The 72,089-nt window shown below is 41.1% G+C and overlaps 4 protein-coding genes across 5 annotated transcripts; 1 reads left to right on the top strand and 3 right to left on the bottom strand.

Annotated features, from left to right (window-relative positions):
• Window positions 1-16,758: 16,758 nt before the first annotated feature.
• LOC101549052 (olfactory receptor 51D1) lies at window positions 16,759-17,733 on the bottom strand. Its single transcript, XM_004618293.1, has one exon. The coding sequence runs from the start codon at window positions 17,731-17,733 to the stop codon at window positions 16,759-16,761; it is 975 nt and encodes a 324-aa protein (XP_004618350.1).
• Window positions 17,734-23,637: 5,904 nt separating this feature from the next.
• Window positions 23,638-30,207, top strand: TRIM68 (tripartite motif containing 68). Of its 2 annotated transcripts, XM_055141080.1 has the most exons (7): window positions 23,638-23,669; window positions 25,562-26,006; window positions 27,052-27,147; window positions 28,071-28,331; window positions 28,859-28,881; window positions 29,419-29,519; window positions 29,655-30,207. In XM_055141080.1, the coding sequence occupies exons 2-7, from the start codon at window positions 25,581-25,583 to the stop codon at window positions 30,203-30,205; spliced, it is 1,458 nt and encodes a 485-aa protein (XP_054997055.1). In that variant the 5' UTR covers window positions 23,638-23,669; window positions 25,562-25,580; the 3' UTR covers window positions 30,206-30,207. The 2 variants fall into 2 exon arrangements, with proteins under 2 accessions (XP_054997055.1, XP_012790371.2); XM_012934917.2 differs by lacking the exon at window positions 23,638-23,669 and having other exon boundaries at window positions 25,545-26,006.
• Window positions 30,208-33,505: 3,298 nt separating this feature from the next.
• On the bottom strand, window positions 33,506-38,491 carry LOC101548789 (olfactory receptor 52I1-like). The gene is made up of 2 exons (XM_004618292.3): window positions 37,541-38,491; window positions 33,506-33,638 (listed from the first exon to the last, which is right to left on the bottom strand). The coding sequence occupies exons 1-2, from the start codon at window positions 38,489-38,491 to the stop codon at window positions 33,510-33,512; spliced, it is 1,080 nt and encodes a 359-aa protein (XP_004618349.2). The 3' UTR covers window positions 33,506-33,509.
• Window positions 38,492-65,414: 26,923 nt separating this feature from the next.
• Window positions 65,415-66,368, bottom strand: LOC101550534 (olfactory receptor 52M1). The gene has a single exon (XM_004618223.2). It carries the CDS (start codon window positions 66,366-66,368, stop codon window positions 65,415-65,417), a length of 954 nt encoding a protein of 317 aa, XP_004618280.1.
• Between the last annotated feature and the right edge of the window lie 5,721 nt (window positions 66,369-72,089).

Below are 72,089 nucleotides of genomic sequence, written 5' to 3'. Positions count from 1 at the left end.
CATTGTGCAAAAATTTATATCTCTTGTTAAGTGTTTTCCTGTACTCTGCTTTTTCTTCTGTTTTGCTGCCCTAGATAGTCACCAAGACTAGGTATTATAATCCTAAGAAATCCCTAGGATTGCCTTCTTCATCTGCACAGTCTAAACTATCCTCTAAGAAAATGAAATCACATCCCTATCTTTTTATTTAACAACAACAGAAAAGTTCCAAATTTGAGAATAAAGACTAAACTATCTGGGCATGGCAAAAGGTTTGTCTTTTAGCTTCTGTCCCATTTCTCTGTTATCACTCCTCAGCTGTGCCCATATGTTCCAGTCACAGTGGAATATATGCCATTTGACATTTCATAAATGCAATGTTGATCTCATGCCTCTGTGCTGGTTTGGCTTTCTCATTCCCTGTCTGTCACAATCCTCCCAGAACACTCTCCTTGACATCCCACTGGTCAAAACCTAACTCATCAAAATCTTACATTCTGATTTACTTCCTTCGGTGCTATTTACCTAGGCCTGTTTCCCCTGAGTATAATAAAATGTTTCCTGTTCCCAAAGGACTTGTTTTGGTCTCTTTTTATGTACTTGGCATCCTAAACTAGACTTATTACCATATATTTTCGCACTGAATTTGAATTACTTAAAAGTAAAGACACTCTCATATTTATTAAGTAGCTAATGTTAAAAATTAAAGACCAGAAAGCTAGTACAGTACGTCAGGAAGGTGCTTGCCTCATGCATGACTGACCTGAGCTCAGTACCCAGAATCACATACAGGTCTCTGTGCTCTACCACAAGTGACCCCTGAACACTGAGCTAGGAGGAAGCCCTCATCATTGCAGGGTGTGGTCCCCAAACATACTCACACAAGAAAGGACTGTCATTGAACTATAGAGACTTTTGAAAAGAAAAATGTGGAGTTGGAGAAATAATACAACGGGTAAGGCACTTGAATTGCATACGGTCAACCTAATTTCAATCTCTGGCACCCCTGTGGTCCCCGAAGTCCTACCAGAAATGATCCCTGAGCTCAGAGCCAGGAGTAAGCCCTGAATACCTCTGCCCCCCCCCAAAAAAAAGAACAATGAAAAATTATTTGGAAGACCAGTGCAAAATGATCTTAATATAACTCTTTAGGGCCAAGGAGAGAACTTTTTCCTAAAATAGAAAGATGATGAATATGAGACGGTACGTCGTGGAGCCTGGGCAGATGCAAAGTCTTTATTCTAAATAAATGTATGTGGAAGAGCAGCACAGTCTGTGCCTGAGAGAGAAGATTCCAGAAATCTCGAATTCTTAGCCAGGAGATATCAGCAAAAAAAGTAAAATAAAATAAACACTGGCACTCCAGAGGGCTGGATACCAACACTATGCAGAAATTTCATCAGACCAGATATGAGAAAGTAGGGCAATCTCTAGGGCTGACTTGGTGGTGAGGGGTCAAGCTGCCTTAGGGAACATTCCAGGGAAGATTCCCTTTGGATTCTTGGCATATTCAGCCCTACTACCTCTGGGGGTGAAATAATATGGTGCTCAGAATTCTGAGACTAGGAATTCAGGTGTTAGCTTTAAATAAGCAGAGGACATTAAGAACTTCACAAGATAGCTTCAAAATCCTGTAAGATAAGGAATGGCCAAAGGACATAGAAGTTGCATCTTAGTCTGTAGAGCCGTTTTTCTCACGTTTTCATACAGTTGGGGAACAGATTCTCTGAAAATGATCGAAACTTTCAAAAAATTTTAATTTACCCACTCTATCATATCAATCTTTGCTTTCCCTCAAGGGCACATCCCCACAGGGCTAGAGCAATAGCACAGTGGGTAGGGCATTTGCCTTGCACTTGGCCAACCCGGGTTCCAATCCCAGGATCCCAGCATTCACCAGGTCCCACAAAAACCAATGCACTAGGGGCTGGAGAGATAGCACAGCGGGTAGGGCGTTTGCCTTGCACTCGGCCGACCCGGGTTCAAATCCCAGCATCCCATATGGTCCCCTGAGCACGGCCAGGGGTAATTCCTGAGTGCAGAGCCAGGAGTAACCCCTGTGCATCGCCAGGTGTGACCCAAAAAGCAAAAAAAAAAAAAAAACAATGCACTAATTCTTGAGTGCATGAGCCAGGAGTAACCCCTGTGCAACGCCGGGTGTGACCCAAAAAGAAAAATAAAAAAGGACACATCCCTATGTTCATACTGAGGCGCATAAAGTAGGTCACTGTCAGTAGAACTAAAATACTAGCCTGAGGCCTACAGCAGGAGAGAAATGGAGGAATGAGGAGGGGAGCCAGCCCTCACCACAACCTTCAGTGTGAGAGGCCCTGGTGCCTCCCAATTTCACGCAGTGCCCTTAGGGGGCAGTATAGAGACTAGAGGCTAATTATAACCATTTGCACTCAGAGTCCTGGAGAAAAGTGAATTAAATCACTCTGTTTTGAAAACAAAACACAACCTTAAAAAAGCACACACATTTTTTTTTTCCTTTTTGAGAAAACCTACCCTTCCCTGACCACCTCCAGGGAATAATCCTGTGCTCAATACTTCCCCTGGAAAGTTCTAGGAATTTTTAGAAAGGTTTGCAGAACTGTAAAGGAAAATCTTAGCACTTTCGTGAGGATAGGAGAACCTGAGACCCCACCACACGAAGTAGAAATCCATTTGGCGGACCTTTGGTCCTCAAACCTTTCCACTGGCCTCAGGGATTCTGTCTCCAGTGTTGTTCACTCCCCACCCTGGGTCATTTTTATACTTTCTCCCTCATCACCTTCCATCTCAGAGACCCCAAGGAAAAGTAATCAGGGAAGGAGATCAGGGACTCTGAACTCTGCCTTTTCTAGCCAAAGAATTAAGAAGTTACTCTCACTCCTGACTTTGTTTTTATGGTGGAACAGAAATCACTGAGTATCCACAAAATGTCAAGTACTAGGTAAGAAAAGATTATGTCTAACCAAAGAACAACTCACCCTGACAGGACTTCTATGCATGTGCCCTTTGGTTATGGGTGAAATTGTTAAACCCCCAAGGAATTAAATAATATTCTCAGAGTATTATTCAGTTTAACGGTCCACTGGTAAAGCTGTGCTTTAACTACACTGTTTAGCTGGAAGACTGGCACGTTTCCTCCTATTCTAGGCTGTCTTTAATTGTGCTTCACCTTCTAAAAGTTCATAAAATCTGCTCAAGAAGTGAGGTGGAAGAAAGGCGTACTAAGGCGGGAAGACTCTGGAAAGGGAACTGAAAAGGTATAATGAGGATCCTCCGGGACTCGACTTTGGATTCTCTTCCTTTCAGCCCCATCAATTCTGGCTGTGACTTGGTCAGGCCCCATGTGGAGATTTTCACATTTCATCATATTTCCAGTACTTTCTTCTTCATATGTTTGGAGATTTCTATCACCCTGCCCAGTAGGCATAATTAATCCCATCTGATGATCAGGATGCTGAGACTTAATTAGATCTCTGAGTGCCCAATATACGTTCTTTGAAAGGCACCCCAAGACTGCCCTACCACTCTCCCGGGATGAATTTAATGTTAGGTTTCAAAGAAGTCTGAGAACCTGTGATTCTTCAGGACTCAGAATACTTAATTAGCTCTCCCCACCTTGGTTTAGTGGGGAAGGCAAATAAAGAGAGAATTTTGGCAATCGTCCTATCTGAGCTATACTCATTTTTCATGGCTTCCACAGTGAGGTGTGGGGGGGGGGGGAGGGGGGCGTCTGTGGTCCCGCCAGCTTTTCTAGGAATATCTGCAAAGGTTTTTAAAGGAAACCCCAGAAATATCTGGGAGCCTCTGCCCAGCGTGGGTGGGCAGGCCTCAGGGACGATGCAATGACTAAGAAGTACATTGTGATTTCAGGAGCTACTGAACAGAGAGTCTTTCCCCTCCAGGGAAGTGGTAATTCTGGACTCAAATTCACAGCAAATCATTCACATTCTCTTAACACCACCTCCACCCCTCCCCCGCCGTCTCCCTGCCTTGCTTATATTTGATATAGCAGTGAATCTTTGCAAGGCTTTGGCCAGAAATAAAATAAGAATGGAAAGATGGGAGAGTGCATTAGTGTGCATTAGCCCAGCCCTATTCTACTCACACAAGACTGCTTGGCCCTTGAAGCAGGATCAAAGCCTATAAGAGTGCCATAAAGCCTTGAGCTCAACCTGCTTATCCATGACCTACAGAGCTATTCTTATTTTTTTAAGAAATAATTGAATGTTTATAATGTAAAAATATACATTAAAAAACTTCAAACAAGCATGAAATAAGTTAACTCCTGCTTGGGTTAGATGAGAACCAATTGTACCATTTTCTCTACTTTAGGCTATTTTATAAAACTAAACAAATATATAAGAATAAAGATGAGTATGGTCATAATTTTTTAAGTAAAATAAAGATTCACTTGTTAAAAGTTCAATTTTCAAGTTAAGATTTCAGATTGAAAGCACTACTAAAATTTATGACTACATGAAATTGTAATTTTCTGAAGGAAGGAAAAACTAAACTAAGGTGAAAAAAGTTATTTGTAAAACTTTAGAGATAACTGTACTATTTTTTTAAGTTAAATTTGTTTATTTATTTATTTTTATTTTTTAATAATTTATTTATTTTTAATTAGTGAATCAATGTGAGGGTACAGTTACAGATTTATACATTACAGAGCTATTCTTTGACTTGGCCTAAAAATAGGGAAATGTGATGCCGCTGGGAAAACCAGCTCTTGGACCTTGATGGGTAAACTGATATTTTTGACAGTTATTGAATGATTGACTATTGTGTGCCAAGTGTTGAATCATTGAGATACAGAGAAAATAAATTCATGTCAGTCCTCCAGTGATGCGAAGAAATAAAGTGAAATATGCAGACATTGCGGAATGTTGCAATAAATGCTGGTATATGGGGCAGCATAAAGTCTCTGGAGTAAACTGAACATTGGGTTATCAAATTATCAGCCCTAAAGAGCTTCCCTGAGGAGGTGACATCTAAGCCAAGAGTCATAGGGTCTGCTGGAATTTGCAAATGTGGAGACACTGGCTTTATTTTTTTTTAAGCACTGTGATTTGCAATTCTGATACTGGCATGGTTTCATGCAAAGAAATACTCCACCAGAGTGTCATCTTCCCTTCACTGTGTTCTTGTGCCCCCAGCCCCTCCTCACCTCCATTCTCTATACAGTGATAGGCTTTCAATTAATGATCAGTTCTCAGTTTCTATATCCTTTCAGTATGAATTTTGATTAAACAACAAAGATATACTCACTGCCTACTAAATGGTCAAAACTGGAGATGAAGCAGTAGGTAGCACTGTAGCAATATCCTCCCATTGTTCATTGATTTGCTTGAGTGGGTACCAGTAATGTCTCCATTGTGAGACTTGTTGTTACTGTTTTTGGCATATCAAATACGGCACGGGTAGCTGGCCAGGTTCTACCATGCGGGAGGATACTACTGAGGTAGCTTGCTGGGCTCACTGAGAAGGACGGAGAAATCGAACCCAGGTCGGCAAATGCCCTACCCGCTGTGCTATCAGTCCAGCCTGAAGCAGTAGGTACAACAGCAACAAAAAAAAAAAGTCTGGGGTGCAGGGAGATGGCTTAGAAATCTGGAGCACATAGCTTGTATGATAGATTCCAGGTTCATACCTGGAATTCATTCCTGATTGAATCCCTATGGATCCCCAAACACTGCAAGGAGCCCTGCCCAAGAACATGCTAAAAAGGAGTAAACCTAAGCCACTGCAGAAACTTCAGGCCTGGCCTAAAAACAAGCACGGATTCATGTAGTAGGATGAGATTAACAGAAATTAAACAAATATATAAGCAGAAAATTTCAGATAAAGTTAAGAGCACAAAAGAAAAAATGGAATGATAAGACAGAAAAGAACAGGGTCAAGTGACCCTTATTTGAGATGAGGGTCTCTGGAAGCCTTTCTAAGGAGTCGGCATGTACATTCAGAGCTCTGTGGTCATGAGGCAAAAATGAGTTTGGGGTATCACAGATCAAAAAACTTATGGTTTAGGTGGTTCAGAGAGTGGAGGAGAGTTTTTAGAGGAGAACCAGGACCAAGTCATGTGCGGGCTTGCAGGATGTTGCAAGGAACTCAGATTGAACTCTGAGTGACTAGGGAGAAGTTAAGCAACAAACATGATCTAATTTTTAAGAGTGTTCTGGCAAATACAAGGACCCAGAGAGAAAGAGAATATACCTTGTTTAGAAGTCTGCAAGCCCTTTGTGTAGTGAGATGGGAGTAAAGAGTGCAAAGCCAGGGAGTCACAGTGTGGACACTCATCCGATTTCTAAATGGGCAAAAGGCATAGAACAGAGCTCCAGGAAAATAGCTGAGTCCTCATCTCAGTCATAGCCTGACTCTCAGTGCAGAGTACATGGTGACTCCGGATGTGTTAGCGTCCACACCCCAAAGAGAGCATTAGTGTGATCCACAAACACAAAGTGGCCTTCAACCACACCAACACTGGACACCTGGACTTTCTTCACATACTAAACCCAACGCAGTTTTAACCTAGTTTCCCTCCTGTTTATTCTCTGGTCCCATTCACCTACATTTAAGCTACCTTGCCAGGATGAATCCCCAGTAAACTCATCATTGGAAAATTGTTTCAAAAGTGACCTAGAGGCATGCTGTAACCCCATCCATTCTTCCCTTCACTGCACAAATAATCACTGAGGTTTTCCATCCGTGTATCAGCAGCTCTTTCCAATCCCAGCCCTACCTCTCCATTTCTGGCCCTGTCTGGTCTGTCCTCTCACTCACTCCGCCAGTCCAGTGGGAGATCGTAGCTACAGAAACCCCATATCAACACTGAACCCCCCGTTTCCTGCACTCACCTCAGCTGCACTGAAGGAACTGTGCCCTTGTTTCCAGAAGGCTTTCTGAAGAGGTCTGGCAGACTCACCAAAGTATAGCCTGCTCTGTCTCCGCCTCCACCTCTTTAGACATCTCTGGCCATGGTTATTTATTCTCTGTCTCACCTCCTCCCACATTCAGTTTCTCCCTGCATAAAGCAGAGAGAGTGGCTAGTACAATCCAAAGGGTCTAATGACTGGTAATCCTTCCAAGCCCGGTGGGTCTTTTGGCCTCTGTGTCCTGGGAAGATGACCTGTGGGGAATGGGGAGGCAGAAGCAGTGAGTAAAGGGGTCCCTAGGGTCTTCCCCAGATTGTCCAAGGCCAGCTGGGATTCTTCTAACAGCTCCCAACATGAAGTTGAATGCATGAACAAGTAAAGAAAAGCTAGAAGAAGCATTTGTGGCCTTTATGAAGGGGTTTTCTTCCAGTTTGTTTCCTGGAATAGTTTATCAAACTCAGCTGGGGGAAGCGGGGGTGGGAAAGCAGGACAAACTTTCATGGAGACCCCCTGATTAAGTACCAGGTCATCCCCTTTCTAAAGCTTACTCTGTCCTCAGCCTTCTTTCTGTGAATGGTCTTTGCTTCAGTACTTGCTGAGCCTGAATCCCAGTGGACTAATCCATCTTTCTCCAAGGCTCTAGGGCAAAGCCTGCCTTCCTCATCTCCCAAGATCTGAGATCTATGCCTCTCATAACAGGGTCGCCAGAAATAGTGTGTCTGCCCCTATTCCCTAACCTTGGGCTTCTTAACTTCTGACCAAGGAAGGAGAATCTGGTCTCTTGAACTCTCCCCTTATGCTTTATGCCAGCCATATAAGGCCAATGTCATCTGGTTTCTTTCTTACAAACAAAAATAGTGATAGAACATCTCATAGTGTTTTAGAAATATTCAAACAATGTGAAAATAAATATCTTACATATTTAAATAAGCAAAAAGAAAATCTTGTTTATAAATAAAGCAAAATGAATTTGAGTTGCTTTCTCATTTTTTACTGGTAAGTTTCACAGTTGTACATTTTTAATTTACAACACAGGCTTTCTTATTTAAGCTATGTGAAAATAAATAATGTCAAGTCAGGCCATTCTATCTCAGGTCAATTCCAAACTAATGATTACAAGAGCTCCAGAGGAATGTAGACCTGCAGCCTTAATCTTGCTGCCATGGCCCCTGAATTATCTCTGGTCTCTCCTCAACTTCCCATATAGACTTGAACTATGAATACGTTTTGAAATTACCCCCATGGATTTCTTCTAGCCAAGATAAAAACAGGTAGTTATATCCACCAAAAAGAACCAAGAATGTATGATACACATAAAATAGTGACTTGTCAAAACTTCAATCTCCAACATCACATGCTCTTCCACGGCCTGACAAAGAAAGCCTGACTTTGCCAATTTTTACTGGAATTGATCCCCACCCAGACTGTTGACCACAGATGGGGATTCTTATTCCCAAAATAATTAATTTGGAAAGATAAAAACATTCGAAAAGCAAATACTGCATCAGTGGACAGGGAAAAATTTCAAGTAAAGGTGAATTTAATTTGGGCACTATTTAGTTAGATTACATGAGGAAAGAATAGGGAAGAGTCAACAAACTATAAATGTATAAATACAAGAAGCTCAATGAATGCCATAGCATGAACACTAAAGCAAGATACTTCAAATCAAATTATCTGGGGCCAGAGATGTAACTCAACAGCAGAACACTTCCCTATATTTCTTTTTTTTTTGTTTTTGTTTTTGGGCCAACCCAGCATTGCACAGGGGTTACTCCTGGCTCATGCACTCAGGAATTACTTCTGGTGGTGCTCAGGGGACCATATGGGATGCTGGGAATCGAACCCCGGTCGGCCGCATGCAAGGCAAACGCCTTATCCGCTGTGCTATTGCTCCAGCCCCTTCCCTATATTTCTTGTTGGAAATAATACGGGGTGGGGGGGGGGGATAAAGAGCAATACTTTTTTAAAGTACTAGAAGGGGAAAGGTATCACTGTTTAGAATTCCATGTGTTTGGGGTTGACAGATCTCTGCCCAGGGGAGGCGCAGTGGAACAAAAGAACAAAACCAAGACAACTTTTTCTGCAAATGCACGGGGTTTATTCAAGCCAATATAGCCATATTGGGACCTTCAACTGTGCCTGAGTAGCGCGGCAAAGCTGAAGGCCTCGAACTCAAAAATCAAGCCATTTTTGTACCCTTTTGGGGGAGAAAAGGGAATCACACATATTGCAGCATCAAAGGGAATCACACCTATTAGATCAAAGGGAATCACACCTATTGGATCAAAGGGAATCACAGTAGGTCACTTAATTTGCTTATCTCAACATTTGTTGACTGTTAACTGTTTCCCTGCAAATGTTTGCTTACAATTCCTAGGGCAGTTTGTTGACCCATTTGGTGACAGTTTCCTGCCCAGTGGTAGGTCACGAAAAACATCTTTCAAAGCAGCCAAGCAGTTACAAAGGCAAATTTAACCCTTAACCTGCCCTCCTCTTCACATGTCCAAAAAGTTCTATTCAGAAATGCAGATAAAAGACATAAATGTGTACATCTTTTAGTTATACAAAGCTGAAAAATTTATCAACAGCTAGCTTGACAAGATATACTAAAGAATTCCTCAGACAATGAAAAGAATTTCGTATGGAAATATGGTGAATCCATGGGGGTAAAAAGAGAAACAGTGAAAACTAAAACCTAATGACTAAATATGTAGATTAATTGTTATTTAAATCTCTATAATCTCTATAAAGATCATTGAATGCTTAAACGAAAATAGAAACAAATTATTAGGGTTTAAGACAAACATAAAAGTAGAATGTATGACAAAATAGCTCAAAGATAAAGTCGAGGAAAGGGGTGAAGAGTTATCTTACAAGGCCAGTATTCATGCTTTGAATGTAAAGGTCCCCGAGTTCACTTCCTAGCACTGCATGGAGGACCATGCACGTGAGGAGTGATACATAAGAAATGTTCAGGGCATAGCCCCTGAGAATTTTCAGGTGTAGTCCAACAACAAAAGGGGAGAAACAAGGGCTGGAAAGAGAATACAGAGGGTAAGACATTTGCCTTGCTCATGGCTGACAGGTTCAAGCCCTGGCACCACATATGGTCCCCTAAGCACCACCAAGATTAAGCCCTGAGAACAGAACCTGGAATAATTCCCAAGGAATTATTTCAGAAGAGAGGGAATAATGGGGAACATAGTATTATAATTCTTTCTTGATATGATAAGATTATATAAAGGTATATTTTATAACTTAATATATAGCATAAACATTAAAGCAGTCACAAAATACTTATATTTTGTGAACAATCTTAAACTAAGAAAAAGTGCCATTGAAACTATTCAGTTAGAAAATTACATTTCACAACAAAGAATATCATCAGAAGGATACCATTTTTAATGGAAATGAAATTTGATGAAATTAAAAATGAAATCAAGATAAAATTAGAAATGCTACACACATATAGATGCTAAGAAAATTTCAAAATAACTGGAAGTAAAAAGTACTTGAACAGACAAATCAAAAATTGTAGTAAAAGATTTAAATTTCTTAAGAACTGATGAGGCATAACTAATACTTATGCTTTACACAATGTTTTATTATAATATTTATTCCAATGTAACACATCAATAATAGTAAATTAGAGGCCAACAAGTTGGAAAGGAACAAGTAAATCTATGTTTCTTAAAAAAAAAAAAAAAAGCATGATCAGGCTGGAATGATAGCACAGCGGGTAGGGCATTTGCCTTGCATTCGGCCAATCGGGGTTCAATTCCCAGCATCCCATATGGTCCCTCGAGCACCATCAGGAGTGATTCCTGAGTGAATGAGCCAAGAGTGAGCCCCATGCATCGCTGGGTGTGACCCAAAAGAAAAAAAAAGCATGGCCATATATGTATAAAATCTAATTAAGTATACAAACAATGAAAAAAGTCATTGGCAATTTTATTCAAGTTTAAGATTAACAAAGAGAATTCAGTAATGCAGTTATAGTTCTCTATACTAGCAATAGACAATCATGAATTTTAGTTAAAGAAAATAAAAATATTTACATGAATAGCATCAAAATATAAAATACTTCAAATAAATCTATGAGTGATGTGAAAAATCTGTACATTGAAGCCTGAAAACATTGATGACAGAAGTTAAAGCTATATTACAACAGAGATCAGGCATTGAAAATGGCTCCATGGCTTAAGGCTTTTCCCGGAAAGTTCAAGGTTGTGAGCTCAAAATCCTGGTCCTGCCATATGCTGACAGCTATGCTCCTAGGGAACATCAGTGAGAAAGCGACACTGAAGATGACTCAGTGACTTATAAAGTGCTCAGAAAAATCAGAATCTCTGAGTTTAGCTGAGGAAGAGACAGACAAATAGACAGAGAAGTGACAGGGGCACAGAGAGATGGAGAAAGACTTTTGTCATGATTTGGGAAGATTCATGAAAAACTGTAAATTTTCTCTAAAATAGCCTAGACAGTTTCTCAAAAAATCTAATATATTTGGTTTGTGGCCCACACTAGCTCTGTGCTCAAGGACCACTTCTGGCAGAGTTCAGAGTGTGTATGTGGTGCCAGGATTCAAACTAGGAGTGCAGCTGCTATTACCTTCTCGGCAAGTTCTTAACCTTTGTACTTGGCCCTATATTCCTTAACTTCTAAGATATATATGTAAAGAAAAGTCCTGGATTCGTGCTCAGGAATCGCTCCTAGGATTGTTCAGAGGATAATGGGGTGATGGGGGTTAAAACTGGAGGGGCATAGGCAAGACAAACATTTTACCCACTGTACTATCTCTCCTACAGTGGTAAACTTTTAGGTTTAGCACAAAAAGTACTGTAAAAAACTAAAGCACACCGAGGGGGCATGTGCACTCGTGGGCTCTCCGGGTGGCTCTGTCTCACCACCCGAGTTCGGTGCTCTGGACCACTGTGTATGGGCTGGATCAGGACGGCCATTGGCCAAGGACAGGCGAAGGAAGAATGAGGACCAAGCTGGTTGCTGATTAGTTACTGTTTATTCAATCTTCCATCTTTCTTATCTCCCGCACTCCCAGCTTCGTATTCTCTCTGGACCTACTGCAGCCTCTCTCCCATCTCTCTCCTCCCGTTCTCTTCTCTCGCCCTTGCCCTGAGGTTACACACTGCCTGGTAGCAAAATCAACATAAGAAAGCCCTTCCTGAGGGCAGGGCATTCCAAAGCCCTTCCTGACTCTTAAGGTGTTTTTTTTTTTCCTTTCCTTAGTCCAAAGACTCATTAACATCTTAATACTAGTTATTTTTGGATGGACATAGCAAGAGATACATTGAGGCTTGCAAGGCAGGTCTCCTGGCAACATCTTGCCAGACTCAGACTACAGCACTCAGGCCAGATTAATCACTCCTCACCCTAGCAGGGTCCGAATCTAGTTATCACTGTTTGGATCATGACAACATTTGTCCATGATCAAGCTCTTAACTTATAGTTAAGCATTAGGCACTTAGGCCAGGCCCATCTCGATGCCAGGGTAGCACACAACTCACCACTTGCCCTGGGTCCGTCTCGTCCGTCGTCAGGACCCTGCTTTTTGGGGTGCTAGGAAGTTAGGGCAGCTGAGGCTTAGGTCGAGATAACAGATGCTCAGGAGGAAAATATCATGTAGAGTCGAATGACTCCCAGGTTACAAAAGCATAGCATTTGCAAAATCTTCCTGTGTCCATACAAAAAGGACATTGCTCTGAATAAACTATGCAAAAGACTCAAGGAGAAGAGAAAAGCAATATTTACAAGTCAACAGAACACGGAAAAAGAAGCTACACATAAACAAAGAGGAGTGGGAGCACTGTAACGGGAGTAATCCAATAAACCTAAACTACCTTTATTTCATCTTGGCAACTGCTTTTCAGAGGACCTGAGTTCACAAAAACTGCCCATTATTTATGGAAGCTGACTTTCTGCACTCACAGCTCTCTTCTCTGGAGCTCCTCTTGCTGGTGACATTTCTCATCCCAAGAGATAACTTTTAGAATCTGGGATAAATTTGGGAAGATAATTTTTGCTTCCTCAACAAGAAAAGATGCTTTTTCAGTATCAAGAAACATTCAGTGATTCAGCTAACTTCTGACCTGCACTGGTCATGTTGTCCATGTTCTCAGTCCATTCCTATAACCATCCCATTGACTCAATGACCTTGGATGTGCTGGACTAACAGTCAAAAGCTTGACACTGCAGAAGCCACAGTGGAGAAACAGCAGATCTCTTATGTGGGCTTTTAATTTTTTTAGTTATCTTTCTCAACTGTGAGTGTTATTTCTCTAAAGATGGTGAAAACTCTTGACGATAGCTAGTAGGGTTGAGAGTAGAAAAGTTATAGGGAAAGAACATAGATCTCCTCCACAGAGGGAAGGATAACAGTTTCAGTTGTTCAAAGGAATAAGTGTGCTAAAAAGATGTCTGTGGAGTCTGTCAAATATTCTCTAATCTATATAATCATCATATATTCTACAAAGGGGCTGAAATAGTCTTTTCTGGAACCAAAGTGTAGGGTGCAACACTGAAATGAGACATACTGACCCAGAAATGGTTCTCTTTTTTTTTAAGAAATATTTTATTGAATCACCGTGAAAAAAAAATTACAAAGCTTTCAGGTTTAAGTCACAGTCAAATACTGATTAAACCCCCATCCCTTCACCAGTGCACATGTTCCACCACCAAGAACCCCAATACACCCTCCTCACACCTAAGTAGCTTATGATATTCCCTTTATTCTCTATATACTTTGAGTACATTCCATATTTCCATACAGAACTCACTATTATTGTTTGGAAATTTTCCCCAACAATCAGACCTGCTGAATAGGCATCATCTAATAATTTCTCTTCATTGCTGAGAGTGAAGATTCTGAGTCTGCGCGGCCGCAATAGCTGACAGCGGCCACGCGGTTTTGGGTTTATATTTTAGCTCAGTTCACAGTCAAAATGCATGGCTGCAAGAATCCGCTCTGGTGCCAAAATGGGTTAGGAGACCTCAGGATCACAGTCTTTAGGCGCGGAGAGTCTGCTTCTCGTGCCCCAGAAATGGTTCTAAGGATTCAAGAGATGTAGATGTGTTTCCTTGGCACAAAAGGTAATTATGAAAGTGAAAATAGTTCTACTTTGAGTCTTATTACCAACGATGAAATAAATAAGTTTCACTTGATCCACTTTTGTAATTAAAACTACTGTCACCAATAAGTATTGAAACTCCTTGTTTTCCATATATGAATGTACCTGTTATCTTACTTAATTCTTATAATATCTGGTCAACAGTATTTGATTTTTCAAGTTACTAAATTTCAGGTGAATTAGCTCAAATATCAAAGTTAGTAATCCTAGCCTATATTACATCTAATTTCAACCTCTTTTCCTAACACAGATAACTGATTAAGGAACTTCTTGGCACAGTTGTACTTTTTTCATGATCATTTGTAAATCAGACACCAACTTTGAAAGAAAAATTCAGCATCTCACTAAAGCTTTTAGAAAAGTTAATTTATTAAGAGATAAAGAGTTGTTATCATTAACAGCAATAAATCAGGATGGTTACACACAACCATACTAGTGGTGCAGTGAGAAGTTCTGAAAGTACCGTTCATGTAGGTCATGCTGTGGATGGTGCCCCCTAAGGTCATGTAATAATATAACCATGATCATGATCTTTTATTGTGTGTTTGTAACACTTTGTAGTGCTCAACGTACTTCATAGTACTTAAGCTTTACATCACCCCTATTGTTACATATTACACAGAGAAGAAATGAAATTCACAGAGGTTTATGATGTGCCAATGGTATTTTCAAGATTTTAACCTTATAAGGTTTACTTCAATTTTATTTCAAGTGTCTTGAATAGCACTGAATTATTTTATACCTGTAATTCTTCAGTGTGAATGTTTTTGACTTAGTCCTTTCCAGAGATGGAAGTTAAGTAATCACCCTGGAGTGAGAGATCCCTGGGAGCTATAGAACCCTTGCGATGTCCCAGATTGTCTCCCCCAACACACCCTTATTTTCTTATCACCCAAAGGGGTCAACAGATTCCTTGCAATTAAGGATATATATACATGCTTAATAAAAGTGTGGATAATAGAAATCAGGACAGCGATTTTTATTTGGCAGAAAGGAGATGGTCTGAGAGAGCAGAGGGACCTTCTAGGGTAATGATAATAGTTTATTTTTCTTTTATTGTTGATCACAGGAATGTATGTATTTAAATTAATTTTTATTAATATTGATATGTTAAAATCATCATATTTTATTTGTATCTGTATGCTTTTCTTATACTTAATTCTCAAGAACTAAATATATTTAAAAATAAAACATCCCAAATAAAGCACAGCAACAGTAATAATAATAAAAGCAAGCATATTTGGGAGACTAGCATAAAAAGGAATAAAGAGAGGATAGCATTTGACCTTCTATTTAGGTGAATGGCCAACAATTAAGGTAGCTAATGCTTAGGAAGTGCAGGTGAAAAGATAGAACAGAAGCACCTGAAAATCATATAATCAGTATAAAGATGGTATAGGAAAGATGGAGAGAAGTATGAGCTATGCTGTCATGTCAGACATTGAGTCAAAACCCAAATTAGAACAAGTTCAGAATCTGGATCTCTCAAGATCACAGTTTTCAAAAGTGCAAATTACTAACAATTAATACATATTTGATCTTGTACCTCTTAAATAAAGATGCTGTAGTCACTTCATACCAGACAACTGAAATAAGGTACACAAAAAAAAATGTGCCATGAAACAGGCACAGGCACACAGGCACAGCACGGCCCATGGTGCATACGCACATATTACTCAGATATCACATGTCACCCACATATGACTCAAGGCATAAAATCACACAAGAGAAGTTCATATCACAATCATGTACATATGACATATGTTCAAAGATAAACACTATACAGTCTGAAAAGTGTAGTTATCCCAATACTATTCCTTTCACACATACATGCATATCACATATTCCACATTGCTGCACATGTGTAACATTTCACATTTTACACATTACTTGCAGCATATTACATTCTAAACTTTACAGTTACAGATATTAAAAAAAAGACAGTAGTATCATCTTCATAGCATAGTCATAGGTATTGTCTATATTGTCCAACATTCTCACATAGATATGTACTATGTGTCAACTCACAGAGTTCACACAAACAAAAGATTGTAATCAGAGATAGTATTCATGAAGCATATACTTAGCCAAACATACTTCTCACATTCACAAAAATTTAAAAGGTATATATTCTATGCATTTATACATACACAAACACTAAAAATAATAAACTCCCACCAAAAAAATTCCTACAAACTCACAACTACAACTAGGATACACCAGACACTCAGTAGCCACCCACACATTGCACCTAAATATAACCACATGCATATAGGAACATAGACGCTTTGTGTTAGCTACCTCCTTCCCTGGGAGTCTCCTTGCTCTCCAGTCAATTATTATAGCCCCAATACTTTCATCAACCATGAAAAATTACTGTGTAACTATTAGGGGGGCCAAGAAAGAATATATATAGTTAACAAGAAATCATCAGTACAGCTGCAAGAAGGCAAAAATAATTAAAATCATACATCAAAACTCAAATAAAACATAACTGTGGCATTTACAATTTTCTCATATCCATATGACATGACTTTTCTAATAGGGAGAGAGGGGGAAAAAATGAAAGAACAGCATATCAAAGACATTCTCCAGAATGGCCTTACCAGACTGGGTCAGAAGGTCCATACGGATATGTTCCTGGAGACAACCAGATTTTATTGAGATAAAATAAGTTTGGTTTCTCCAATCACCAAACTTTTTGAAAGGATCCCAATCCTCCTGTTCTTGTTACGGATTGAAGATCCTGGAGAGGTTTTCCCCGCTCACCTGGTATCTCGTGAGAATAAATGGAGGATTCGAGAACGGATCTCCTTGGTCTTGGCTCCATAGACAACAGGGTTGACCACAGGGGGTAACAGAAGATAGACATTAGCCATAATCACATGGAGCAGGGAAGTGGGGCCACCCAGCCTATGCACCACCGAGAGTCCAATGAGGGGCACATAGAACACCAGGACAGCACAGAGATGGGAGATGCAAGTGTTGAAAGCCTTGAGTGCCGCCGCCCGAGACTTCAGCTCCAACACAGCCCGCAGGATGAGGATGTAGGAGAAGCCAATGAAGAGAGAGTCCACACCCATGACGGAGAGGATGATAAAGAGTCCATACACGACATTGACTGTGGTATCAGTACAGGACAGCTTCATGATATCTTGGTGCAAACAGAAGGAGTGTGTGACTGTATGTTTTCGGCAGTATGACAACCGCTTCAGGATGAAGGGCAGAGGGAAGAAGAACACAAACCCCCTGGTCAGGGCAGCTAGTCCAATCTTGGCAACAGTAGGGCCGGTGAGCACAGAAGCATGCCGTAGTGGATAGCAGATGGCCACAAAGCGGTCAAAAGCCATGGCCAGCAGGACGGCTGACTCCATGGCTGACAGAGAGTGGATAAGAAACATCTGGGCCAGGCAAATATTAAACTCAATCTCCTGGATGCCTGTCAGGAAGAGGCTGGCCATCTTAGGCATGGTGACAGAGGAGAGGACAAGGTCAATGGTGGAAAGCATGGCCAGGAAGAGATACATGGGCTCGTGAAGACGCCTTTCCACGCGAATGATGAGAACAATGGCCAGGTTGCCCAGAGTGGCCAAGGCATACATGAAACACAGCGGGATAGCCAGCCAGAAATGTGTGTTAGGCCCGAGGCCAGGGATACCCACTAGCAAGAAATATGCTGGATGGATCACAGTTCCATTTAGAGTGGCCTTGACCGGATGCAGGAGTTGAGAATTCTTCATCCCAACTAGGATCTGTGAAAGAAGAGAACAATATGATTCATTCATGGCTTGGAGAAAATAAATGGCTTATAAACAAAGGGAACACAAGTAGAGATGGTAGCAAACAGCAAGTGTAAGGATTCGTAGTAACTCTTAATTCCAGTGCTCCCTGCTTTCTTTACTCACGCCTCTTTAGCTGACATTAATCTCAGTATGTGAAAACCTGCACATCCACTCCCATTTTCAAAGCAGCATTGCTGACCCAAAGGCACTGGTCTAGGCCACTTCTCCACTAAAGTAGACAGGCTTTCACAGAGCCTTCCACAAAGAACATAACTCTTCCTAGTGCATGAGCACCTAGGGTTGGTTTATATCCAAAGTTTGAGTCTCAGCTTTTAAAATTCACTCCGAACTGATTCAGAACTTAAAGCAGGGCTTCAGTCTGAGCCTGGAGATTAAGAGATATGTTCATAGTTAGACCTGAGTAGTGTTTTCCTAATTTCCCTGATAGAACTATCTGAAGCACTTACTGCACACTGTGTTTCCCAGTACAAACTCTGGTCCCAGAAAATCAGAATCTCTATGAAAGGAAGGTAGATATTTGATTTTAAAAGTAAGTCCCTTATCTCCAGTCATTTCTGTTGGTTTTGTTTTGTCTTTCAAGTTTTATTTTAGGCAGTATATTTTACAATGGTAAGGGTAGGTTAGTGGTAGGGTTTCATGCATGGAACATTCCAGCACCACACCCTCTCCAGAGTGTCTGCTTCCCACCACCACTGTCCCAGTGTCCCCCTCTCCCCATACTCTCCTTCCCTCAGCTCCTTCTCCCTGTGGTAAGTTTTCTTTTAGAGAGTAGCATTTTATCAGAGAATCTGGGGGAAACCTGTTCTAGAGTTCTGCCCCCAAAAGACTCCTTCCAGATGATACCTCCCATCTCTTTTCTATTCTTCCACCTCCAGATATAATTTGGCTTTTCCAATTAATCTGTTGCAGTCTTTCCTCTCATTTAGCACACTTTCCCTCTTAGCCTCATAGTAATATCCATTTGGCTCTGATGCAAAAAGAACTTTCCAATTCACTTCTCTGTGCCTCTCCCCCACCCCACCCCCCACTCAGTCAACTTCAACCCCCCTTTCACTTTACTACAATCTACATAGCAAAACAGGCTATGTGACAGCCAGAACCTTCGAGAAAAAGGGAGAGCCCTGGCACCCCCACTGGAAACAAGTATTTTTCCTCTGGATAATTAATGCCCCTTGTCTTGTTTCTGCAGTGAAGGATAGGAAATTTGAGCCAGAGGGTCCTTCTTGGGCTAAGGGATAAACAAAGTTTAAAATAGTCCTCACCCAAGGTGATTTGAAATTCCTTGTTGATTAGAGCACTAAACACAGTCTGGGATCCAGGACACTGTACTCTGGGAGCGTAGAGCTGGCAAACCTCTTCCAGCGGCCAGCGCAAAGGCCTGACTCGTGGAGCAATGAGTCCCACCTGCTAAGTCTCCTGCTGTCAGCCTTCCCCCTCTGCCCCTCCCCTGATGCACTGAGCTCGAAGCACTCACTCACAATGCCTCCTCCCAAGTCTGTGACCCATATATAGCTTCACTGGGCCCTGAGAGAATTGTGAGGGGTAATAACAACGGCAACAGAAGTATCCCAAGGGAGTGATGCACCCCTCTGGGATCCAAAGGAAGCTGAACCCAGACCCAGAAGCGAAGGAGCTGAGCTATTACTATTCTAGAGGGAAGGGAAGTGATGAGGCAGAGAGAAAAATGATGATCCGTGCGTGCTGGAAAAGAAGACCTGCAGCAGTGAAGACATAGTGAGCACTACAAGCTCACAGACATGGACACTGGCCTATTGAGAATTTGGAAACTCGGGAACTGTGTTCTGGACGGCCTCTCACTTCTTGATGCTGCCCCCTTCTGGTTGAATCTGGGAGTTGCAATCTTGCTAATGTCAAAGCTTAAACTTCTTAAAGCAATATAAAATGATATTTTTCATAACCTCAAGTAAAGAATGATTTGTAACATCAGCTAATTTGTCCATGAATATCCACTGAATGACTATTGTGTGGTTACTGTCTCTTATCTCATTTATGTAAATGTACAAGTGAATAGAATAAACAAATGATTTTGTGGAACTTATATGCTGACCATAGTGATTTTGTACCACTTTTGAGGCTAACCTATATTATTGGTGGCTAGATCATCTAACTCCTTTCTTGGACTTCATAAATTTCCTCTAAAACTAACTTTTGAATCTTTCACTTTCTGAAAGATGCTATATTATAAGATTTGATTCTCAACCTACAAAGGTGAAGCTGAGATACTTTACAGGAAACTGGATGTTCATGATGTCATACTTAGTACACATGTGTACACATAAGCTTCAATCACACTACAAAGAGCAATAAACAAACTGAGATTCCCAAAAGTGAAGTTTTTCCTTCATCCATGGAGTATTTATTAAAATAAATTCTTTGGCGGGGGGAGAACAGATAAGTAACAATGGGGCTGGGAGATGCCTTAGCGACTAAAGCATCGGCCTTAAAAGTGTAAAGCTGTAAAGTCCTCCTGTGCCATCCATGTGTGCTGAGCTACATCCTGGCAGCTTGGCTGTATGTGAACCTCAGTGCCACAAGTGTTTCCAGTGGCACTGCAGCCAGTGTGTGCGAGCCCAGCAAATCCACAGAGAGTGAGACCCCAGGTGAGCACCACAGCTAAAGTGCAGCGTGAGAACTATCACTCTCTGTGACTCTTTAAGGTATTATTTTTCCAGTTCTCATCAACTTCTTCTGGTTTTTGTTTTGTTTTGTTTTGTTTTCTGGTGGGATGCCAGGAATGAAACTTGGGGCCTAGCACATGCAAGGCAAGTGCGCTGCCTCTGAGCTACATATCTGGACCTTTATTTATTAATACCTAGTTAATAAAGTCCAACTACATATTTTACCTTGCTCTGCTCATCACTCTCACCATTTGAGAGACGTATCCCCTGCAGGTTGAAAAAAATAACCTTAGTTGCTTGCCTTTACACAACCAACCAGGATTCGATCCCCTGCATCCCATATAGTTTCCTGAGCACTGCCAGGAGTAATTCCTGAGTGCAGAACCAGGAGTAGCCCCTAAGCACTGCCATGTGTGACCAAAAAACATAACAAACTGAAAAAAAAAGAAAGAAAAAGAAAAAAGAACCCTAATGTTGCAAGTTACTTATTTTTCAGCAGGCCATAATTGATAGCAAAGACTAGGACTTTTAATAGAAGAATAAAAGGGATAGTAAACGAAACTGAGCAGATATAGAGAATCCCTGGTTTTGGATGTATCACTGAGGAAGGGTGTCTGATGTGGCTTCCCTAGGGATAGGCAGAATATTCTGGAAACATCTCTGTCACTGGCAATTAACTTTCAGTGGTCACTTGAGATTGGACGAAGAGGGAAACCTTTCTCTTCCCTTTGCCATCAATTCTGTTTTCTTCTACTTACAATCAGATTTGTATCATGGGGCAGAGGCAGGGAGTTCATTCCTACCTACCCCCTTTTATGCTCCACTCACTGCCTGTGTAAACACACAAAAAGAAAGGGAGGAGGGGGCATGACACCAGGCACAGGGCAGCAGCACTCTATCTCTCCCGCCCCCCGCATTTGGTAGTCTCCAGCCGCTTCTCCACCCCCCAGAGGTTGATGGTGATGATGAGGCAGGCGAAGGAAGGAATGGAGCCAGGCTGGTTGGTCTCAGTTGCAGTTTATTCCATTCCCATCTCCATTCTCCTCTGATTCTCCTCCTGCTTCTTCCTCCCCCATGCTACTTCATTCTCCTTCTCGCTCTGGATCTGGATCTCGATCTAGCTTCTCCATATCTGGCACTGGGGACTCATCCTGGGACTGGCCCCCAGCCCACTCTCACAGCCTAGTTAAATCCCCAAGCATGAGGGGTTGGGGTCTACACATAGGTGTGGTCACAATCAATAGGGGTAAAGTTCTTTCCCTCAGGGGATGCTTCTTCTAGGACAGATTCTCTTTCAGCAGGACACCCACCCAAGGGTGTGTTTCTCCTCTCCTTGTCCATCTAACATATAAGTATTCATAATATTAATCATTTTGTATGGACATAGCAAGAGATGCATTAAGCTTATAGAATTGCTTTTGGATCATGACATGACATGTCCATGACCAAGCTCTTAACATATAGTTAAGCATTAGGCACTTTGGCCAGGCCCATCTCGATGCCAGGGTAGCACATAACTCACCACTTGCCCTGGGCCTGTCTCGTCCCTCGTCGGGACCCTGCTTTTGGGGTCGCTAGGAAGTAAGGGCAACTGAGGCTTAAGTCGAGAAAGCAGATGCCCGGAAGTGAATAATATTCAAAGCCAATTAAATCCCATGTTACCAAAGCATATTAACAACTGTCTTTCTTTGTCCATACAAAAAGGACATTGTTTTAAAGTAAACTATTCAAAAGACACGAGGAGAGGAGCAAAGCAATATTAACTTACAATACAAGTTCATTGTCCTAGAAAGGTCTGACCTTACAAATGAACAGAGTCTGATTAGGGGAAAAGCTGATTAACTGTTTGGGGAAGGGAGCACAGAAGTGGTTACAGATACGCAAAGGAATGGGAGTGACTCGGGAGCACTTTGATGGGCGTGACTGATATACCTAAGCTCCTTGTGGCCAGGGGAACAGGACATATCAATGTTCTCTAGGATTGTTTAGAGATTATTACCAGATATGCCTAAACTCTTTGTGGCAAGGGAGAAAGGACAAACCAATGATATCCTACACTGCCCATAGCAACTTATTCTTCCAGTTATTCAGCAAAAATATTTTAACAATCCTGGTACTGAGGATACAATAATCATAAAAATGTCAGGAGGATACAATATACTGAAATGATCATGATAATTTTACTCATAAGACGTCTCATTTTGAATTGATGTAAGTGGAGGGTGGGGACAGGAGGCAAGGGTAAAATTATAAATTCTAAGGCCAGAACGTGTAGGCAATCTATAACAAGAATTCCATTGCTTCGGTAATCTTGTCGTTATGGAAAGATCTGTGACAGCTAAGGACTAATCTTAATCAGAAGGTAAAATAATGGCACAGTGTACTGATAAAAAGATAAAGCCTATGAGCTTTCCAATGCTAACAAACTTCAAGAGTATTCTTAGAATTGGAAAGAGTGGGATAAGTAAGAAAGTGAAGGACTCTGAAGAACATTTTGACCCAGTGACAATGTTGAACCAATCAATGACAGACAAAATGAAGCTAATGTCCTATTTATGAGGGGGAAAAAGTGTCAGACCTGTTTGAACGACAGGAACAAATTAGAGAACAGTGGAATATTAAAGGCAATTAGAATCATATCCCAGTACTCCAGTTAAAAGTTTCCAAAAGTTCTAGAACATGTAAAAACTCACTAAGAAATGCAATAACGAGGGAAAACATAGACAAGGGAATGCTGATCTAACAGGCTACTGTTTAACATGGACGGCTAAGCAAACTGCTCCAGGCCCAGCGCTGTCCCTGGGAATACACCAGGTTCGTTTTTATGAGCCAAAGGCCTGCGTGAAACGCTAGGGGTCCCGTGGTCCAGACTCGGCTGAGCCTCTACTGATGCAGCGCTCAGCAGCCTCTCAGAAGTCTGAAGCCCTGGACTTTTCCAGGAGCTGACTCTGAGGCTTCTCCTTTAAGGAGCCCGGAGGGCCTTTTCCTTTCCGTAATAAGAACCAGGAAAAAAAAAAAAAAACAACCTAGGATGATTGGGATGAAACACTGTCAGCCTCCTTGAGCCCCAGTCCCCACGTCTTATTGGCTACGGCTATCTAGACTCTTGCCTATGATTGGCTGGTCCCACAAAGACACCGCCAGCAGGGCGGAGCCTCGGCCGTGGGGGCGGGACTGCGGCTAGGTCAGACCCGGAAGAGGAGCTGGTGGTGGCCGCAAGTGCAGTCCACGCAGGTACCGCGCCGCGGATTCCGGGCCCTGGGACCTCGGCGACTCCACTCTCGATTTACACCGCGGGGACCTAGTTCTAGCTGAGGGTGGTGCCTCTTCCAAAGTCTGGGATCTTCCAGGGGCATCTTCCTCTGCCCCGCAGGCTCCCTGCCCCCCCTCTCCGAGACCCGGAGGTCACCTTCTCTCTCTGCTCCAGAAGCCCGCATCCACGTTCTCCCCGCGCCCCTCTTTGCACCCAACCCTCCAGCTTTTTCCCTACGCCCCATCTCCCCTACACACACACACACACACACACACACACACACACACACACCTCTCAAACTGACACCCCACCGAACCCCACGCACCCCAAGTCACAGTTGAAGCAATTCAACGTTTGATAAGAAAAAAAGTTGTCGAAGTAACTTACCTAGAGTGTGTTAAAGCAAGTCTGATGTTAGCAGCAAGAGCAGCCGGCCTCAGAATCCATTTTGCAGAGCCTCCAGCACTTTTTAAAAATCTTGTCATTTTTAGATCTTCTTACGACCTCTCTAACTCTAACTAATGTGCTTGGATGCTTGGATCCTTCCATGCTGATTTTTTATTTTGATACTTCTTTACCTTTTTCTGTATTCTCTTTGCTTTGATTTTCACTTACTTTCCCCCCCCCCCCCCCCCCCCCCCCCGCTTGCTACGGCCTTCTTTGATACTGTTACTTTCCTTATCTGTTCATCTTTGTAGCTTTAGATTATATTTGTATTATTTGTATTGCTACTTTCCTTATTCATCATTGTAGCTTTAAATAATAGCTGTCCATCTCTGTTGTGTCCATTTTAGGTGGTAGCTTTGGGGGGGCGCTTTCTGTATTAGAAGAGGATATTGATACTTTTTTCCATTTCCAATACACTGTCAGTTGGGCCTGCCATTTCATTTAATTCTCTCGTATTCAAAGACTTCCAGACACAGTTTCTTGGTATCGGGGGTATAATGGACACAACAGCTGCCCCTGTCTTCCTGTGACTCTTAGGGAAGCTTTTAACAACTTGTCACTGATGTTAAGAGCAGGTTCAGAGAGAAGTTATTTCACGCTCTCTGTAACCTAAATAGAATAGGTAGATAGGGGGTCTGCAGGAAAGTGAAAGTTCCTAGGTGAAGAAACAACTCTTGTGGAGAGACTGTGCAGTGGGTGCTCAGGAGTCAGAATAGATGCTTTAGTGGATTAAAAATATCCTTTAGCTATGCTATTAGATCCTACAGTTTGGTAGTGATTAGGAGGAAGAGGAGGGAAGGTGGAGGCAGGGAGGCCTGTGAGCAGACCTTACCTGCTGGTTGTCACATAGAGTTCTGTAAATTGTTTAATCTCGCGTCAGTCAGGATGACTTTTTTGACTGTTTTCAACCACTTTCCCCACCCCTTCCCCTTGAATTTTTCTTATGCCTTGAAGCTGGAGAATTAAGCGGTTTACCCTGGAGAGAATAGTAGAACCCAGTACCAAGCACATGAAAACCATTATATAATAGTTTTTAGCTTGGAATTGTGATATAAATCGGGCTAGCCCATATGAAGATGTTCAGAGTAGTGCCTGCCACTTTATGGACCCAAGGAGTGATGGTTATTAATGCTGTGTCCACAATACCAAATAAAATGTGAAATCCCCTTGAATTTAGGAACAAAACACTTAGCATCCACCTGCCAAGGCATCCCACCCTTCATGTCTGTTCTGTGAAGAACATGATCTAGTCAGGAAGGCCAGTGCTTATTAAATGAGGTCAATAAGTGATCCCATTTGTGGAGGAAATTGTTTTTCTCACCCACTAATTTTTTTCTGATCTCTCCAGTCTTGTGTTCCGTTTTCTATTTTTCTTTTTTTTTCTCCAACCTCCACTGCCACTACTTGATTTTATTCTTGTTCTAAGGAGAGTGTGAGGAGGCGCTATGGACCCTACTGCATTCGTGGATGCTGTTATGGAAGACCTGGCCTGTCCTATCTGCATGACCTTCCTGAGGGAGCCTGTGAGCATTGACTGCGGCCATACCTTCTGCCACAGCTGCCTCTCCGGACTCTGGAAGGCTCCAGGGGAATCCCAGAACTCGAGTCACACATGTCCCCTTTGTCGGGCTCCTATTAAGCCAAAGAACTGGAGGCCCAATTGGCAGCTGGCCAGCGTTGTAGAAAAAGTCCGACTGTTAGGGCTACCCCAGGGGATGGGGCAGAAGAGCAACGCGTGTGAGCAGCATAGAGAACGGCTCAAGGTGTTCTGCAGAGACGATGGCCTCATCATGTGCGAGGTGTGTGGCCAGTCCCCTGAGCATGAGAGCCACCGTGTTGTACCAATGGAAGATGTCGCCTGGGAGTACAAGGTGGGATATGGAGTCTTTCCCAGCCCGTCACCTGCTACCTCTAGATTCAGGACCTGACGAAAGGCCCCTGAGACTGAATAAAAGCTGATTTCCTTGACTTATTCTCTCAGCTCTCAGGCACCTGATGGATTGCAACCTCTCCTTGCATTCCTGACCTTTGATTTCCTTCCCTCCCATTTCCAAGCCCCATCCCTGATCCCAACAAAATTAATGTCTAGTTCAAATGTGTTACTGAATTTGAAAGAGACACATTTTGTTTAGCTGATGTTCTAGGTACCTTGGGATGGGTTTGGGTCTAAAGTAGTTAAGGCTGCACATATCAGAACCTACAAATTCTTTATAGCTGTACCATAGTCATTCAACATTGGACAAGTCATTTTAAGTTCCTTTGCGGGGGGAGGGGCATGGGAAGTATATGGGGGTTTGGGACACACCCAGCTGTTCTGAGGGTTTACTTCTGGCTCTGTGCTCAGTGATCACCCTTCGTGAGGTTTGGAGGAGCCTATGCAATGCTTGGGATCGAACCTGGGTTAGTTGTACAAGGCAAGCGCCTTTTCCACTGCACTCTCTCTGGCTCATTTTATAGACAAAATTGAGGCTTAGAAATTTGGGGTTCTGGTAGTTGACATCAAAGCTGAAAGGGCCCATAGGTAATTCAGTAGGTGTGGCCTGAGGCCCAGAGTCTGCATCTCACATAGGCCCCACTATTGATGCTCATCTGCTGACCCACTAGAAGCACACTTGAGATCATAAGCAGAGAAGGATAAAAGTAGGCCTGGGTAGGAAAGTCTAAGATAGGTTGGTGGCAAGTGTGGAAACACATCAGAACATTTTTTCTGCCTCAGAACCACGGAGATTCTGAGGGTTTATATAGTTGTCCGAGAGCTACCTGATGGATACAGCTCTCTGTGGCATTCTCCTTTTACTCGGCATTCCGCTGGCCTGTCACCCAAGAGACATTAGTTTCCCATCACTTTCTGCTAGGAAACCTCTGTATGGATTTTGGCTTAGCTGACAAATCTCAGGCTGTCTGTGTCTCTTTCAGTGGAAACTCCACGAGGCTCTGGAAAATCTGAGGAAAGAGCAAGAGAAGGCCTGGAAGCTGGAAGTTGGCGAGAAGAAACGAATTGCCACGTGGAAGGCAGGTTGCCCCCAGGAGAAAAGTGTTTGTGTGTTCCCTGTGGCGCTGGCCGATGGCAGCGTCCTCATCTCTGAGGCAGGATGCGGGGTATAAAGTCAGCACCCACAGGTCTCATACCAGCTTTCTCCCAAGGTTTGTGATGTTGGGCTGCCATGTAGCCTCCCAATGCCAGTTTCCTAATAGTGGTGTAAGAGTAACCCATGTGAGAAACAAAAAGTTTGGCATCACAGTGATGCAACTTGTATGATGCTTGGTAAAGCCTAATTGCTTCTTCACTTTCCCCTTACAGAGTATCTTTATCAAGAGTTAAGTTTTTCAATCTTGTAAAATCGCCTCCACCATAAGCTGGAGGCTTGAATAACCAAAGCATCAATGCCTGGTCAAGAGAAGATAATACTGCAATCAGTCTAAAACAGCATGTTGAAGTGACACAGTAAGAAGCAGAAACATCTAAGAGTGTTTAAGCCATTCTACTTTGAGACTTATGTGGAGTGCTCTGTCCATTATTCTGAAGATAGAAAAATGTCTAGAGGGGCTGGAGCGATAGCATAGCAGGTAGTGTGATAGCATAGTGGGTTTGATTCCCAGCATCCCATATGGTCCCCTGAGCACCGCCAGGGGTAATTCCTATGTGCAGATCGAGGCATAACCCCTTTGCATCACCGGGTGTGACCCAAGAAAAAGAAAAGAAAAATGTCTAGAATATGTAGTGCCAAAATAATACGTTGGGCTCTACCAGAGTCAGTGGAACCCTGATGTGTGGGCAAAACTGTGAGGGGAGAAAAGCAGGAGCATTTATTTCTGTGATCTTGCCTCTGTAGCACTGCTTCCTAGTCATTACAAGCACACACACACACATCAGAGCCCTCAATTCTAAGTGGCCTTTACACAAACAGTACTGATGTCTGATCTTGGCCTTGCAGATGCAGGTGGGAACCCGGAAACAGAGCATCGTGTGGGAGTTTGAGAAGTATCAGCGCTTACTAAAGGACAAACAGCCCGCAGGCCAGGAGCTCAAGGCAGAGGCAGCCACGGCTCTGGCCCTCCTGGAGCAGGAGGAGGGGGAGACCCTGGAGAAGCTGGAGCAGTATAGCGAGGGGCTAGGCCAGCAGAGCCAGGCCCTGTGCAGGATGATTGCAGAGCTGGAGGAGAGGGCCCAGAAGCCTGTTCGCTGGATGCTGCAGGTGAAGAGCCGTTTTTCCCAGAGAACCCCAAGTGGGAGCTGAAGGGAGGCAAGAACTTCAGGAGGAGTTTGGGACATACCCAGGGGTTGGGGACATGCTCAGCTGTTCTGAGGGCTTGCTTCTGGCTCTGTGCTCAGTGATGACCCTTGGGTGAGGCTTGGAGGGGCCTATGTAGTGCTCCTTCTGTGGGGCCCTGCCAGCACTGTGCTCCCAGCCCTGGCTCCCCACGTACCCCTGTGTACTTACTTTTCCACGGGGCGCAGCTCAGCTGGCCTGGAATAGCCCCTTAAGTGGGGCAATGTCAGACAGCTGTGACAGGCCAGTTCTCAGGAGCGAACCTGCAGTCAGCGAGGTCACCAAGAGTACCTTGTGCCCTGCTCTCTCCGATGGGGATGTGCCCTCACCCTCTGCCATCATTCTCTCACTCTCCTCTTGCTCCCTCTACACGCACGTGCTCCAGATCTGCCTCGTTACTCTGAGAAACAGCACATATGATTCATGCACTGTACTTTTTTTTCTTTTTCCAGGGTATTCAGGAAGTCTTAAACAGGTATGTGCCCCTCCTTAGATCCTCTTGCATCCCTGTGAGGGAAAGAGGGGCCTGGTCAGAGCCAGAGGTCAGGGAGGAACATAGCCCAGCACCCATAGCGAAGCTCATGCTGCTGTGTAATCTCCTCCCTCTGTGCTGTGGCTAATTTTTTTTTCTTCATTGTACTTGGCCAAGTGCGTTTCCAACATCAACACTAAGAAGAATTTCATATCAAGTGATTAAAGCATGTGGTTTCAAGTAGGTCCGGGTTGGGGGGTTGAGGGGATGGGCGAGGGCAGGGCAAGGGGACCTTTCTCAGTGCCTCAGGCTCTGGGTAGAAGCACCAGCCTCTCTTCCTTGCAGCAGTGTCTTCCTCTGCTAATCGGCTGCACCTCTCACCCCTCCCCCAGTTGTCTGTTCCCTCCCAGCCTCACCCCCTTAGGGCTCCGTCCAGCTCTGCTCCGCCCTCACTGGCTAGGAGCCTGGCCAGGCCCCTCTGCCCTAGTCCATGGGACGTCTCCAGAGCAGAGTCAGGACTTCTGGCCCCTCCACCTCCAGGTGTAGGTCCTGGAATCTGCAGCCGCCAGAGCCTGTCTGCCTGGAGTTAAAGACAGAGTGCCGCGTGCCAGGCCTGAGAGAGCTCCTTAGGTCCTATGCAGGTATGATGCCAGGGGAGCTTGTGCCAGGCAGTGGGAGGGACCCTCCTAGGGGGGGATAAGGGTTCAGTGCCCCTCTGCAGCCCCACTCTACGGCTGTATCAGGGCGGCTCTACCAACTGCGCTGCTCCTCTCCAGCTGATGTGCGCCTGGATCCAGACACCGCTTATTCCCGCCTCGTCGTGTCCGAGGACAGAAAGCGCGTGCACTACGGAGACAGCCAGCAGGACCTCCCAGACAATCCCGAGAGATTCTACCGCTACAACATCGTCTTGGGCAGCCAGCGCATCTCCTCAGGCCGCCACTACTGGGAAGTGGAAGTGGGAGACCGGACCGAGTGGGGCCTGGGCGTGTGTACGGAGGATGTCGATCGGAAGGAGGTGGTCTACTTATCCCCCCGCTACGGATTCTGGGTGATCAGGCTGAGGAAGGGAGATGAGTACCGAGCAGGCACCGAGGAGTACTCGCTCCTATCCTTGGCAGTCCCACCCCACCGAGTGGGAGTCTTCCTGGATTATGAGGCCCATGATATTTCCTTCTACAACGTGACAGATAATGGCTCCCACATTTTTACTTTTCCTCACTGTCCCTTCCCTGGGCACCTCCTGCCCTATTTCAGCCCTTGTTACAGCATCGGCGTCAACAACACGGGGCCCCTGGCCATCTGTTCCTTGGATGTGGAGGACTAAGAGAGCCTCCCTTTCAGCCAGAGACCTCGGAATATTTTTGTCCTCATGGTTCTTGGAGAAGACCTCTGACAAGCTTCCCCTTGGCTTAAGCTGGGCCTAGAATCCAGGGCTTCCTCTGCCTGGTCCAGTCATCTGTGACGCTGGCCAAAGTTTCTCAGTAAATCACTCATGTAAAGAAATGGACACTCAGACTCGCCTTGCACCCCTGAGAAGAATGTGACAAGGTTGACGGTAAGGAACAGAAGACTAGTTCTAAGAATCAGGACTCATTCCATTCTGTACATCATGGTCTTTTCCCCCTGGCTTATACTGGTTCATAAACAGAAACTGAGTGATTTATTCAGTGAGAATGATGTAGGTGCAACCTTTAGGAAATCCTCTGACTAGGGTTTTCCAACAAACCAAAACAATATTTAGTTGTTCTTCTTACACTAGTTTGACAAAGCTTCACCTGAGGTTTGCTGCTATCCATTTCTTGGGGCTGAAGCAATAAGTACAGCAGGGAGGGCATTTGGCTTGCACACAGATGACCCAATTCAATCCCCAGCACCCCATAAAGTCCCCTGAGCCCTGCCAGGAGAGATCCTTGAGCACAGAACTAAGGGACAGCCCTGAACACAGCTGGGTGTGGCACAGAAAAAAAAGAAAAAGCGCTAAACAGCCTTAATGTTTAGCAGATTATTTCTCACAAGACGGCTGAAAGAAGAAGATTGCAGTGCTTTTAAAATGTTTACACGTTCATATAAAATAAGATCAGCGAAGTCCTCAGGTCAAATGTCTCCTTACCTGCATACCATTTATTGCATTTGGGTTAGAAATATCCAATATTTTTGAAAAAAAAATTTAAATATGTGTAGTAGCTGCATAATCTACCTCAGATTGACAGGGAAGGTCTTAGATCGTTATCCCATACTTTCATTCCTCTCTCAAGGAGAGACGAAAGCAAGCTATGGGGTTTTGTCTGTGGTGATGTGATATTTTGATTTGGGTTTTTTTTTTTTGGTTTTGTTTTGCCTATTTTGAGGGTGGAGCGATAGCACAGCAGGTAAGGCATTTGCCTTGCAGGAGGCAAACCCAGGTTTGATTCCTCCGCCCCTCTCAGAGAGCCCGGCAAGTTACTGAGAGTATCTTGCCCGCACAGCAGAGCCTGGCAAGCTACCGTGGCGTATTCGATATGCCAAAAACAGTAACAACAAATCTCACAATGGAGATGTTACTGGTGCTCGCTCGAGCAAATCAATGAACAGCGGGATGACAAGTGATACAGGTGCCGATTTTGGGCAGACCCATTGATGCTGAGTGGTTACTCCTTAGCTCTGCACTCAGGAATTACTCCTAGCAATGCCCAGGGAACCATATAGGATGCTGGGTTTGGAGCCCAGGTGAGTCACATGCAAGGCCAGTGCCACACCCGCTGTACATCACCTCAGCCCTTGCCTGTTTTGATCTTTAGATATCACTCTACAGACTATCTTTGTTGTAATACTTTTACATTTCTTAGGGCCTTTCCTTACAGTCTACAGCCCTTTAAATAGAAATATGCTCGTGTCAGTGACAGATTCCAGGCCATAGTAGTATAGTCTGCATCTATCCTTGAATTACATAAATCTTTTAGAGAGAGTGAAAAAATAAAAAACCACAGCCTACACAGGAAGGAAGGCTGAGCCACAGAATAGTGCGTTGAAGTTTAGATCTTTTTTATGTCTCCAAGAGATTCATCATGTTTCTGATACTGCACTGTAGTCTATCTGCTACTGTCTTCTCTAAATCTGTGACAGAATGAGGAATGGTGGAGGGATAGAGAGAAAACACGACTGGGCTCTAAAAGCTCATATAATGATGGAGAATTAAGGCTATACATGCTTGGATTATTTAGAGCAGTTGTGACAATACTACAGTCCAGGTCTTAAGAGTAAGATGTGAAAATGATTATGGCTAGAAACAAATTGGAAAGCTCACAAATGAGAATTATTGGCACTGCATACTGCAAGGAATGACAATGTATAGAACATTACATATGGTCATGGTGCTGTATAGCAAATTCTGATGTAATTTACTGGGGACTGATTTAGATAGCAAAATAGATATGATATTGGGTCAAAGGGAGTAGCAAAGAAACTGCCAAATGGTTGGAATAAGGAATTTTTAAAAAATATCTTCCTGCCTTAATTATGTTGGGAATATGGAGGTAAAATAGAAATAAACTCATTCTTTCCACCATACTTCCAAATTTCAATTTGAGCATTAACAGTAGAAGAGGAAAGGTTTCTATTAGCTGCTTCATGGAGAATCAGCTGGTACATCAAAGACCTGGTTTTGGTAGATGTTTGAGCTGATCTCCCCTGGAGGTGCTATATATTTTTGTTTGGGGAATTGTTGGTGGACTTGAGAAGAATATCCCCAGGAGCACTTCCAGGTATATCCATGGACAGTTAGCAGAAGAGATAACTGTTCCACCCACTGCTGTTCTTTTGCTATGGTTTATTAGAACACATCTTGAGAACTTCCCAGAATAGGATTAATTCAATGATAAACTTATTCAAAATTCACAGAATAAACTAAGGAACACAATTGCTTTGTAATGTGCTCTATGTTTTCTTGGCATGTAAATGCTTATTTGGGTGCTATGATTGGTTTTATGTTGGAAGGAAGGTTAAACTACAGTACATCATTTATTTTCTATTGTCTCATTTTTAAGACCAAAGAAGATTGGGGGTTGTATGTGTATGAAAATTATTCTCAAGGGTAGTTACTTATACTTCTCTTCTAATAACCCCATAAAGATGAGGAACTTTTCTATGACTGTTGTCCTGTGTAGCACTGTGTGTATATGTGTGCACACATGTGCATGCACACACATGTATGTGTATGTTAATATTTGGTGAACGTTCATTGACATGCCTACAGTCAAAAATAAGTTCTCTGCTTCATAGATATGTAAAAGAATGGATACTATTAGTTCAAATCTTCCTCAAAGAACTTGATTGTATGGATGATATAAAAGAAGCCCAGAAGGGCAAGAAGCAGGTAACCATGTAGAGAATACAGTTCCTGGAAATTTCTGGAATGTTTGGAATGACAACTGGATGTGATTATTCCCGACCAGACCACGTCTAGTTTTGCCCATTCTTGTTTTACTGTCAGAGAAACCAAGGGATGCAGTGCCTGAGTCTTGAGGTGAAAAGCTACCATAATGTAGGAGAATACAGAGGACAAATCCCTGAGTTTACAACTCCCTACAATAAATCATCTCCCCTTTTTCAGAAATCTTGATATTTCAATCTCTTAAAACTGTGAGAGCCTACTATGGGCCTAAGGTATCTGTTAAATGAGAAAGCATGGATTTGGAATGTAGTTTAAGTAACAGTACATGCCAAGCACTGCTGAGGTGCTGGATTCCAATCGCAGTATCCCTTGACCCCCTTGTACACTGCCAGTTCTGGTGCTCATAGGAATAACAGCAACAATAACCCCCCTCAAAAAAAACACAAAAAATTACTTCATATACAGCAAGTTTAGTATCTGAAATGTCAAATATATTCAGTGAAGTCTGGGGTTACTGGAGTGATCTGGTTAACTATCACAGGGATCAGATCCCCTCTGAGAAGCATATAGTTTAACAAATATTTGAGTAACAACAGTGGGCGCCAGCTTGTTTCAGGGAACACGAATACACGAATGTTAAATGGGACACAAAATCGACATGTCAGGATTTCTGATGAAAGTGTGGAAAGCTACATTTTATCACTTTGCAGTGGATTTTTGTTTGGGTGCCACATCTGGTGTTTACACCTGGCTCTGTGTTCTGGGATAACTCCTGGCAGGATTGAGGGACTTGGGATCCAACCCTGGTTCTACCACTTGTGTCTTGCATGCTGTACTATCTCTCTGGCTCCTATAGTAGATTTCTTAAATGCACCTAATATTCCTTGATTTGTAGGGAAAGAATGAGTTTTCAGAATGGAAATCTTATCAAATATGTTTAACAACCTCATAGTCTTAATTTGGGACTAGAGCGATAGCACAGCAAAGAGGGCGTTTGCCTTACACGCAGCTGATCTGGGTTCTATTCCTCTGCCCCTCTCAGAGAGGCTGGCAAGCTACTGAGAGAATCTTGCCCACACAGCAGAGCCTGGCAAGCTATTAAGAGTATCTTGCTCAATCAGCAGAGTCTGGCAAGCTACCCGTGGCATATTTGATATGCCAAAAACAGTAACAACAAGTCTCACAATGGAGACATTACTGGTGCCCCCTCAAGCAAATCGATGAGCAACGGGATGACAGTGACAGTGACAGTCAAATATTAGCAAAACATGAATGCTGATTCATTAAACATTAGGTCAGTTTGCAAGAGCTAGCACATACGTTCTTATTGACCTACATCGTACCACAGCTTAAATAGTGCTTAAGACTACCTTTTAAATTATACAGTGAGAAATTCACTAATATTTAAAGTCTGTATAATATATCAATATTGTATTATGTGCTGTCCATAATTGAATTTTTATTTCCCTCTATGAAATGAGTTTTTCCAGGTTACTAGAAACAGCAGCTTAAGACTAAGTTATAAAAGCAATACTTAGAAAATTATGTTTAATGTTTTTAAATGCAAAATGTGTTTCTTTTAACATATACTGATTATTTGGGTTAAAACTTTTTGATAGCAGAAACTAAAAGCGGAGACTAAATAAAGAACTGGAGACCTGGAGAAGTTTAGCGTCATTATTGATGCTGTTCTCTTGGTATTATTGATATTGTTCTCTATTAACCTTTTTATTACATAGTACACTTCCTCAGAAGTATCAAAAGTATCTTACAAGTAAGTTTTACAAGGCAGAACTAGAAAGCAAAGAACAGTATATTCAAAACCACATTGTGTATGTTTGTTGCTTAGAAACAGTAAGCTAGTGGTTTGTATACTGACTCCAACAACCTTACAAATAGATCTCGAGATATATTAAAGGGTATATATATCTTGTCTTAACAGGGATGTATAATAGGGGTGTATCTGAGTGTACAAAATATTGAAACCAGAAATCAATTTTTTCATTTCATTTTGCTAATATGTTTCCCTTACTGAGAAACAGATTTCCCCTCACAAATTCCTGTGTTAGAAATCCGCCCCTATCCATGATCTCAAGTTTGTCTTGTGGATGGACTGGAATGCATTTGGACTGAAGAAGTCCTCTTCCAGGTATGACATTTCAGCAAATTTGAATGAATTAATTATAGACTAGAAGGTAAAGTCATATGTTAACACATGCATACATATTACATGAGGACATAAAAACGTTTTTGAGAAAATAAGTTAGACTCTCATAGAATTTCCTGCCACCGCACCAGACTGTCTTCACTGGGACACCTCAGAGAGGGGCGGGTTGAGTTTCCCTCCCCACCCCAAGCAGAACCCCAGCAGCCAAAAACCTCCAGCCACAGCCACAGCCATGCGCAAGGCCACTCTCTACATGCTCAGATGAGCCTCACGCATGGAGGAATTGGCAGAGGAGCGCAAGTATGCGGGACCCATGGGTGAGATCTCCAAACTGCTTGGATAGGGACTGGGCCTCCTCCACCCAGATCCCCAGATATCCAATAGCTTGGCAATCACACCCACAAACTGCAACCCTGCTCCGATGGCCAATATCAAGAGATTATAAAACAAAGCTCCTGGGAAGAGAGCAATGCAGAATCTGGCACAGCAGAGCCTGGCAAGCTCCCTGTGGTGTATTCAATATGCCAGAAACAGTAACAATAATGGGCCTCATTCCCCTGACCCTGAACGCAACAGGGACGAATGAGACATTGGTGGTGTCCACTTAAGCAAATTGATGAGCAAAGGGGCAACAGTAAGACTGAAGCTAGATATACCAGTTTCTTTTAAAGAGAGACTACTTGAATATTGAGTTGGGAATTTTAAGTCTGAAACTGTGAGGACAAGAAAAATGTCAGAACAGGCTCCTATCAAGCTAAGAAACTAGCTAGACCTGAGTTTCCATTTCCCAGAGAATGGGACTGGTACTAACGAAAGTAACACCCGAAACCACAGGCAAGGGCAACCAACCATGACCTAAATAGAAAGTCTCGAAACCTGGCAGGAGGTTGGGACTAATCAGCAAGCACCTTTCACCCAGCACCCAGCCATATTAGGAAAAGCCTGTTAGTTCTTGGAAAAACTGTCATGTAACAGACATTGTCATGCTTATGTTACCAAAACATATACGAACCTGAGAATTGGAGTAAGAATCATTGTCAAGACTCCACTTGGTTGGATGAGACTTGGGCCCTAGCTCAAGCTAGCAATGGCTCGAGCTAGCAATAAAGTTTCCTTTGCTTTTGCATTCTCACTTGTGGAACTGGTCTCTCCATGAATGGGAAACCCAAAACAAAGTGAAGAGAAAATGAATCTGTCTTCAGTTCAATCTTCTTTTACTCAAATATTAATTATACCATTAAAAGCATTGCCAGAAAATTAATCATTTCAGGGCTGGAGAGATAGTACAATGGGTAGGGCATTTACCTTTCACATGACTGACCTGGGTTCGAGCCCCTGTAACCCATAGGTACCTCAAGTCTGCCAGGAGTAACTCCTGAGCATCACCAGGTATTTTCCAAAAAAAAAAAAAACAAAATAAATTAATTTTTTATTTACATACTTGCTAGAAATTGATGTTATATGAGAATAATTTTTATAGTTTTATCTTAGAACATTTATGGTGCCAAGAGAATCAAGCCAACTTTGCTTATCAACTTCAAAAGTAAGCACCTTGTGGGGCCAGAGATAGAGCTGGAAGAGTTTGACTTGCCCAAGTTCAATCCTCAGCATCCCATATAGTCCCCTGAGGATTGACAAGAGTCATTCCTGGCAGCAGAGCCAGGAGTAATACTCCTGAGCAATGCTTGGTGTGACCCAAATGCAGCCTGAGTAGAATTTGTATTTATAAGTCTCTGCCCTCTGGAGAGATGTGGGAACTGCCAGTCCCATTTCTGTGCCCTCTCTCCCATTCTCTTGTTCTATTTCTCTCTCTCCTTTTCTCATTGTCCCTCTTCTCCGTTTTCTCCCTCTTCTTCCTCCCTCTTTCCTTCCTACTCTCTCCCTTCTCTCTTCCTTCTCTGTTCCCCCCTATCGCTCATATTCTTTAAATAAAATTATTTTACTTAAAAAAACTCTTGGAATCAGAGAGGTAGTACAGTGGCTAAGATGTTTATCCTGCATACAGCCTACTTGCTTTCTATCCTGGTACCACATAAGGTTCCCCCAAAATCTTCCAAGCTTGACCCCTAAGAACCACCATGTGTGAACCACACACGAAAAAAATGTAGTCATGAGTGAGAGTGGTTAAAGAGGCAGCGCATCAGCAAATTTGATGTTCGTTCTCTTATCTGTTTGGTTCTCAAGCCATAAATAATGGGATTTAGGGTAGGTGGGATGACCAAGTACAAGTCAGCCAACAGCACTTGGGTATGTAAAGGCACTAAGCCCTTCCCTATCCAGGCCACATAGATGGATGCCATCCCCGGCAAGTAGTATAGAGCCATCACCCCCACATGGGATCCACAGGTGCTTAGTGCTTTCAGTTGAGCATTCTTTGAGGAAAGGCTGAACACTGCCTGGAGAATCAGGTTATAGGAAGCTGCAATGAAAGTCACATCAGAGCCCACAATAATGGAAGAACCAATCATACTGTAGAGACTACTGGGCATGGGGTCAGCACATGCCAACTTGGCCACAGCTATGTGCTCACAGTAGGAATGGAGAACCACATTGGAGCCACAGAAAGGGAGATGACTCACCATCCAACTTAATGGAGTCATGAAGATGGCAGCTCTGATGATGATGACCACACACATGCCCAGCATCACTTGAGGTGTGAGAATTGTTTTATAATGTAGGGGCTTACAGATGGCTACATAGCGGTCAAAAGCCATAGCCAGCAGCAGCCCTGTCTCCACAGCTGTGGCTGCATGAACAAAATACATCTGAGTAAAACAAGCATAAAAGCTGATGGAGCCATTTCCCAAGAAGAAGATGTCCATCATCTTGGGCACTACGGAAGAGGCCATGACAATGTCCACAGCAGCTAGCACACATAGAAAGTAGTACATGGGCTCTCGGAGAGTGGAATCCATCCAGATGACAGTGATTATGAGGGTATTCCCTAAGAGGACGATGGCATACATGGCAGTTAGTGTTATAGCCAGCCAGAGATGTGAAGACTGCAAACCTGGGATACCCACAAGGAAGAAGGAAGTGGTTTCCGCTGTGTGGTTGTAGGGTGGTTCCAGCATCATTGATGACACAGCATTCCTGTTAATGTATAAAATATGTAAGAAAGGGATTCAATTGACTCATAGCTGCTGAAATAGTATTCTCAGTTCTATTGTCCACAGTATAAGGAACTGACATCTGACAAACTTGTCCTGTGCTACCTTCCATTTTGTTCATTTCTTTTCCTTTATTACTTCCTATTATTATAATTGGTTATTTCATAGGTTATTGCCTTTGGGAAATCTATATAACTCTAGCCCATGTTGAGGCTAATCAGGTGTCTTTATTCTAATCTTTAATGAACTCCTCCGTGCTCACTTCTGAGCCACCTAAACTAACAATTCCTACCTATCTTTTACCCATTACTTTATTATATTCAATCAGTTTTGCCTGTTTTGTTCATGCCAGTTTCCAGGTGTATGATACACAGCTGTGATACACACATCTGTAAAGAGAAAGAGAGAGAGAGAGAGAGAGAGAGAGAGAGAGAGAGAGAGAGAGAGAGAGAGAGAGAGAGAGAGAAGAGTGCCTACCATAGGGGCAGGCTGTGGGGCAGGGGAGGGAAACTGGGGACATTGGTGGTAGAAAAGAAACATACACTGCTGAAGGGACAGGTATTGGAACATTATATGACTGAAACCCAATCATGAACAAATCATAAACTACTGTGTTTATGATTCACTAACGAAATAGAAGACTTGTGTACTCTTTGCAAATGATTTTCATAGAATTAAATATTGAGTAGTTTGTCTTCTTTTTGGTGGGCAAGTCGGGCCACACTCAGCTCTGTCTGAGCTCACTCCTGACTCTATGTCCAGGAATCATAACTGCAGTTGCTTGAGGAAACCATATGTGATGCTGGAAATCAAACCAGGGTCTACTAAAAGTAAGGCATGAGGCTTAACCCCTGTGCTATCTCTATAGCCTTGAATTTTATTTTGTACATTCAATTTTTAATGCTTAAAATTATTAATGAAACAATGAACTTCTTGATAGGAACAAGTCACCTCTTCTATTTTAATTATAGTGCCTGGGCATGAGATGAATGAAGCATCCTTCTGGTCAAAGAATTAGATCTATGGATCCAGGAAAATAATATCATTAGAGAGTAATGTGATCTCTTTCATTGGAGATAATAAACTGGAAATATTCATAGTCTCAACTTTCTCTAAAGTTTAGCCTATTTTCATGTTGCTTAATTTCTAGATCAAATTGGTATAAATAAACTTTAGTATTTCAAAATGTATGAACTCTCTCCACCCTGCTAGTACATTATTATATTTCTTTAATATGAAAAAATCTCTTCATTAGAAATTATAAAGTCATTTTGAATAGTGAAGATGAATCCTTTAAAGAGTAAACCATTTCTTAATGAATATAGTATCTACCAGTACAATGCTTATAAGTATAGTCAATCCAACTATTACTCAGTTTACAAAATAAGACAGTTGTCCTTTCAAAATAGTTGATATGACTATTCTAGGATTAAACATATTTTTCCCAAATAACATAATAATGGTAAATTTGAGATTCAAGTACAGGTCTTCTGTTAACACCTGTGACTGCCATGTGTCCACCAATCACAAGATAAATAATAAGAAAATATCTCTTATGACTGGCAAAACAAAGTGAAATGCTAGTAGACTTGTTTGACCAGTTTTGATGGAACACAGTTACTACTCTGCATAGCTAAGAACTAGTTAATCTCTACTTATTGTAACTTTAGTTCCCATCTATTCTTTTATGACAGTATGACATTATTATTAATGTGTAATAGTCTTACTGTATGAACATTAATTAAATAGACAGCATTGACTACTGTCCCACTCTTGCGGGATAGTCCTGTGATTTTGCACAGATGTTTTCATGTGAGTAAGCACATTGTTCTAATCATCTGAAGATTCTTATAAAGTCACTTTTTCTCTTGTGGAGTCACTCAGCTTTGGGTTATGCTGGTTCAACTTCTTCAAGGAACATCGATTTCTTTTAAGAATTCTGCATGTTTATATGTATCCCCCTTAAAATGTGTTATTAGTGTTGTATCATCAAAAGATAGGATAGAAAAATAGCTAATAGCATTGTTTATAAGTAATAATCCCTAGACTGGAATTTATCTCTGTCACTTGCAAGTGTTGTAAAAGTGCTTAGTGCATAGATGCTCAATATTATATAGCTAGTGACATGAACCTATTTCCCCTGATTACTCCTCTGGTTCTACATTGTTCTATAGCATACTCTACTGTGTGTGAGTTGAAGATAAAGTTTAAAAAATATCTGAGGAGGGGCCAGAGAAATAATACAGGGTAGAGCATGTGACTTGCACAAGGCTGTTTCAGGTCAGTCCCTGACATCCTATATGATTCCCCAAGTACTGTCAGGAGTAAACCCTGAACTTTACTGAATATGACCCAAAAATCCAAATAAATAAATAAATATATCTGAGGGGCCTGAGAGATAATACAGGGGTTAAGGTGCTTGCTTTGCATGTGGTTAATCCCAGTTCAATCCCAGGCACTGCATTTGGTTCCCTGAGAAGAGCGCCAAGAATAATGAAGCTATGAGTAGGTTGGGTGTGACCCAAAAACCTGTCACTGTATCACTGTCATCCTGTTGCTCACTGATTTGCTCGAGCAGGTACCAGTTATGTCTCCACTGTGAGACTTGTTACTATTTCTGGCATATTAAATACACCACGGGTAACTTGCCAGGCTCTGCCAATGGGAGAGATACTCTCGGTAGCTTGCCGGACTCTCCGAGAGGGGCGGAGAAATCGAACCCAGCTTGTCTGCATGCAAGGCGAACGCCCTACCCTCTGCACTATCGCTCCAGTCAGCCCAAAAAACAAAACCAAAATAATTGCTCAGCCTGGAATTTCAAAAACTTTTCCTCCTATGACCTGTCACTGAAATATACCAGCAGTACACAACAAAATTCTTTTTATCTGACTCTTGAGTGAGACACCTTCAGAGATGATAAACCAGGAGGAAGCAAAAGCTTCCCATTAACAAATGGTAGGAAAAGAAAAGATATTTTTTAAACTGCTGTTTGCTTCCTGGATACCACAGTTAAGCATTATTTTATAAAGAGCTAACGGAGAGCTTGAGGAAGCAGCTATCTTTCTCCTCCCAATCATCTCTGTTCTAGTATCTTTCATTCCTAATCTGCTGCCTTTTATAAATTGACCTTTGTTCTGAGGGGAGTCTCAGCTGGAACCATAAGCACCTCCCTGTCTCAAGCCTGGTCCATGCTTTCATATTTTATTAGTATTTTAAAACAGCAGGGCATTTGGTTTGGGTTTTTTGTGTGTTTTTATATTTATTTGTTCTGTTTTGTTCTTTGACTTATTTCTACTGGAAATTTTATTGCTAGGATCAAAAATGATCAAATGATCATCTTTAGTAACTTGCTGTCCAGACAGTCATTTCTTTTTAATGTCTGATCTACTTAAATCTCATAAATCTTTACTGCCAATTATTTCCTTCCGGCCCGGCTTTTTTTTGGGGGGATAGGGTTAATTTTTTTGTGGGATAACATGCATACTGTAAAATGCACAAATACCAAGCATACTGTTTGAAAAATCATAGAGTGAACACATCTGCATGGATACTACCAGTATCAAGACACAGAGATGATAGCGTTCTGGTGTTGAGGCACACTATTCAGAAGCTTTGTTTAAGCTACCCTGAGGCAGGGACTAGATCGATTGCTCAGTGGGTAGGACGGGCGTTTGTCTTTCACACGGGGGACCTGGTTCGATTTCTCTGTCCTTCTCAGAGAGCCCGGCAACCTAACAAGAGTATCCCGCTCACACGGCAGAGCCTGGCAAGCTGCCCAAGGCGTATGCAATATGCCAAAAACAGTACAACAAATCTCACAAAGGAGATATTACTATTACTAGTGCCCGCTCAAGCAAATCGATGAACAATGGGAGGACAGTGCTATGGTGCTGCCCTGAGGCAGATCTAAAATCTATCTCTGGGTGTTTGAGCATTGTATAACTGAGACTTTAACCTGAAAGCTTTGTAACTTTCCACATGGTGAATCAATAAAAGAATTTAAAAAATAATAATAAATAAATAAAATCTATCTCTGATCTCTGCCCTGAAAGACTCATTCACTTCAAGTGATGAAAGGCCATGAGGATTTTTCATTCCCATATAAAGGATATGTAATATATACCCCAATTTTTAAATGTCTTAAAATTAAAAGTAGATATGCAGAAGTCATTGTAATGGAATTTTTGTATTTATGATAACTCTATGTCTTTCCTCTCCAGCCAAGTATGTCCCAAATGAGCACTGCAGCTCAATATCTTTCAACCCTTTCTATTCCCTAAAAATTCTCTTTATTGAGCCAAGAATGGACTTATCCATCCCTTATTTAGCTTTTTACCAAAATCTGCAGATGTTCTCTGTTCTCTCTCACCCATTCTCCCATCATTTTTACCAGGTGATCTTGATAGCAGGAGTACTCACCAGATGTTTATATTTTCCTTCCTTGAGTCCACTGGCCTTGACACTTCATCATTCTAATACATCGTCCCTAGATCAGCTAACATCCTTGGTGTTTTCTTTAATCAGCCCCCCAATATGCCCATATCTAGCGGCCCAGGTTTCTTTCGCTCAAAAGGCAATTATTTATAAAGATTGCTTCAGGAGGAACAGGGAGAGTGACACAGGGTCAAAGATGAACATAGAGCAATGTAAAAAGTATTGTCACAAAACTCCCCAGAGGGAGGTTGCTTTACCCTTTAGATTCTTTATCTTCTGCTCCTTCCCTGGACACACTGACTTCCCCTGGCCTCTGCCCAACAGCCAAACACTAACTCCTCCAGAGATTTATTTTTCTTTGTGCTTTGGCCTCTGGAGATTTTCAGATTGCAGGAGGCAGAGTGAATAAAGAGTCTTTGTTTCAAATCCTCAGAGGGTGCCCTATGAGTTAGAATATAGAGTGATTGCTAAAAGGAAAACAAAAAGCCAGTTTTTGTATTAAGGAAAGCCTGCTATATGCAAACCACCTTGATAAAGACTTCTCAAAGATAATCCCATTTAATTTCTTAATCCTTTGAAGCAGCTAACATTCTTACATCTAATTTTTATTTTTATTATTATAGTTTCAGTTTCATATTGACAGTCATATTAATGTCTATCATCATTGTAACAGTTTTATCACACTTCACTATCACCAAAATAGTCAAAACCCTCCATCAACAACCTAATATCATTTCTAGTCTATGTTTTCATCACCATCCCATCTCCCCACTTCCCCAACTATTCTTCCCCTCCCCAAAATTTAGCAATCTCAGTTTTTGTAATCCAGGGACAGAGGTTTTTATAATTGATGCTGGCCATTCCATGTTTTATTTCACTGAGGTCATCTAGTATTTATCTTTCTCTCTCTGACTAATTTCATTTAAATGATTCCCTGAGGTTCCATTCAAGTTGCAGAACACTTCATTGTTACAAATTTTCCCATATTTGCACAATAAATATACATTCTTTTTGCACTCATCTATTTCCCCTCACAAATTCCTGTGTTGGAAAACAGCCAATATCCATGATCCCAAGATTGTCTTCTAGATGAACTGGAATCCATTTGGAATGAAGAAGTCCTCTTCCAGATTTGATATTTCAGCAAAGTTGAGTGGATTAATTATAGACTAGAAGGCAAAGTCATATGTTAACACATGCATACATATTACATGAGGACATAAAAACGTTTTTGAGAAAATAAGCTAGATTCTCACAGAATCTCTTGCCCCTGTGCCAGGCAGTTTTCACTGGGGCACCTGAGAGTGAGGTGGGTTGAGTTTCCCTCCCCACCCCAAGCAGAGCCCCGTAGCCAAAAACCTCCAGAACCCAGACACAGCCATGCACAAGGCTACTCTCCACATGCTCAGACAAGCCTCACCCATGAAGGAACTGGCAGAGGAACCAGGTATGCAGGACCTGTGCTGAGATTTCCAAGCCTGCTCGGATCAGGACTGGGCCTCCTCCACCCAGATTTCAGTTTTCCAGTAGCTTGGCAGTCACACCTACAAACTGCAACACGACACCACAGCCAAGATCAGAGACTATAAAACAAAGCTCCCAGAAGAGAGTGATGCAGAATCTCATACGGCAGAGCCTGGCTAGCTCCCCTTGGTGTACTCAATATGCCAAAAACATTAACAATAATGTGCCTCATTCCCCTGACCCAAAATGCAACAGGGACGAATTAGATGTTACTGGTGCCAACTCGAGCAAATCACTGATCAACCGGAAGACAGTGACAGTGACAGTAACAGTGAACCTAGATGTAGGCAGTTTCTTTTGACGTGAGACAACTTGAATATTGAGTTGGAAATTTTAATTATGAAACTCTAAGGATAAGAGAAACATCAGAACAGGCTCTTGCCAAGCTAAGAAATGAGCTCGCCCTGAGTTTCCATTTCCCGGAGGGCAGGACCGGTACTAATGAAAGTAACACCCCAAAAAACACAAGCAAGGGCAACCAGCCACGACCTAGATAGAAAGTCTCCAAGCCTGGCAGGCTGTCAGGACTAACCAGCAAGCGCCTCTCACCCAGCACCCAGCCATATTAGAAAAAGCCTATTAGTTCTTGGGAAAACTGTTATGTAAGGGACATTGTAATGCTTATGTAACCAAAACATATACAAACCTGAGAACTGGAGTCAGAATCCTTGTCAAGATTCCACTGGGTTGGATGAGACTCGGACCCTAGCTTGAGCTTGCAATGGCTCAAGCTAGCAATAAAGGTTCCTTTGCTTTTGCATTCTCACTTGTGGTACTGGTCTCTCCATGAATGGGAAACCCAAAACCCGGGTATAACAAAGTGAAGAGAAAAAGAATCTGTCCTCAGTTCAATCTTCTTTAACTCAAATATTAATTATACCATTATAAGCATTGCCAGAAAATTAATTATGTCAGGGCTGGAGAGATAGTACAATGGGTAGGGCATTTGCCTTGCACATGACAGACCTAAGTTTGAAGTCTATGGCATCCCAAATGTCCCCAAGTCTGCCAGGAGTAACTCCTGAGCATCACCAGGTATTTTCCCAAAACAAAACCAAAAAAATTTCTTTCATTTACATTCTTGCTAGAAATTGATGTTATATAAGGATAATTCTTGTAGTTTTATCTTAGAACATTTATGGTGCCAAGAGAATCAGCCAACTTTGCATATCAACTTCAAAAGTAAGCTACTTGTGAAGCTTACTTTTACAGTTAGATACAGCTGAAGATACAGATGGAAGAGTTTGCCTTGCCCAGGTTCAATCCTCAGCATCTCATATAGTCCCCTGAGGATTGCCAAGTATGATTCCTGAGAGCAGAGCCAGGAGGAATACCTCTGAGCAATGCTGGGTGTGACCCAAATGGAGCCTGAATAGAATTTGTATTTATAAGTCTCTGCCCTCTGGAGAGACGTGGGTGCTTCCACTCCCATTTCTGTGCCCTCTCTCCCTCTCTCACTCCCTTTCTCCCTCTCATCCTTTTCTCATTGTTCCTCTTCTCCCTTTTCTTCCTCTTCTTCCTCCCTCTCTCCTTCCCACTCTCTCTCCCTTCTCTCTTCCTTCTCTGCCTCTCCTTTCACTCATATTTCCTAAAGATAAAGTTTAAAAAATATCTGAGGGGGGGCAGAGCAATAATACAGTGGTAGATCATTTGGCTTGCACAAGGCTGACACAAGTTCAGTCCCTGGCATCCCATATGGTTGCCCCAAGTACTGCAGGAGTATACCCTGAGCATCACTGAATATGACGCAAAAAGCCAAATAAATTAATAAATGTATCTGAGGGGCCTGAGAGATAATACAGGGGTTAAGGTGCTTGCTTTGCATGTGGTCAATCCCAGTTCAATCCCAGGCACTGCATTTGGTTCCCTAAGAAAAGCACCAAGAATAATTAAGCTCTGAGTATGCTGGGTGTGACCCAAAAAACAAAACAAAAATAATTCCTCAGCCTGGAATTTCAAAAACTTTTCCTCTTATGATCTGTCACTGAGATATACCAGTACTACACAACAAAATTCTTTTTATCTGACTATTGAGTGAGACACCTTCAGAGATGATGAATCAGGAGGAAGCAAAAGCTTCCCATTACAAATGGTAGATAAAGTAAAGATATTTTTTAAACTGCTGTTCGCTTCCTGGATACAACAAACTCAGTTAAGCATTATTTTATAAAGAGCTAACGGAGAGCTTGAAGAAGCAGCTATCTTTCTCCTCCCACTCAACTCTGATCTAGGATCTTTCACTCCTAATCTGCTGCCTTTTATAAATTGACCTTTCTTCTGAGGGGAGTCTCAGCTGGAACCAAAGCACCCCCTGTCTCAAGCCTGGTCCATGCTTTCGTATTTTATTGTATCACTTCTCCTCCCATTGATCTTCGATTTGCTCAAGCAGGCGCCAGTAACGTCTCCATTTGTCCCTGTCTCGTGCTATTGTAGCCCAGTGATATTACTCACTCCAAGAACAGGAAGAGCCTCAAATCATTCAATCAGTGTTTTGACAAAGAAGTCTGATCATCTCGTTGGTGGGCGGCCACATTGTCTTTTGATGTCCCATGGAATCCAGTCAGTAACAGCTGTAGTCCAGCGGTCATCTCTGAATCGCATTACATGACCGGCCCATCTGATTTTTGATGCCTTGGCAAACGAGACAGCATCCCTGATTCTTGACCAGTGATGGAGGTCGGAACTCCGGATTCCTTCTCTCACTTGAGTGAGACGTGATACTCCTAGCATAGCTCTTTCAATTCCTCTTTGGGATACCCAAATAACATTCTCATCGTGTTTGCGTAGGGCCCAGGTCTCTGAGGCGTATGTTAGTGCAGAAGAACGGTGGAATAGAAAAGATATTCCCAGAGTTGGAGGTTCTTCATTCTCTTAACCACTTCTTTGATGCTCTTGAAGGCGTTCCATGCTGCTCTCTTCCTCCTGTGCAGTTCTGGCACCAAGTCGTTCCTTATGTTGAGTTCTCAACCCAGGCACACATAGCTGCTGCATTCAGAGATGTTCATTCCATTGAGAGTAAATGGAGCATTAGGGACTAGTTCATTTTTCATGAGCATCGTCTTGTTGAGATTTAGCTATTGTCCGACCATTCCACACTCTCGGGGGAAGTCAGCGAGCATTTGTGCTGCTTGGTTAATGTTTGGCGTTATGAGAACGATGTCATCAGCAAAGCAGAGGTGGTATAATTGCCAACTGTCTATCTTCACTCCCATTTCTTCCCATTCCAGTCATCACACGACGTTATCGAGGGTGGCACTGAAGAGTTTCAGTGAAATGGTATCACACTGCCGAACTCTCTTTATGTCAACAATCACTTCCTTGTAGAAGGGTGAGCTCCTGGTGGTGAATCTGTAATACAGCTCGTAGAGGATCTTGATGTACTGAGTTTGAACGCCCAATTAGGCTAGGGCTTTGATGACCGCTTCAGTCTCAACGGAATCGAAGGCCTTCTTAAAGTCGATGAACATTAGACAGAGCGGCATCTTGAACTCTCATGAAATTTCAATGAGTTTGGTCACTGTGTGGGTATAGTCGATTGTGCTGAATCATTTTTGGAACCCAGCTTGCTTGCATAGTTGTCCTTCATCTAGTGTTCTACCTATTCTATTCAGGATGACATGAGTGAACAACTTGTAGATGACAGACAGCAGGCAGATTGGGCAATAGTTGTCGATGTATGGATATCTCCCTTATCGTACAAAAGAACAGTCCTACTGGTTTTACACATATTTTATTAGTATTTTAAAACAGCAGCGCATTTGGTTTGGGTTTTGTGTGTGTTTTTATTTCTGTTTGTTCTGTTTTGTTCTTTGACTTATTTCTACTGAAAATTTTCTTGCTAGGATCAAAAATGATCATCTTTAGTAACTTGCTGTCAGGACAATCTTTTTTTTTGGTGTCTGTTCAACTTAACTCAGAAAAATCTTTTATTTTTATCACTTTTATAATTTGATTTATTATTATTATGAATACTTTAATTTCTGTTTCAGTAACAGATTAAATACTGCTAATGTATATAACATTAATGTGCAAATTAACTGCACCCACCACACAAGAGTGTGTACTAGTTCACCTCTTTATTCCCCATCCCCATATCTTTTTTAAAACTTTTTTTTAATTAGTGAGTCACAGTGAGGCACAGTTACAGATTCACATATTTATGTGCTTGTTTTTCCCTCATGCAATGTTCGAGAGCCCATCCCTCCACCAGTGTCCATTCTCCACCACCAATGAACCCAGTATCTCTCCCACCCCCCCAATCCCATCCCCCCACCCGACCCCACCTCTGTGGCAGGGCATTCCAGTTTATTCTCTCTCTCTCCTTTTGGGTGTTGTGGTTTGCAGTAGGAGTATTGAGTGGTCATCATGTTCAGTCTCTAGTCTACTTTCAGAACACATCTCCCTCCCCACAAGGGATATCCAATCACATTGTATTTGGTGTTCCCTTCTCCATCTGGGATGACTCTCGCCCAGCGTGTGAGGCCAGGCTCCAAGTTATGGAGCCAACCTCCTGGTATTATATACTACTATTCTTGGGTATTATTCTCCTACTCTGTTATTTTATATTCCACAGATGAGTGCAATCTTTCTATGTCTGTCCCTCACTTTCTGGCTCATTTCACATAGCATGATACTTTCCCTGTTGATCCACTTATATTCAAAGTTCATGACTTCATCTTTTCTAACAGCTGCATAGTATTCCATTGTATAGATGTACCAAAGCTTCTTTAACCAGTCATCTGTTCTCGGGCACTTGGTTTTTTTCTAGATTCTGGCTATTGTAAACAGTGCCACAATGAACATATAAATGCAGATGTCATTTCGACTATACATTTTTGTTTCTCTGGGATATATTCCCAGAAGTGGTATTGCTGGATCAAATGGAAGCTCAATTTCTAATTTTTTGAGAAGTGTCCATATTGTTTTCCAAAGGGGCTGGACCAGTCAGCATTCCCACCAGCAGTGTAGAAGGGTCCCTTTCTCCCCACACCCTCTCCAGCAGCAGTTGCTTTTGTGCCTTTGGATGTATGCCATTCTCTGTGGTGTGAGATGGTATCTCATGGTTGTTTTGATCTGAATTTCCCTGATGATTAGTGATGCAGAGCATTTTTTCATGTACCTTTTAGCCATTCGTATCTTTTTCTTGGAAAAGTTTCTGTTCGTTTCCTCAGCCCATTTTCTGATGGGTTTGGATGTTTTCTTCTTGTAGAGTTCAACCAATGCTTTATATACCATTGATATCAACCCCTTATCGGATGGGTATTGGGTGAATATCATTTTCCATTGTGTAGATTGTCTTTGTATTCTGGTCACTGTATCTTTTGTGGTGCAGAAGCTTCTTAGTCTAATATAGTCTTATTTGTTTATCTCTGTTTCCACTTCGTTGATCAGTTGGGTGTCATATTTGAAGATACCTTTAGCTTCAGTATTGTGAAGGGTTTTGCCAACCTTGTCTTCAATGTACCTTATGGATTGTGGTCTGATGTTGAGGTCTTTAATCCATTTTGATCTGACTTTTGTGCATGGTGTCAGGTCGAGGTCTAAGCCCATTCTTTTGCATGTGGTTGTCCAGTTATGCCAGCACCATTTGTTGAAGAGGCTTACCTTGCTCCACTTCACATTTCTTGCCCCTTTATCAAAGATTAGATGATCATACATTTGGGGTTGTGTGTAGGAATATTCCACTCTGTTCCAGTGGTCTGCAGCTCTGCTGTTTTTCCAGTACCATGCTGTTTTAATTGTTACCACTTTGTAGTAAAGTTTAAGGTTGGGGAGGGTGATGCCTCCCATCATCTTTTTCCCAAGAACTGTTTTAGCTATCCGTGGACGTTTATTGTTCCATATGAATTTCAGGATTGCTTGATCCATTTCTTTGAAGAATGTCATGGGTATCCTTATAGGGATCACGTTGACTCTGTATAATGCTTTGGGGAGTATTGCCATTTTGACAATGTTGACTCTCCCTATCCATGAGTAAGGGATATTTTTCCATTTCCTCATGTCCTATTTTATTTCATGAAGTAGTATTTTATAGTTTTTTTTTTGGTAGAGGTCCTTTACTTCTTTAGTTAAGCTGATTCCAAGGTATTTGATTTTCTGGGGCACGATATGAACGGGACTCCTTTTTTCATGTCCCTTTCCTCTGTCTCATTGTTTGCATTTGGAAGACCATGGTTTTTTGGGTATTGATTTTATAGCCTGCGACTTTACTGTACAGGTCAATTGTTTCTAAGAGTTTCTTAGTAGAGCTTTTAGGCTTCTCTAGATATAGTATCATATCATCTGCGAATAGTGAGAGCTTGAATTCTTCCTTTCCTATCTGAATGCCTTTTATATCTTTTTCTTACCTAATGGCTATTGCTAGTACTTCCAGTACTATATTGAAGAGGAGTGGTGAGAGTGGGCATCCTTGTCTTGTCCCTGATCTTAGAGGAAAGGCCCTTAGTTTTTTCCCATTGATGATAATGCTTGCCATAGATTCGTGGTAGATGGCTTTGACTATCTTGAGGAAAGTCCCTTCTATACCCATTTTGGCAAGAGTTTTCATCATAGATGGGTGCTGGATCTTGTCAAATGCTTTCTCTGCATCTATTGATATGATTATATGGTTTTTATCTTTACTTTTGTTGATATGAGAGATTATGCTGATTGATTTCCGAATGTTAAACCATCCTTGCATCCCCGGGATGAATCCCACTTGGTCATGGTGTATGATCTTTTTGATGAGTAGTTGGATTCTATTTGCTAGTATTTTGTTGAGGATCTTCTCATCGGTGTTCATCAGGGATATTTGTCTATAGTTTTCTTTGTTAGTGGTGTCTTTGTTTGCTTTTGATATTTGGGAGATATGTTCCTCATAGAAACTGTTCGGGTTCCTGTCTTTTCAATTTCCTGGAAAAGCTTGAAGAGAACTGGCAACAAATCTTCTTTAAATGTTTGGAAGAATTCACCAGTGAATCCATCTGGATCGGGGCTTTTGTTTGGGGGGAGACTTTTGATTACAGTTTCGATTTCCTTGATATTTACGGGCCTATACAGGTATTTCAAGTCTTCTTGCTTCAGTCTTGGGAGACTGTAGGAATCAAGGAATTCATCCATTTCTTTTAGGTTCTCTTGTTCTGTGGCATACAGACACTCACAGTAGTCTCTGATGATCTTTTGAATCTCCTTGGTTTCTGTTGTGATGTCCCCCTTTTCATTTCTGATTCGGTTTATTAGGATTCTCTCTCTCTCTTTCTTTGTTAACTCACAAAAATCTTTAATGCCCAATTCCTTCTGCTCCACATTTTTTGGAGAGAAGGGGGGTTAATTTTTGCGGTATAACATGCATACAGTAAAATACACAAATATCAGGCATACAGTTTGAAAAATCATATGGTGAACACATCTGTATGGCTACTACTAGTATAAAGACACAGAGATGATAACTTTCTGCTGTTGATGCACACTATTCAGAAGCTTTGTTCAGTTACCCTGAGGCAGGGACTAGAGCGATAGCACAGTGGGTAAGGCAGGTGTTTGCCTTCCACACAGCAGAGCAAATCCATGAACAACGGGAGGAAAGTGCTACAGTGCTACCCTGAGGCTGATCTAAAATCGGATTCTGCTCTCTGCCCTGAAAGAGACATTCACTTCAAGTGACTGAAAGGCCTTGAGGATTTTTTATTCCCATATAAAGAAAGTGTACTATATACCCCCAATTTTTAAGTGTCTTAAAATTAAAAGAAGATATACAGAAGTCATTGTAGTGGAATTTTTGTATGTATGATAACTCTATGCCTTTCCTCTTCAGCCAAGTATGTCCCAAACCAGCACTGCAGTTCAATTTCTTTCAACCCTTTCTATTCCCTAAAAACTCCTTTATTGAGGCAAAAATGGACTTATCCATCCCTCCTTCAGTTTTATACCAAAATCAACAGATGTTTTCTGTCCTCTCTCACCCATTCTCCCATCATTTTCACCAGGTGATCTTGATAGCAGGAGTACTCACCAGATGTTTATATTTTCCTACCTTGAGTCCACTAGCCTTGACACTTCATCATTCTAATACATGGTCCCCAGGTCAGCTAACATCCTTAGTATTTTCTCTATTCAGCCCCCCCTAATGTGCCCATATCTAGTAGTCCATGTTTCTTTCACTCAAAAGGTACTTATTTATACAGATTGCTTCAGGAGGAACAGGGAGAGTGACACAAGGTCAAAGATGAACATAGAACAATGGTAAATAGTATTGTCACAAAAATTCCCATGGGAGGTTTCTTTACCCTTTTTATTCATTACCTTCTACAACTTCCCTGGACACACTGACTTCCCCTGGCCTCTGCCCAACAGCCAAACACTAACTCCTCCAGAGATTTATTTTTCTATGTACTCTGCCCTCTGGAGATTTTCAGATTGCAGGAGGCAGAGTGAATAAAGAGTCTTTGTTTCAAATCCTCATAGGGTACCCTTTGAGTTAGAATATAGAGAGATTGCTAAAAAGAAAACAAAAGGCCAGTTTTTGTATTAAGGAAAGCCTGCTATATGCAAACCACCTTGATAAAGACTTCTCAAAGATAATCCCATTTAATTTCATAATTCTTTGAAGCAGCTAACATTCTTACATCTAATTTTTATTTTTTATTATTATAGTTTCAATATCATATTGACAGTCATATTAATGTCTATGATTGTTGTAACAGTTTTAATACACTTCACTATCACCAAAATAGTCAAAACCTTCCGCCAATGACCTAATATCATTTCTAGTCTATGCTTTCATCACCATCCCATCTCCCCACTTCTCCAACCATTCATCCCCTCCCCAAAACTGGCAATCTCTGTTTTTGTAATCCAGGGACAGAGTTTTTTTTATAATTGATGCTGGTCATTCCATGTTTTATTTCACTGAAGTCATCTAGTATTTGTCTTTCTCTCTCTGACTAATTTCATTTAAATGATTCCCTGAGGTTCCATTCAAGTTGCAGAACACTTCAATATTACAAACGTTCCCATATTTGCACAATAAATATATTATACATTCTTTTTGCACTCATCTATTTCCCCTCACAAATTCCTGTGTTGGAAAACAGCCAATATCCATGATCCCAAGATTGTCTTCTAGATGAACTGGAATCCATTTGGACTGAAGAAGTCTTCTTCCAGATTTGACATTTCAGCAAAGTTGAGTGGATTAATTATAGACTAGAAGGCAAAGTCATATGTTAACACATGCATACATATCACATGAGGAGATAAAAACTTTTTTGAGAAAAAAGCTAGATTCTCACAGAATCTCCTGCCCACACGCCCAGCTATCTTCACTGGAGTACCTGAATGGAGGGCGGGTTGAGTTTTTCTCCCCAACCCAAGCAGAGCCCCGTAGCCAAAAACCTCCAGAACCCAGCCACAGCCATGCTCAAGGCCACTCTCCATATGCTCAGTCATATTATTGTCTTTGATCATTTTAACAGTATTATTACACTTCACTATCACCAAAATAGTCAATACCCTCCACCAATAACCAAATACCATTTCTAGTCTATGTTTTCATGACCATCCCATCTCCCCACTTCCCCAGGCCTCTTCCCCTCCCTACCACTTGGTAATCTCAGTTTTTGCAATCCATGGACAGGGTTTTTAATGCCCATGGAAGAACTTCTGATTTCTTTCTTCTTCCAACTTAAAAAGTGATGTTAGGGGGACAGAGACACAGTAGAGGAGTAAGGCATTTTCCTTGCATGGGATTAACCTGGGTTAATCCTTGACACCACATATGGTTTCCCAAACATTCCCAAGGAATAACACCTGAGCAGGAGTAAGCCCTGAACACAGGTGCATGTGGCCCCAAAACATTTTTTAAGAAAAGACAAGGGTTAGGGGGGCTAGGTCGGTTTACATCTGGTGGTGCTCAGGTACTACTCTCATCTCTGTGCTTAGGGACTGCTCCTGGTGTGTACTAACTAGAGCTGGCTGTGTGCCAGACAAGCGTCTTAATGCCTGAACTATCTCTCTAGCCCCTGGGTATTCATTTCTAATAATAGCCAAGCTCTTCATAACATTTTGATTTTCTAAACTATTGGGTTTACTTGCTAGATATAATCCATTTATAATAAACTTTTTATACGGGTGATTGATAACCATTTTATATATAAAGATATAACCTTTTTATATCAAGTTAAAATGTCAATTTGTATGTTGCAAAATTTTTGTTAGGTAACATCTTTGGTAACATCACTAGATTATCTGATTGCTTTATGTCTATTTCCTCATTTGTAAATTAAAAATCATTTATAAAATCATCATTTATTATATTACTTTAGGAAATAAATGAGATAGCACTGATTTCATGTGAAGAGTTTAGCACATTGCTTGGCATACTGTGCTTAATAAATATTGATTATCCTTAGAAAATTATAAGTCTGTTAAGTTCTTGTTACTCCATGTATGATCATCAGACCAATGTTATAAATTGGGAGCTTTGTTAAAATGCAAAGTTTTACTTTTATACCAGACTCTCTCATTCAGAGCAGGAATTTTCACAAAACCTCCCAAGTTATTTACATTCATATTAACATTTCAGAAACACTAATACCATTTGTTCTTAACCTTTTCACACCCATAGATCTACATAGTTGTACTCACCAGAAGGTTTAAATCCTCTTCAGTTGGCTAGTGTCATTTTCTTTTGTTTTGTTTTTTACTGCCTGTTGACCAGTGGTTGAAAACAACTAGTTAGATCATATCCTTTTGAAAATCGCTATTTTAGGCATCAGGAATATTGCACTAAACCCCAGAGTGCAGTCAAGAAGGAGACAGAAGGTGAAACTCTGGACAGCAAGGTGACACATAGGTCTATATTCAATCACTTATTACCTCACCTGTAAATATCAATCTTATAGTCTATATTTTATAAAGCTATAAATCATATCTCTCTGACTTAAGTTATGTTAGGATAGATATTAAACAGTTCAATGAAGTATACATAGAAGGAAGAAATGGTTTCATCAACAAGAGGATGAGTTATAGGTAGAAACCTTCAACTGCCTCCAGAGATTCAAACCTCAGAAATTATGTTCCTAGGAACTAGGGAATTATAGCTACATTTTTTCAGTCTAAAATTTTATTTCAATTTTCCACTTAGGCATAGGGAACATATCAAACTTATGTTTGTGTGAGTACATGTGTGTGCATACATGCATACTTACAAGTAATCACTGATAGACTTTTTTTTATCATACAGCCCTGTTTGCTTGAGTTACTTTTCAGTGGGATTCTTTCATATTTTTCAAAGAAAGAATTTCTTTTGAGCTACTAAGAATCAGCCATCATACCTATGGAAAAGTCTGTAGAATTCCAGTTGCTTCTTCAAAAAGATAGCTCTTTATTGTAGAAAATAAACATAATTTTCCAAACAGTAGAACAATTCTCTTTAGATTTAGATTGGTTTAACAAGTCTCTTGAGATAGGGATTAAATAGAGACAAATGATATTTTTTTAAAGATATAGGCCAAATGCTGTTCAAAATTGTATGGAGTAATAAAACCCCCAAAGAACCAAAGCAACTCTAAGGAAAAAGAATATGTGAGGTTTCTCTTTCTCCAACTCCAAACTATACTATAAAGCTGTAATATTCAATAAGTGTGGTAGTGGGATAAGGACTAACTCTCAAACTAATTGAATAGAACTGAGAATACAGACAGACCCTCGGGTATATGAACAATTAATCATTCACAAAGGAGCAAGAGCACAAAGTAGAGCAGGAAAGCCTCTTAAATGTTGGTGGGAAAATCAGTCACATGAAAAAATGAATTCAGATTTCCTTCTAACATCATGCACAAAAGTCAAATCAAAATGAATTAAAGATTTCAATGTTAGATGTAGATTATATTTAGAAAAACATAGTGGGACACTTCATTAAAATGAATATAGATGTATCTTTAATGAGTCAAAGCCATTAATCAAGCAAAAGATAAACAAATGTGACTATATCAAACTAAGAATCTTCCATGTGAGCAAAACCCCCAATAACTCAAATAAAAAGACATTCCACAGACTGAGAGAAAATATTTATCCATTACTTATTTGATAAAGTTTAGTATCCAAGATATTTAATGAACTAATAGAACTTTATGAGAAAAAACAAACAACCCCATCAAAATATGAGGGAACGAGGTGAACAAAACCTCCTCAAAAAACATACATGGCTAGAGCAATAGTACAATGGATAGGGATCTTGCCTTGAACACAGCAGACCAAAATTAATCCCTAGAATCCTGTAAGGTCTCCCAAGCTCCACAAGGAGTGATCTGTGAACATATAGAGTCAAAGTTAGCCCTGAGCACTTCAGGGTGTGGCCTAAAAACAAACATAAATAAAGAAGAAACATAGTTGGGAATTAACAAATGTCCAGGCAACAAAAACTGAGAATTAATTATCAGTAGGAAGCTTACCAAGAGGTTCATATAGGATTGGAGGAATAGAATGGATGGGGAAGGAAGCAAACACTCTAGTGGATGGTGCGGTTCAGGAATTTTTTATGCATAAAACACTGACATTAAAAGTTTTATAATGTACATTCCTAGATTTTGATTATTTAAAAATAAATGATTACTTGCATGGCCAGAGAAATAGTACAGGACTTAAGGTACTTGCCTTGCATGCAGCTGCCCACATTTGATCTCTGGCAAATTGTATGATTCCCAGGCACCACCAGTGATCCTTAAGAATCATCTGTGTCATATTCCATTGTGTGTGCTCCCTATGTCTGACCAATACAACATATTTTCTTTATCCATATTTAGCTGTTAATGGACATTTTAATTGTTTTCACACTTCCACAATAAATTATGCTTCAATGATTATAGGTTACAAATATTTCTCTAAGATCCTGATTTAAAATCAGATTAAAACTTATACATAAAGATGGTAATTGGCACCACCAGGAGTGAAAATAAGCACAAAGTAGAGAATAGCCTCACATAACCAGTTGTGAGCCCCTAAAAAAAGCTTTAGTTCATCAGCTATAAAATGGGTATGAAAAGAGTTTCCTCATGTGGATTCAATGAAATGGTAAATACTAAAGCACTTAGCATGTTGCCCTGCTAGAATTAGTTCTCTGTGAAAGTGTATGTATTGGCCTCACCTAAGGATTTGATAATTACCTTCTATTTGTAGGGAGCTGCAACTGATTCCGTGAAAATTGAAGACAGTGATTGTACATAGAAACCATCCAGAGAGATTTATAGAAGCAACAACTGATATTTAAAAAAAACAACATAGCACCAAGATTCTGAGTTAATTAGTATTTAATAATTCTTCTCTAGTTTTAGCATGATCTAGAATCACCTGAAAGACTTGATAAGTTAGACTGTTGAACTCTAGCCCAGGACTTTTGGATTCAGAAATTAAGGGTTTGCATTTCTAATATGTCCTAGCTGATGTTTCCAGTATGACTTCTCAAGAAATATTGATAAAAATGATTATGTACTCTTTTATGAAGACAGATTTTCAGGGTAGAGAATGATAGTGGTAGAAAATGATTGAGATGTCTTCACTGAACATCTCAATTTCTATGCTGAGATGTAGGATGTATTCATAAAAAGTCTGTCATATATGAAAAGTGAGTTTTTATGTCAAATCACCTTTGCAAAAGCAGTGATTGTCTTTTGTTTTATAGCTGTTCCCCAGGGTTAAAAACCAATCAAGGGATCATTTGAGATCATGAAGTATATAAAGAGTTACACCATCTGTTTTGCCCAAATATAGTCCAATTCACTAGTCAATGAGTTTGCTGTAAAATTTAAAGAGTCTGACCCACTGGAGAAATTACAGGGGTTTATCTTGTGAATCGTGATATTGGAATGTCAATTACAGTATAGTTACAGGTGGACACACTCAAGGTCTCTCTTACATACATATATATACCTGGGTTGCCACTTTGTTTTCTGATTACTAGAGTCTGAAAGTTCATTGGCTTCAGACAATACCACCTCAACTCTGACCAATCATATTCTCTCACCTTGTGCTTTGGAGTGGCCTACACAAGAAGTCAGATTTTCAGAACTTCCTACTGAATACAGTTGGGAGGTTGCAGGGCTTAGTTGGGAAGTGAGTTTTGGACCTATATGGCTAGTGAGGGACTAATTTCCTGCCTAAGTTGGAACTTTCTTTGTCTTTCTGTTCTTCTTTTTGCCTTCTTAGAAAAAGGAACTTCTGTGTGCCTGTAAATAAGAAAAACAAAATAAATAGGACATCTAACAGGATTACCTTTCTTTACATTAAGAATCACCTTAATCACCTTAATGACTTTATATTAAGAATTCAGTGTGATAGAAACATCAAGACTTAGACAACAAACTTATCTTTAGATGGTGAAAAACCTATGTCTGAGTTGAGAAAAGCTGTTAGGCTGATGAAACATTTAAACTGCTCTTGATTGCAGCATCCCTGACTCAGCTTGTTTGAGTTGTCAGAAACCCTGCATGGGGAATTACTCCAAGATGCTGGCTCAGGGCTTGAAAATAGGAGTGAGTGTCCTACTGACAATGGGGAGGACACTTCTCATTCTCAGTTTTAGAGTCCAAGAAACAAAATGTGTTGGTTTAAACCTGGTTACAACATCAGTACAACCTCTTAAAACCCATGATTCCGCAGGCCTGAGTGATAATACAGTGGGGTAGAATATTCGCCTTGCCTGCAGCAGCAGACCTGGGTTAGATCCCTGGCATCCTATGTGGTTCCCTGTGCACCACCAGGAAAAATTCCTGAGTGCAGAGCCAGGAGTGGCCCCTAAGCATCACTGGGTGAGGGAAAGAAAGAAAGAAAGAAAGAAAGAAAGAAAGAAAGAAAGAAAGAAAGAAAGAAAGAAAGAAAGAAAGAAAGAAAGAAAGAAAGAAGAAAGAAAGAAAGAAAGAAAGAAAGAAAGAAAGAAAGAAAGAAAGAAAGAAAGAAAAGGAAAGAAAGAAAGAAAGAAAGAAAGAAAGAAAGAAAGAAAGAAAGAAAGAGAAAGAAAGAAAGAAAGAAAGAAAGAAAGAAAGAAAGAAAGAAAGAAAGAAAGAAAGAAAGAAAGAAAGAAAGAAAGAAAGAAAAGAAAGAAAGAGAGAGAGAGAGAAAAAGAAAGAAAGAAAGAAAGAAAGAAAGAGAAGAAAGAAAGAAGAAGAAAGAAAGAAAGAGAGAAAGGAAAGAGAGAAAGAAAGAAAGAAAGAAAGAAAGAAAGAAAGAAAGAAAGAAAGAAAGAAAGAAAGAAAGAAAGAAAGAAAGAAAGAAAGAGAGAAAGAAAGAGAGAAAGAAAGAGAGAAAGAAAAGAGAGAAAGAAGAGAGAGAAAGAAAGAAAGAAAGAAAGAAAGAAAGAAAGAAAGAAAGAAAGAAAGAAAGAAAGAAAGAAAGAAAGAAAGAAAGAAAGAAAGAAAGAAAGAGAAAGAGAGAGAGAAAGAAAGAGAGAGAGAGGAAGGAAGGAAGGAAGGAAGGAAGGAAGGAAAGAAGGAAGGAAGGAAGGAAGGAAGGAAGAAGGAAGGAAGGAAGAAGGAAGGAAGGAAGGAGAGAAAAAAAGAAAGAAAGAAAGAGAGAGAGAAAGAAGAAAGAAAGAAAGAAAGAAAGAAAGAAAGAAAGAAAGAAAGAAAGAAAGAAAGAAAGAAAGAAAGAAAGAAAGAAAGAAAGAAAGAAAGAAAGAAAGAAAGAGAAAAGAAAGAAAGAAAGTGGGAGGAGGAAGGAAGGAAGGAAGGAAGGAAGGAAGGAAGGAAGGAAGGAAGGAAGGAAGGAAGGAAGGAAGGAAGGAAGGGAGGGAGGGAGGGAGGGAGGGAGGGAGGGAGGGAGGGAGGGAGGGAGGGAGGGAGGGAGGGAGGAAGGAGAAGGAGGAAGCTTTCCTGACTTGGGTTTATTAGGGCTGTGGGAAACCATGCCTGGGGGAAGTACTCTAAGATGCTGGTCGGGGGGAAGAATGGGAGTAAGCGCCTGCTGGCGCTGGAGGACACCTCTCATTCTCTGGCTTAGGATCCCAGAAAACAGAATGTGTTAGTTTGAGCTTTGCTATAACTTCTGTATAACCTCTTGCAACCAGTCATCCTCTCCTAGTTTCAAATTGTTCTGGATTGGAACTGTTTGGCAGAGCAATGCTTTCACCACTGCCGTGGGCATGACCACCTCCAATCTATAGATTGCCACCTATAAATAGAATGAGGACTCAGAAAAATCTGGATACCAAACAGACCCGGTCTTAATGGCATATGTATGTTCAAGGGTTTGAAGAGTTCTCCAGTTGTGTGGAAAGTTCAGGCATAAGGTTTCAGAATCATGTCAGGATTCCCTAGAAGAGCATGATACTGGAGAGGCCACTGTCAGAAGTGGCCCTTGATTTTAGAAGTGACATTACCAGTGAAGAATGTAGATGATGAGGGCTCCTCCCATACTTAAAGTCCTCCTATTGCAGCATTTGAAAGCTAAAGATCATCATTCTGCAGCTAAACTTGAAGTAACCTACCAGGTCAGTTCACTATACCTGATTTAATCAACTCTCCACAAAACTATTGCCTAACCGTTCAGAAATATCACTGTCACTGTCATCCCATTGCTCATCAATTTGCTTGAGCGGGGACCAGTAATGTCTCCATTGTGAGACTTGTTACTGTTTTTGGCATATCGAATACGCCATGGGTAGCTTGCCAGGCTCTAACATATGGGCGGGATACTCTCGATAGCTTTCTAGGCTCTTCAAGAGGGATGAAGGAATCGAACCTGAGTCGGCCGTGTGCAAGGCAAATGTCCTACCTGCTGGGCTATCGCTCCAGCCCTTCAGAAATATATAACTGGAATATATGTCAATTTGTGACAAATTTAAAACTGGGGTTTGTGTACAGTCTTGTTTTTTAAGTACAGAAAGAGCTTCCTGCTACTGTACTCAAAAAAAGTGAGTTGTCATTCTCCTTCAGTCTTTCAAGGTCTTGGCTATCTCCTTGTATTTCTTTTTTTTTTTTTTTTTTTTTTTTTGCTTTTTGGGTCCCACCCGGCAATGCACAGGGGTTACTCCTGGCTCTGCACTCAGGAATTACCCCTGGCGGTGCTCAGGGGACCATATGGGACGCTGGGAATCGAACCCGGGTTGGCCGAGTGCAAGGCAAACACCCTACCCACTGTGCTATCACTCCAGCCCCATATCTCCTTATATTTCTATGTAAGACATTAGAATTGGGAGACCATCGTCTTGTATAAAAATAAGACACTAAAGGCTAGAGAGATAGTACAGAGGGCAGGTCTCTTGCTAGCAACATAGCCAACCAGATTTGATACCTGGCACCCAATGTGGTCCCCTGAGCACTTTGAGGTGTGACCCAAACAAAATAGATGCATCTGTGTAACTATTGCCTTCTACAGCCATTCTGTGACTATAAGCTTGGAGAAATAAAAGACAAATATGGACTCAGTTTGTTGTTTTCTTTGGAATTCAGTCTAGAATGTGAATCTATAACTACCATGTAGTTATAGACTAGATGACTGTCATCATCATCACTGTCATCCCGTTGCTCATCGATTTGCTTGAGTGGGCACCAGTAACATGTCCATTGTGAGACTTGTTGTTACTGTTTTTGGCATATTGAATACGCCATGGGTAGCTTGCCAGGCTCTGCCGTGCGGGTGAGATACTCTTGGTAGCTGGCCGGGCTCCCCAAGAGGGGCGGAGGAATCGAACCTGGGTGGGCCATATGCAAGGCAAACGCCCTACCCGCTTTGCTATCGCTCAGCCCGTAACTACCATATACTGAGAAAATTTAAATTTTCTCTACTGGAGAACAAGATTTCTGATTTTTCTCCAGATATTTTACCTGGTTAGTATACTAAAACAGTTTCACAGGAAACAATATGATTCCTTGGTTCTCACTCTTTTCATAGAGTGGTCCTAGTGAATATATCACTGGCTCAGAGCATCATTCTCTGGTCCCCAACCATGGTGTAGGTGGATTAAAAAGATTTTAAATGCTTTATTTTTTCCACTGATAAGGAGAACATTTGACTAATCAGGTGATTTTTTTTCACTTTTAGTTTTTCTTCAAATTTTATTTTAGGCACCATACCTTCTAATACTAATAATTTTAGGGTTTCCTGAATAAAGCATTCCAGAGTATCTACTTCTCTTCACCATTGTCTCAGTGCTTCCCCCATCCTATGCCCCCCACCACAACTCTTACACCCTGCAGTGGTATGGTTTCTACTAAAGACTAATTTTCAGTTCCTGTTGCCATTGGATATTTGTTATTCACTTACTATGAGTCTTTTTACCCTGTTTTTATTTTTTTTAAATATCCTGAAATTAGAGAGATCATTCTGTATCTGTCCCTCTCCATCTGACTAACTTCAGTCAGCATGATATTCTATTTTGGAGAACTCAAAATCCATGACAGAATTTGATGGAACAGATGTTATAACATAACTTAATGAAACCTAAATGATCACATAATTCTATATTGTGATATTGTTGAACTGATAGTAGGAACAGCCAAAGTAAACTTAGTTTTTTTCTCTAGCTTTCAAGTCATCTTTTCTTTGTGTTTTACTAATTTTAAATAACCACGATCAAGGATAATTTAATAGTTGAGAACAGTAGGCACACCTCCTGATTATTTCAGATGATAAAATTTGTGATCAGACTAAACTAAGTTCTGTTCTACTTCTCACCTTCTGGGAATTAAATGCCTGGAGGAAACTGCTGTTTCAACAGTGCATTCCTGTCACTGTTACTGTCATCCCATTGCTCATTGATTTGTTCGAGCGGGCACCAGTAACGTCTCTCATTGAGAGACTTATTGTTACTGTTTTTGGCATATTCAATACACACAGGAAGCTTGCCAGGCTCTGCTGTACGGGCTCGATACTCTCAGTAACTTGCCGGGCTCTCCGAGAGGGGAGGAGGAATAGAATACGGGTTGGCCGCGTGAAAGGCGAAAGCCCAACCTCTGTGCTATCGCTCCCCCCTTATCTGTGTTGGGAAAGTTATGTACACAATGATTCAGAAGTTTCAGAATCTAATTTTCCATAATTGAACTTTGTAGAAACTCTAGTTTTTAAACAATTTACTACTGGCTTTTCTTCCTAAAATGTGTGGTCCTTGGGCAATTCTTTTACTGTTTGTGGAAAGGTCAGCTTTATCTACAAAGTGGGCATAGTAATTCATGCCCGTATACTAAGAGTTGCATCAGTAACTTTTAGCCAATTGTTAGTTTCAATAGAAGCTATGTGCTTTATGTGTACTAACTACTAGCTATTGAGCTACCTTGGAGGTTAATCAATGTTCTTATGAATGTGAGCCTTTGTAACCCATATTTTTAGTATATATTAGGAACACAAACTTTAAGTTTATGTGCGAATTCATGAATCTCTCATATGCCTCAGGCCACTTGATGGTAGGAATGAAAATTTGTCAAGAATAAGACATTGCGTTAACATTTCTTCATTAAGTTGTTATTTCATCAAACCACACTTTCATGAGAGGTATTTCTTTTTCCTCCTGGCACTCAGGCCAGTCAGCTTCTTTTTCCCTCTCGTAGTAAATACTTGGCTGGAGCGATAGCACAGTGCTTGGGCGTTCGCCTTTCACTCGGCCGACCCGAATTCGATTCCTCCGCCCCTCTCAGAGAGCCCGGCTACTGAGAGTATCCAGCCTGCGTGGCAGAGCCTGGCAAGCTACCCGTGCATATTGGATAAGCCAAAAACAGAAACAATAAGTCTCTCAATGAGAGACGTTACTGGTGCCCGCTTGAACAAATCAATGAGCAACGGGATGAGATGACAGTACATACTTTGTATAAGCAGTTCTAGAAGCAACTCAAAGATTGAATTCGAAGCATTACATGTAACCAATGCCCCTTTTGAAATGACCTAATTTTTACTTAAAGTACACACAAAACATACTAAGAATTCTACTACAGTATACCAATATACTATAAATATCAAATAAGACATTTGATCTAGAATTGAAATGGGTAAGGAGTTGAAACAAGATTATTGTGTGTAAAATGTGAATACTATCCACTTCAAAAGTTAAGCTATTTCAGAATATGCATCAATGTGGATTTAAATTGTTTTCATTCCTAATAAATTTTACATTTGTAGGTTTTACCTATTCCATGGAAATTATAAATTATGTTAGCATATAATTTTTGAAAAAGCTTTAAGAGGGGGAAGACATGATAGTTGCCACAATGAGATTCAAGTATAAAATAAACTCTAATGCAATATATTAGCTGCCAGAGTTTAAAACTCAGCTACATAAATGAGAATAAGCAGTATATTGTATTAAATGATTTGAAAGCTGAGGCTGGAGAGATAATACAGTAAATAGGGCATTTTTTTCACTCAGCAAGCACAGTTTTGATACCCAGAACCCTATATGATTCCCCACAACCTCCAGGAATGATCTAAGGGCAGAGGCAGAAATAAGCTGGGTGCAGCCCCAAAACAAAACAAAACAAAACAAAACCTTTTTTAATCTCTTAGTTAAAGTCATCAGTCATTACAAATTGACTTTTATTGATTTATTTTGATAATTCCACTTGTCATACTTTAAATTTGCTGGAGTAAGTAATATAACATTTGTTAAAAGAGCAGCCAGAGAGATAGTAGAGTGTTTGCTTTGTATATAGCTGAACCAGGTTCAATCCCTGGCATCCTATGTTGTCTCCTGAACACAAAGAGCCAGGAGTCACTTGACTGTTGCTGGATGTGACACATAAACAAAATAATTTTAAGAATCCACATCAATTATCATTACTGATTTTATCATCTTTGTACCTTAAATACCTTATCATAAAAAATGTTTCCACCTTTGGAATTTAAAACTATTTTTAGAATTAGCATTCCTTTGGAATTACAAAAGTCAGAAACCATAGGTCCTAATAGCTCCAACTGTCCACCATATTTAAATACTTTTCGGTGAGTTTAAGAAGAAAGTCTTGCTTCTTAGTCATCCAGTCTTAGTTTCCAACTTCATAATTTGGAGGAGCCTCTCTCGGATCTGCTTGGTCCGAACAGCATAGACAATGGGATTGAGGATTGGGGGAATGAGGAGATAGAAGTTGGCCAGCAGTGTATGGATTGGAGGAGGTACTTGGTGACCAAATCGGTGAATGAGGGAAGAAACAGCAATGGGAACATAGAAGATCAGGATGGCACAAATGTGAGAACCGCATGTTCCTAGGGTTTTTAGCCTGGCCTCAGGAGTAGCCAGCCCCATCACAGTCCTGAAAATCATCACATAGGAGGCTGCGATGCCCATCGAGTCCAGAATCAGCACCAGAAAACCAATGCTTAGCCCATAAATATTGTTGATCCTGCTGTCACCACAGGCCAAGGTGACCACAGCCATATGTTCACAGTAGGAGTGGGAGATCACATGAGCTTTGTAAAGGGGCAACCGCAGACGGAGCATTAGAGGCAGGGGTCCAATATAGACTACCCCCCGGAGGAGGGCAGCAAGCCCTAAACGCCCCACCACTGCATTTGTGAGCACTGTCATATGATGCAGGGGGTCACAAATGGCTACATAGCGGTCAAAAGCCATGGCAAGGAAGATGCCTGACTCAACAGTAGCAAAGCAGTGTATTAGAAACATTTGGGTCAAGCAAGCATCCAGGCCAATGTCACCAGCACCAAACCAAAAGATTCCCAGAAGTTTGGGCATAGTGGAAGTAGACAGAACCAAATCAATGACAGCCAACATGCACAGGAAGAAGTACATGGGCTGGTGCAGGCTACGCTCTACCCTTACCACAGCCAGAATGGTAAAATTTCCCACCACAGCCACCAGGTACATGGAGCCAAAGGGGATGGACAACCAGATGTGCAGGGACTCCAGCCCTGGGATGCCAATGAGCCGGAAGGAGCTGGGTACGGAACACACATTATGAAAAGTGACCATGGCTATTCATCAGCAAACTTTCTCACTTGTGCTCTCAACATGCAGTAGAACGTTTCTGAAAATAGAAGACAAAAATATCCTTAGACTTTATAATAAACTATTGGATCACTGATAAAGCACTATAAAACTTAAAAAGAAATTGTGGAATGTCATTAGTACAAACTTACTATTGATACAGAATGCAAGTCACAAAACTATGCGAAGCACAAGCCCAAACACATACTCGAGTAAGTATGTTGGTATCTTTTTGCATTACAACTCAAGGAGTAATATCCTTGTACCTATAAATGAAGCTAAGACAGATACCTGCAGAGGTAAATGACTAAACATGTATCTTTCAAAATCATAAGGCATCAATGAAAGAAAATCATAAGGCATCAGTGAACTTCTTTCAGGAGGAATTACTCAACAGACTTCAAGAATTGTATAAGTTCTGTGGTAAACCAAAGTTTAAACTTAGGGTCAGGATTATCTAATAGATCAACTAGAATGTCTAATTTGTAGGTGGCTATAAGAAGGCAAAGATATATGCCTGTGAAGGACATCCAAAGTCAAAACCAAGATGTCCTGACACGTGAAAACTGATGACTGGGGTCCAGTTCATACATTGTCCTTTTAATTAGGGTTGACCTCATTTCACAAAAAAACTGAAACAGTATGACCTAGAGAATTTCAGAGAATTAAATGAAATTAAATTAATTAGTTCTTTGTTGAAACTAATGTATAAAACAACATAAAAATATATCTAAATAGTCTGCAGTGAACTTTAGAATGTGTCTCCAGAAAAAACGTGGTGCTGGGAGGATCACAGCACATACATGCCATTATAGAGACTTTATCCAATAGAATGCTTCCCCTGTCTTCCTGGGTTTCCTTTTATTTTCAAGGTTACCATATATCACTACAAATGGGAACAGGAATGACAGTAGCAATCAAAGAAGAAGGATGAGTCATAGATCTAGAAAGAAAAGGGAACCAACTTATGATTAAAGTAACCAGGTGGTATAGATAGAGGGGCTTGGTGTATTGAAAGGGTAGGGGAACTGTTCTTTTTCTTAATCATGGTGCCAATTATAACTCATTTTCCCATCCACATCCTATTCCATTTGAGGAAGAGTGATATCACTGGAGTGATAGTACAGCAAATAGGACACTTGTCTTGCATATTACTAACCTGGGTTCAATCCTCTGCACACCTTATAGTTCCCTGAGTCCACCAGGAGTGATCCCAGAGTGCAGAGCCAGGAATAAGCTCTTAACACCACAGGGTATGGCCCCCAAACAAACAAAAACATATTCCATTTAGGCTGATAATCCAGATTCTTTTATTCCAAGGGTTGATTCAGACCATGCAAGATATAAGCAGGATACAAGGAAGAGACTAAAGACCAGAAATTTATTCCTCAGTTCCCTTCCTTCCGTATCTATTTTAGCAGTTTTATAGATTTGACAGCTCAAAAGTGACTTCAGCCAGTATTCTGGAAACTGCATCTTGCCTGTTAGGTAATACTGACCACTGTTAGTCTTGGTACTTCATCCTGCCTTTTCAGTTTTCTTAACTCTACCCAAATCTCTGTATCTAGACCCTTCAACTGTTCTTTCAACAGTACCATTTGTTTTTTTTTGGTATATGTATGATATATATTCTTTGAAATATATATATGTGATATATATGACACATATATCATATATATATATATATATATATATACCAGACCAGATCCCAACAGGGCCTAATCTTCATTCAGTATTTTAATTACTTTGCTTTGGGGGGACAATACCCAACTCTGTGGTATTTAAGGGGTTATTCAGTGCTGGGAACTGATCTGGACCTCCCATATATAAAGCATGCTCTCAACTCAGTGAGCTGGCTCTCAGGCATTCAGTATTATTTTAAAAAGTCAACTATTTCAGGGGTCTGGAGTGATAGCACAGCGGGTAGGGCGTTTGCCTTGCATGCGGCCGACCCGGGTTCAAATCCCAGCATCCCATATGGTCCCCTGAGCACCGCCAGGAGTAATTCCTGAGTGCAGAGCCAGGAGTAACCCCTGTGCATCACCAGGTGTGACCCAAAAAAAAACAAAAAAAAATAGTCAACTATTTCAGCAGGACAATTCTGAAAGTGACAGCTTTTGGTACTAAAAACTAAAATATTACCATCTCAAAATAGTCAAAGTATAGTTTTACTATAATTTCCAGATTTATAATAAAACAGCACTTGCAAATTTTCCCCTACTTTCAATGAACTGACTTTCAAATTTCATTGATGCACTGTTACCATGTAGTGAATGTTTTACCCTATAGAAAAGGTAGTGCCCACGAGCAAAAATTTTCAATAAGAATTGCTAAGTTGAGGCCAGAAATATGTGATAGGTTGTGTGTTTGCCATGCATGAGCCAATCTGAGTTTGATCCCCAACACCTAGCAGGTCTCATGAGCCCCACCAAGTGTAAGCCATGAACACCACCAGGTGTGACCGCAAAACAAGCAAAAATGCTAAGTAATTAGTTTTTTTTCCTCATGATTCTCATTATAGCAGTTACTCTATGTTGATGACAAAGTTATTGAAGCAGTCAATTTTTCCTTCTAATGGCATTTTAAGTCCTATCACTATTAAATCAAGCCCTAAGACCATAGTTTGGGCCTATGGGATCCTCCTATATGGCCTCTGCCAAACCCCAGAAGCTAATCAAGTGAGGTAAAATGTATACCTGCCAAACACTGTTTATGAAAAATGATTTCCACTGAAAGCGAGCAAGCTACTGCAACATCAGCCCTTTGTATAAACTCAAACCAAATGTCTTCAGTCCTCTGTCTTAAGCCCTGGAGAAAATACATTTGACTTGCATCCCTCTTTGCTTTTCTTCTCCGTACTGATACAGACACAACTTCCATTTTATGATGTAGTGTTTTTTTCTCCCCTAATCTCCTCATCTCTGGGAACTCATCTTGAAATAGGGTAGCACTGGCAGGGTGTACTTCAGTTGCATTCCTAGTTAAAAGTAGCCCACACACTCAGAATACAACAGAAGGAAACTACTGCAGCTAGTCAGAGATTCTGGGAGGCTTTAAGGACTCAGTAATAAAACAATTCCTGAGCGCTATTCAGCTGTATTTGCCAACACCACCCACTACTATCTTCCTCACCCTGCCCACTGACTCCCAATTTGACCTAACTTTTCCATTTCCTAACTGTATATTCATATACCCACATGATACCTATGTTATTCCTTGGTGCAAGAAAGACATAGTCTTCAAATTGCTAACTCTTAAACATGCACCTGTCCCAGGCAAAATAAAACCTAGTCTAACCCTTAGACTATACTTTATGCCTGCTTTTGCAGTGAATGCACATAGTTCTTGGACTACCAACTTACAATGAACTTTGTCCAAATATAAAGTAAATTTCATAAGAGTAGGAAACTCGCCTTTCTTTGTTTAGTCCCTGTGCTAGCAACGCCTGATTACATTAAACAAAAATAGAATTAAAATGTTGTACCTACAAAAAGTACCTGGGTCTTTTACTGGTACAAGTCAACTATAGGCCTTGTTAGCTTCATGTATTGCTTTATTGAGGTTCTACCCTTTTTTGATCTCTAAGAGAATTCCTTCCCTGAGACTTGCAAATGTGTACAAGGACACAATTTAAACTGGCATGCCAAAGTTCTAGATTCTGTCCATCTTTAGAAGTGGGGAGAACTTCCTAATGGCCTGTTTCTTTTCTAAACTCTTTTACAAGATGCTCTTACCTGGGTTGGATGGTGTCAGACCAAGAGCCTGGGGCCCTACAAATGTCTCTGAGGTCTGACATTTATAAACGTTCTGATCAGGGGTTGAGGGAATTCCATGTGAACTCTGTCTTCCGATTTCCTCAGTGGAGAAGGAAAATAGCTATTGACCTTGTCCCCAAAGGATGAATAATATCTACACTTAAGAATTCTCCCTAGAATAGCATGATTGGTCCACAGGTGTGTAGTAGGGCAAACTTGATTAGGCCATGAGCCCTTGAGTCTGCTCCTGCTTGTGGGTCATGCCATTCTAGAATCTGCAGCTTTTCAAAGGGCACCTAGTAGAAATCAGACCTTTCTAGAGGAAGAAATTAATCTTCTGAGCATTCTATTTCAGTCCTGTACATTTGAAGCTTGATACCCTTATAGAATTTAGAGGTATAATATTTGGTAGTGTAGAATTCTATTTTTTAGACAAGTGAATAACTATTTTAAAAGTAGGCTCTGCAATGTTCTCTGGTTTACACTGAGAGAGAAGGCCCCTGTGGACATGCTGAAGCGAATCTCTTTTATCTTTCTGAAACTAACTTCCCACCCCAAAGTCCCATTCCTCATAAAGGAGACATTTAAACTAAAAAGCATTTTCTCTTGGTGTATCTTAATGGGTGCTCATGGGGTCAGAGGAGGGCAGGGGGGAGGGAGGGGCATCATGTTTTAGGATATGTGGGTAAGATGTGGACTTTGAAGCTCCAAAGCCTTAAATTTCCAATCTGGCTTGGTTACAAACCTACTGTGTGACCTGCAAAAAGTCATCCCATCTCTATTTTAATCATACAAATTGGGCTTGTTATATTTGAGATATTATGTATAAAAGAGCTATCAGGAAGACAAAGTACCGTGTTTAATATTCTAATTATCACCATTAATCCCTTTTCTCTTTGGGAAATGTTATGTCTCATAAGCCTGAGGCTTGCCAACTGTCTCAGATAGGAGCCAGTATGATTAAGGTAAGGACTAATCAAATAAAATAAAAATGTAAAGGATTTTATTTTCAATCCTATTCCCTTTCAGAGGACACTAGTTCTGACATCTCAGAAGTTGGAAACCTACAGAAGTTTACTATCTGCACCACAGTTTTAAACTATACGTTGTTTATCAAATTGCTTAAGTTGCTGCAATGAAGATTTTCAGCTATGCCTATGCACATATTTTACTTAACCTTCAGTTGAATGAAATAGGAATGTCATTCCATATGTACATATTTAGTTTCTGAAACTTAGTTTTAAAATGTTCTCCAGTTTAATAAATAAATAAATAAATAAATAAATAAAAATAATAAAATGTTCTCCAATTGATGAACTCTTCCTCTAAATTGAGGGTTTAATAAATATGTGATAAGTATATAAGTCCTAAACATAGTGCAAAGTATTTAATCATTTTTAATTTGTATTGAGTTATTCTAAAGGGAATAGGAAATTCTCTTTTAGTATTTAGAACTCAAAACAACCCTTTTCAAGTGAGTTAAATGAGATATGCAGAAGAACATTAAAAATATTAACTTTCATAGGCTATTTTCACTCAATATTAAAAGTCAGGATGACTCAGCATTGGAAACAGAAGCAAATGTTGTTCATGTTCCTCCTCACACTATCCAGAAGAGGGCATCCCAACCCATGGATGAAATAGCAATGACACACTGGTCTCCACAATCTGAAGGGAAATAAATTACTGTGGTCACTAAAAATCTTAACTCTTGATGTAAATGTGCTAAGTTTTGTTTTTATTCAAGGACTGGAGCAATAGCACAGCGGGTAGGGTGTTTGCCTTGCACGCGGCCGACCCAGATTCAATTCCTCCATCCCTCTCCGACAGCCCGGCAAGCTACCAAGATTATTCTTCCTCCACGCTAGAGCCTGGCAAGCTCCCGTGGCATATTTGATATGCCAAAAACAGTAACAACAAGTCTCACAATGGAGACATTACTGGTGCCCAC

This window comes from Sorex araneus, chromosome 6 (genome assembly GCF_027595985.1).
Source record: "Sorex araneus isolate mSorAra2 chromosome 6, mSorAra2.pri, whole genome shotgun sequence".
Lineage (NCBI taxonomy): Eukaryota > Metazoa > Chordata > Mammalia > Eulipotyphla > Soricidae > Sorex > Sorex araneus.
The sequence above is the reverse complement of the archived record's forward strand: the minus strand, read 5'-3'. Positions and strand labels throughout refer to the sequence as shown.

Coding starts and splice junctions, on each gene's coding strand:
- LOC101549052 (XM_004618293.1), bottom strand. CDS start 17,733: ATGAAGAATTCTCAACTCCTGCATCCGGTCAAGGCCACTCTAAATGGA.
- TRIM68 (XM_055141080.1), top strand. CDS start 25,581: ATGGACCCTACTGCATTCGTGGATGCTGTTATGGAAGACCTGGCCTGT. Junction 28,332..28,858: donor CTGTTCGCTGGATGCTGCAG/GTGAAGAGCCGT, acceptor TTCTTTTTCCAG/GGTATTCAGGAAGTCTTAAA. Junction 28,882..29,418: donor ATTCAGGAAGTCTTAAACAG/GTATGTGCCCCT, acceptor CTCCACCTCCAG/GTGTAGGTCCTGGAATCTGC.
- LOC101550534 (XM_004618223.2), bottom strand. CDS start 66,368: ATGGTCACTTTTCATAATGTGTGTTCCGTACCCAGCTCCTTCCGGCTC.
- LOC101548789 (XM_004618292.3), bottom strand. CDS start 38,491: ATGCTGGAACCACCCTACAACCACACAGCGGAAACCACTTCCTTCTTC. Junction 33,639..37,540: donor TGATGCGCTGCCTCTTTAAC/CACTCTCACTCA, acceptor CACCAGAACTGG/CAGTGTACAAGGGGGTCAAG.